The sequence below is a fragment of the Ambystoma mexicanum genome, chromosome 3p, assembly GCF_040938575.1.
Source record: "Ambystoma mexicanum isolate Mex_15411 chromosome 3p, UKY_AmexF1_1, whole genome shotgun sequence".
In the NCBI taxonomy this organism is placed as follows: Eukaryota; Metazoa; Chordata; class Amphibia; order Caudata; family Ambystomatidae; genus Ambystoma; species Ambystoma mexicanum.
The window spans coordinates 1,129,729,571-1,129,801,659 of record NC_090925.1 but is presented as its reverse complement, the minus strand read 5'-3'; positions in this window follow the sequence as shown (position 1 = coordinate 1,129,801,659).

Here is a 72,089-nt window from a genome sequence, read left to right as displayed (position 1 = left end):
TCCAATAGCGTGTGGAAATTCACACGCACCACGGGATACAGCGTGTGACCCGCGCACCCCTGGAATCCAGTTCCCAGTCCAATAGCGTGTGGAAATTCACACGCACCACGGGATACAGGTTCGCTGACGTACTTGCGTGTGTAAGTGGCCGCGCACCCATTAAATACACGTACATAGGCCAATCGCGTGTACGCGCACTTTTGTCCAATTACACGCGATGACACTCTGACGTGCATTATCTCCACGTGTGCCCTGTCATCACGTGCTGAGTGGGGAACACCCGTGCGGGTCACGTCACAGACGCGCTTACGCGCTGAGGGACTCTGGTCCAATAGAATCGCGTATGCGTGCTGACGCGCTTACGCGCTAAGGGCCTTTCCTCGGATTTCACGCTGACGTGCAGGATATTCACGTGCCAAATCACTCCGTATCAAGCTGGCCACGCGAAAACACACGGAAGCCCACGCTCCTGCCCAGAAGGCCGAGTTACTGCCCCCCAGTGCCCCGAGCAGCCTCCCACGTGCCATCTGCTGCTGCCTGCCTGCCTGCCTGCCTGCTGCCACCGTGCCCTGCCATTTGGTGCCTGCACATCAGCCATCTGCAGGGGTCCAGTTGCTGTGTCCACCCCTGCTGGAACTGAAGACTCCCGACTGGGATTACATCGCTCCACAGCCCAGCCCCAGGACCCAGTTGCCCACCCACACCTGCCTCTGGGGTTGCCATGTTGGGCACTTCCACATCTGGCACCAGTGGCAACCCCAGGCCAGAGGGGCAGAGGGGCACCAGCTTCACTGTCACCGAAGTTGGTGTCCTGGTGGAGCATGTCCTGGGGCAGTATGATGCCCTCTTTGGATCGTCCCGCGCCAGCAAGGAAGGACGGCAGAGGATCTGGGCCGACTGTGTGGTTGCCATCAACACGGAGGGGGTGGCAACCCGCGACGTCCTGAAGATCAAGAAGCGCTGGGAGGACTTGAGGTCCAGGACCCTTGTGAAGGCCCGGCGCCTCGTGGAGGGGGGTCGGGGCCGCATGAGTTCCATCCAGATGAGGGTCCTGGAACGCGTACGCCCAGCGCTCCACGCCCAGATCCTTGAGAGGGAGGCCCGTCTGGAGTTGAGCGGTAAGTGTCCATGCATTACTGTGTGAGACAGGGCATGTTGCGGTGTGCTGGTTCTATGATACTTGCCTGTATGTGTGCCATAGGCCATGTATGCATGTATGTGTGCAGGGACATCATGGTAATGCATGTGCGACCAGTGATGTGTGATGCACATGGTTGTTGCATGTGTTGAAATGCCGCATGGGGAGCCCTAATCAGATTTTGAACATGAGAGCATGCCAGTCTCTGTACCTGGACATGGGTGGGGGTGAGGGATGGGTGCTGATGCCAGGTACATATATGGTAGCCATGTCTGTGTGCCTGACCTGCGTGTCTGTGACTTGTGCATGCCATGGATGCATGACACATGTGTGTGACAATGCAGAGATTCAGTAAAGCAGCCAAATTACCCTTGTATCCGCTGTGTTTGGGGCCAGATGGATGTGACTGAGGTGAAGTGTGTGCATGTGATGGGCATGAGCCATGATGCATGTGAGTTACATATCATTGAATGTTTCAAGAGTCCATTGGACATGCATGGAAATGTCCATGGCATGCACCATGCCTGTTACTGTGTGTGTTTTGCCTGGACTGACCCATGTGTTGTGGAGGGACATGATGGAAGTGTACTTTGACAGTGGTGCTCATCTGCTATTGCTTCCTGTCTAGGGGACCATTGTACAGTGCCCTGATGCTTGTGTTCTTTGTCTCCCTCTACGCAGCGGCTAGTGAAGAAGAGGGCGGAGACGGCGCTGTGGAGCAAGGCGGCGGGGATGCCCCCACGGCTGCAGCGGAAGGGGTGGGTGAGCCCCCACAGGGGCCTGCTACGGTGGGAGACGTGAGGAGCCATCCAGGTTGGTGGTTTGCACAGAGGAGGAGGAGGCCGCCACTGGGGCACACATGGGGCCTGGTGGGGGCATCCCTGCTGGTGCAAGTGGTGCAGTCCAGGGCCAGGGGCAGGAGGCAGCACAGGTCACCGTGGAGGGGCCTGTGCATGTCGCTGTCCCTGACCCTGTGAGTGCACCACCATGCACCAGCAGGGATGCCCCGTCCCAGGCCTGTCCTCAGGTAGAGGGGATGTCCATGTCACCTGACTCCCCTCCACCTGCGGACGTGGGAACCCCTGGCCGTGCGGAGAAGGTCCTGATTGGGGTCGCGATGCGCACGGCTGTGATTCGTGATGCAGTGCGTGCTTCCCGGGAGGAGCACGCACGTCATCACGAAGTGCACCGTGCCGACGTGGCCCAATTGGGATCGGCCATGTTCGGGGGTTTCCTGCATGTGTTGGCCAATGTGGCGGCCCTCTCCTCCTCTGTGCAGGCTATCCACCAGTCGTTCTCCTTGCCGTCTTCCAGCCCAGATGCCACCAGGGCCCCCTGTGGACCTGCCCCGACCAATGCAGCCAGCTCGGTGGGGATCCCATCCCTGCCACAGTCGGGAGTCAGAGATCCAGCAGGGGTGGACACCAGAGCAACTGGACCCCAGCAGATGGAGGATGTGACGGCATCATCGGGCAGGGCACGTGCACGACGGCGTCGGTGGTTTCCATCAGCCTGGATGCCGTCGTACTGGCACAGGCAGTTGCGTCGGAGGCAGCAGCATGCTCAACGTGGGAGGCATCATGGCTCGGGGCCATCAACATCAGGGGTGCAGGCATCGGCCGGAGGGCAGGAGAACCCTGGAATGGGAGTGGCTTCCGTGTGGGAGAGGTTGTGCCAGCGGATAGGTGCGGAGCGGCAGCGGGCAGAGGAGGAACGGCTCACGATGGTCAGGGCGGAGGACTCCATGCGGAGGGCGCTGAGGCGGGCTGAGTGCCTCGAGGGTCTTCGCAGGGAGTTTGAGCTTGACACTGCGTTATCCCTGCGGGACCTCGGGGCCAGGGAACATGCCCGCCTCCAAGCCATTGACCAGGAGTTCGATGATGCCCTGGCCCATGACAACAACCAGTGAGCCGTCCGAATAGCCCGCTGCCTTTGTATATAGTTGTATAGTTAGGGTTAGGTTTCCTTTTTTTTTTTTATTTTTTTTTGGTTGCGATTGGACAATGCACCACCTTTTTGTATATAGTTCACTTTTTAGTTAGTAGTCAGTTAGGTTTAATTTGGTAGGGCTCATGGACCCAGGATGATCTTCTTCATTGGCTTATTTTATTTTTTCAGATTATTTTCTTGGACATTCATCTTGTTTACTTTGATTTGCTTTGTGTTTTTTCTTATTTCATTTCCATTCTACTTGCTGTTAAATACATATTATTTTTTTATTCTTCAATGTGTCATATCATCTCATTGCTTTCAGGCATGTCATGTTGGGTGTTTTGTCATTCACTTGCAGCCATTGTGTGTGACAGACATGTGTTAAATTGCATTATTTAAATTGGGGGTGTAACATGTAATTGCCTTTGATATGTGGGTGGGTGTGATAGTTGGTTGGGCCTTTTGGCAGGGGAGGATGGGCATTACGGACATGATTGGGGAATGTTGGGACCCAGGTGCAGGGGGGCATGGATTGGACATGGGTGGGGGCCTGCTGGCAGGTGCCCCACAGTGCTGGGGGGTGGGGGTGGTGGGGGACATGAGTTGGACATGGGTGGGGGCCTGCTGGCAGGTGCCCCACAGTGCTGGGGGGTGGGGGTGGTGGGGGACATGAGTTGGACATGGGTGGGGGCCTGCTGGCAGGTGCCCCACAGTGCTGGGGGGTGGGGGTGGTGGGAGACATGAGTGGGGGCCTGGTGGAGGGTGCCCCTGGTGGCTGGGGGGTGGGGGTGGTGGGTGACATGAGTGGGGGCCTGGTGGAGGGTGCCCCTGGTGGCTGGGGGGTGGGGGTGGTGGGTGACATGAGTGGGGGCCTGCTGGCAGGTGCCCCACAGTGCTGGGGGGTGGGGGTGGTGGGGGACATGAGTTGGACATGGGTGGGGGCCTGCTGGCAGGTGCCCCACAGTGCTGGGGGGTGGGGGTGGTGGGAGACATGAGTGGGGGCCTGGTGGAGGGTGCCCCTGGTGGCTGGGGGGTGGGGGTGGTGGGAGACATGAGAGGGGGCCTGGTGGAGGCTGACCCTGGTGGCTGGGGGGTGGGGGTGGTGGGAGACATGAGTTGGACATGGGTGGGGGCCTGCTGGCAGGTGCCCCACAGTGCTGGGGGGTGGGGGTGGTGGGGGACATGAGTTGGACATGGGTGGGGGCCTGCTGGCAGGTGCACCACAGTGCTGGGGGGTGGGGGTGGTGGGGGACATGAGTTGGACATGGGTGGGGGCCTGCTGGCAGGTGCCCCACAGTGCTGGGGGGTGGGGGTGGTGGGAGCATGAGTGGGGGCCTGGTGGAGGGTGCCCCTGGTGGCTGGGGGGTGGGGGTGGTGGGAGACATGAGTGGGGGCCTGGTGGAGGGTGCCCCTGGTGGCTGGGGGGTGGGGGTGGTGGGAGACATGAGTGGGGGCCTGGTGGAGGCTGACCCTGGTGGCTGGGGGGTGGGGGTGGTGGGAGACATGAGTTGGACATGGGTGGGGGCCTGCTGGCAGGTGCCCCACAGTGCTGGGGGGTGGGGGGTGGTGGGGGACATGAGTTGGACATGGGTGGGGGCCGGCTGGCATGTTGCCCCACAGTTCTGGGTGGTGGCGGTGGTGGGGGACATGAGTTTGACATCGGTGGGGGCCTGCCTGCAGGTGCCCCACAGTGCTGGGGGGTGGGGGTGGTGGGAGACATGAGTGGGGGCCTGGTGGAGGGTGCCCCTGGTGGCTGGGGGGTGGGGGTGGTGGGAGACATGAGTGGGGGCCTGGTGGAGGGTGCCCCTGGTGGCTGGGGGGTGGGGGTGGTGGGAGACATGAGTGGGGGCCTGGTGGAGGCTGACCCTGGTGGCTGGGGGGTGGGGGTGGTGGGAGACATGAGTTGGACATGGGTGGGGGCCTGCTGGCAGGTGCCCCACAGTGCTGGGGGGTGGGGGGTGGTGGGGGACATGAGTTGGACATGGGTGGGGGCCTGCTGGCAGGTGCCCCACAGTGCTGCGGGGTGGGGGGGGTGGGGGACATGAGTTGGACATGGGTGGGGGCCTGCTGGCAGGTGCCCCACAGTGCTGGGGGGTGGGGGTGCAAGGGGACATGAGTTGGTGTTAATTAGTTCAAGGAGACATGTGCCTTTGCTGGGGGGCATGCCCATGGTGGGTGGGCTGCCTGCGGGACATGACCAGGGATGCAGGGTAGTCCCCTGTGGTGTGGGCTGCCTGTAGGGGCCGTGGAGGGTGTACAGGGTACACCTGGGAGGACCCACACTGTCAAATCACATGTGGAACTTCCCGCGCACCCCTGATATACACGCGCCCAGGGTATTCGCGTGTGGAACTTCCCGCGCACCCCTGAAATACACGCGCCCAGGCTATTTGCGTGTGGAACTTCCCGCGCACCCCTGAAATACACGCGCCCAGGCTATTCGCGTGTGGAACTTCCCGCGCACCCCTGAAATACACGCGCCCCCAGGCTATTCGCGTGTGGAACTTCCCCCGCACCCCTGAAATACACGCGCCTAGGCTATTCGCGTGTGGAACTTCCCGCGCACCCCTGAAATACACGCGCCCAGGCTATTCGCGTGTGGAACTTCCCGCGCACCCCTGAAATACACGCGCCCAGGCTATTCGCGTGTGGAACTTCCCGCGCACCCCTGAAATACACGCGCCCAGGCTGTTCGCGTGTGGAACTTCCCGCGCACCCCTGAAATACACGCGCCCAGGCTGTTCGCGTGTGGAACTTCCCGCGCACCCCTGAAATACACGCGCCCAGGCTGTTCGCGTGTGGAACTTCCCCCGCACCCCTGAAATACACGCGCCCAGGCTGTTCGCGTGTGGAACTTCCCGCGCACCCCTGAAATACACGCGCCCAGGCTGTTCGCGTGTGGAACTTCCCGCGCACCCCTGAAATACACGCGCCCAGGCTGTTCGCGTGTGGAACTTCCCGCGCACCCCTGAAATACACGCGCCCAGGCTGTTCGCGTGTGGAACTTCCCGCGCACCCCTGAAATACACGCGCCCAGGCTGTTCGCGTGTGGAACTTCCCGCGCACCCCTGAAATACACGCGCCCAGGCTATTCGCGTGTGGAACTTCCCGCGCACCCCTGAAATACACGCGCCCAGGCTATTCGCGTGTGGAACTTCCCGCGCACCCCTGAAATACACGCGCCCAGGCTATTCGCGTGTGGAACTTCCCGCGCACCCCTGAAATACACGCGCCCAGGCTATTCGCGTGTGGAACTTCCCCCGCACCCCTGAAATACACGCGCCCCCAGGCTATTCGCCTGTGGAACTTCCCCCGCACCCCTGAAATACACGCGCCCAGGCTATTCGCGTGTGGAACTTCCCGCGCACCCCTGAAATACACGCGCCCAGGCTGTTCGCGTGTGGAACTTCCCGCGCACCCCTGAAATACACATAGCCCGCTCCCCCAGGCCCGATCGCGTGAGGAACTTCACACGAACCCCTGTAATACACGTAGCCCGCTCCCCCAGGCCCGATCGCGTGAGGAACTTCACGCGAACCCCTGTAATACACGTAGCCCGCTCCCCCATCACGCGAACCCCTGTAATACACGTAGCCCGCTCCCCCAGGCCCGATCGCGTGAGGAACTTCACGCGAACCCCTGATATACACGTAGCCCGCTCCCCCATGCCCGATCGCGTGTGAAACTTCACGCGAACCCCTGTGATGCACGTACCCTGCTGAAATCGCGTGTTAGGCTTCCCGCGCACCCCGGTATACACGCACACGTATTTTTTGTCAGCGGGTGTCCGTGTTTGTGGGTACCCCTTTGCACGTCATTTTTCCTGGAGGGCCACAGTATGGGACATTCATCATGGCAGTATATAGGTGCGATTTGTTGGCGCACCTTTTGGCGCACATTTCTTACAGCCACAGAGACGCTACCGCCTGCTTTCTTGTGGCGGTCGTGTTTGTGCCTGTGCGCTGGTTTGAGCGTGCGCTTTTTTCCCCTATTCTATTCCATGAATACGTGTTGTAGGCGAGCGTGTGGGCGTTCCGCGCACTTGTGCCCTGTACTTCCCCCGTGACGCCCACGTTTTGGCAAGTTGTTCCCCATTCCGAGTGTTACGCCCGTGTTCCGCCTACTTTTGTTGCGTGCGCCGCGCTATGTGCGAATTTCGCTGTGGCCTGTGCGATTTTCGCTGTGACCTGGCGCACGCTGTTAGATGGCCTGTGCGCCAACGTGCACCGCGCACTTTTTTATCGCACATCCGCTGGTTTTCTCGCGCACGGCCTTCCATGAATCGACGTGCGCTGCTTTTCGTGCGATTTTCGCAATTGCACTGCGATTTTCGCTATTCCACTGCGAATCGCACGTTTTTGCCCACTTGCGCCGCGCTAATTATTCCATGAATCGGCCTCATAGTTGGCTACATGGGCAGATTCATCTATATACTTGCTCAGGTCCCTTGAGTCATCTGGCACACTTCTTTTTGCCAGCCCCCTTGGAGTACTATGCTTCATTACAATAGGTATTGTGCTGAAGCTAACATCATGAAGATCAGAAAAAGATGGTCATATCGGATCATAGGTGTTATAGTGTTGTACTGCAAACAATAATGAAAGTAGAGACACACAAAGGAGAAAATAACTGCTCCTACCATCATGGCTATAGTATTTCTCTTTTGCAAATTTGTACGGATGTTAATCCTTCCAGTTGCTAAAAGACGATATCTCATTTCATTAAGGGAACACATATTTCCTATTGTTTGTTAGGAACAAGTGCCAGATGAAAAACCTGGTTAACAGTGAGAGAGAATTTCTTTCCGAAACAATATAAGCTTTTAAATTAAGCAACAATACGTTCTAACAGATGTTTCAGGCTCCCAAAAAAGGGATAAGTGTTCATAAAAAACAGCAAGACCAAAAAGAATAGGAAGGCTATGGGGAACATTTGCTGTTTTTACTTTACTTTGGAAATGTCACTTTTTATTTTGGGTGATCGCCTTTAACGCTTTAAGTGCTAAGGATGAATATTCTTACTCTTTTTGCATAGACTTGATTAAAGCTCAACAGTTAAACGGTTAAAGGATGTTGGACCAACTGTTTTTGCACATGTAGAAACAATCTGGGCCTCATTACGAGATTGGTGGTAGTCATGGCCCTATTTGCGCCATGACTGCCACCAATAACGTGTCCGGCACCGGTCTCGTTCAATGGGGACTTACCGGTGTAGTCCGACCTTTGCGGGGCCGGTAAGTCCCCATTGAAAAGCCATTCCCCATTCCCATTTGAGCCCCTATAGGGCTCAATGGGAATGGGGAAGGCGCTAATAACGGTACCACAAATTGAGGTACCGTTATTAGCTTCAAGGTCCCTTAACGGGTCCCGTCCATAACGCCTGGTCAAACCAGGCGTTACTGGAGGGACCTGCTAAGGGACCTCGTAGTAGGGCGGTAAGGGATTACCGGCACCAGTCTCCTTACCGGTGCCTGGTATCCCTTACTGCCCTATTCATAATGAGACCCTGTGTCTTCATTCTTCTTGTTGCTGATAGGCCTTCAAAATTGATCTTGTCTGGGGTAGTCTCACGTCTTCTTCAACTTTGGGTTCAATACTTGTGGACAGGGGGGTCTCACCTCTGTATATTTTGACATCGCTGAGGTACATCCAAGCACGTTTGCCCTCTACTTTAAATGCATATGGAGTGGCAGCCTCCACTCTAAAAGGACCCTAGAAACAAGGTGTGTGCCACTTCCTTGGGAAATTCCATCACAAAACCTTGTCTCCAGGTGAAAAAACAACAACGGTTTTAGCAAATTAGCATCACCCTGCCACGTGGGTACCTGTAGAGACATACATTTAAGAGATTCCATCATAGCTGTCAAAGAATTATGCATTTCCTTTCCTAACACAATAGCATAATTCTCTGTGTCAGTTTGAGCCCGAGTGGTATGGTCAGTGCCTGACTCATTGTGTTTTACAAATAAGGCTAAAGGAATACAATGTAACCCACCTTTTATCATAGTCTATTTTAGCTTGGAACTTCTTTCTTTTATGAGGGGGTTCAAGCACTCACAAATGTCATTAGCTTGTGGGTGATAGGCAGATATGAATTTATGCTTTATGCCCAAAAGGATAGTGATGTGCTCGAACACCTCATTTAAAAAGTGTGGTCCGTTGTCAGACTGGAGCACTTCGTACACTACCCATCTTGGAAACACCCCTAGCATACGACCACTAGCATATACCTATAGCCGTTACTAATTTGGAGCATATCCTCATAGTCGATATGCAAATGGTGAAATAATCCTGTAGGGCGGGGTATTGCTCTTCTCACTGTTTGCAGAGTATTCAATTCATGACAATGTTATCAAGGTGCTCAGCCATATTAGGAACAAACCAGTGCTCCAAATTCAGTACTACAAGACCCTCTCTTGATGCAATGCAATTGTTCCAAAGCTACTGTAAACAGTCCTGGGGCATAACAGGTTTGCTGGTGCTGTCCTGCCGCCACATTGCATCTGTGAGGGACTATGAACACCTTCTACTTTCCGATAACTCTTGTTCTTCTGGTGGTGCCCTCCCCTGTAATTTGGTAATTTGCCCAATGGGTAGCACATTAAAATACTCATTCAACCACCATGCTGCCTGCATTTATATGTTTGTTTGGTGCAGTCGCAATGCCAGATACTGCTGGAAAATATGCTGCTCTTTTTACTTCTAGATCGGCAGCCTCGTTGCCGCAAGAAATCAAATATGCACCTCTGGTGTGTGCTGCGCACTTCACCACGGTTATGGCTGATAGACACGTATGTTCTTCCATGAGACTGTCTAATAACGGTGCATGCTGCACTGGTGTGCCGTCTACGTGCAGACCCTCCTTTTCCATTATAACAGTCATGCATGCACTGATGACATCACATAGGTGGAGTACACTGTTACCGCCTCATCTTCATGTGCTCCAAGCACCAATATCAACAATACCAATTCTGCTGCTTGTGCTGAGAAATGTGCTGGCAATCTCACACTTGTCACTGTCTCAAAGTGTTCACCCTCTCCTGCCTTCACCACTGTGGTGCCACTATGCCTCTCGCCTGTGCTCTGGTCTATTGATGATGACCCATCAATGACGAGAATGATCCCCCCTCCTAGGGTATTTTCTTTGACATGGTATCTAATCATAGTATTCAGTGTAGTTGGTGCAATCATGCACATAATCTTCCTCTTTCACTGGTTCTGCCATGATTCTGGCTAGGTTTACTACTCGACACTTGACAATTTTGATTGATGGATTTGATATAATCACCTCATAACCAGAAGTTCTCTGTGTTGTCTGTGCTTTTGGCAAAAAGAGCATGTTCAACAAATAATGTAAAGGAACAGCCAATTTTTTATGTTTGCTGATTTCTCAATTGCAAAAACTGCTGCAGCCAAAGCCTGCTCACATCAGTAATGTTTTTTCATTGCAGGATCTAAAATCCCACTGTAGAATGCAAATGGTTGTTACCCCATGGTAGTTTTCTGTGCAAGGACAGCTGTCATCACTACACTACTCCCTTTGAATTGGAGAGCAATAATAATTGCTCATTGTAATTGGGGATCCCTAACACTCAAGCAGCGCTAATTGCTAACTTCAACTCATCAAAGGCATCTATCATCTTACCTGTCCAGTCTATGTCACTGTTGTCTTTCTGTGCTTCTTTAAGTCCTTTTAAAAGAGGTCTAACATATGTGCTGTAATCAAAGACCCATGCCCTACAATAATTGCAAAGGCCTAGAAATTGCTGTAACTCTTTAATTGTCTCTGACCTGCCTGTGTTCATTATTGCTTCTGCTCTTTCAGGTGTCACCTTTCTCCCCTCTGTTAATTTCAACTGACCTATGTACAGAACCTCCTCCTGACAATATAGCATTTTCTCTTTGTCCACTGTATACCCTTTCTCTGCCAATATATTCACCAATGTCACTGAGTCTCTCCTGCACTCTTCCTCCTTGGTGCTACACACCAAGATGTCATCTACATTTTGTATTACTGTGCTAGCAAGTTGTACATTTTCCAAATCCATCTGCAACACTCTGTTAAAGACCGAGTGTTACAAACAAGTATATTGCACCTTAACTGTGATAAGTGAACAAGGTCAAATACTGTGACTCTTCATTCAAGGGGATTAAAAAAAAGCATTCTTTAAATCAATCACAGTCAAATATTTACCTTTGGATGATATCTTACACAATATTGTGGCTGGATTTGGCACCAATGGAAATTCGGCCTCAAAATATCATTCAGCGCTGTAAATCCTGGATAAATCTCCACATCCCCAGTTGCCTTCTTGATCAGGTTCTCAGCATGTTACATGAGGATTCTGAATGCTCTAATATCGCTTGTTGCAGCAATAGTTTCATAGATACCATGTCAGCTTCCTTGGGCATGGGATACTACCTTACTCATGGTAAAATATCTCCCTTCTTGAGTTTAATCTTGACTGTTCCTACTCCTTTTATTAGACTGACTTCATATGGACTGCTGGTCCACACTGTTACGTGAGCCAAATCCTCTTGGAGGAAGGGTGATATTGTCTTTGCTAATGACATTCTCTGGGGAATTTTTCTGTTCTCAATTTGTACCCAGTTTGTAAGACTGATATTAAACATCACTTTGTGCTCTGAGACTTTGTCTGTAAACAATTCCTCATCTGTCAGTCTTTGTGCTTCCTAGACCGCAATTACTGTGCACCAATTTACCTGGTCAATTCCATTTAAAATTACTCTGTCTTCCATTACTACAACAGACTCTTTCTAAATCTTCCTGCCTCTACTCTTCGACCTTTACAACTTATCCAGAACAGGACTGCAAGACTTGTCCCTGGCCACAAGCCCAGGCTCGTATCCATCCAGCTCTGAAATCTTTTCACTGGCTCCCCGTGGCTTCAAGGATCAAGTTCAAGACCCTCTGCATCGTCCGCAAGACTTTCTGGGGAATGGGACCACTCCACCTCCAATTTTCCCTTCTAAAACATCTTCATTCTCAAGCTCTCCGCTCATCCACCTCCAATTCTCCGAGGATCAGACGCTTCTCCAAGCAGAGAGCTAGGGCAGATCTATCTCCTCAGCTGGGGCCTCCCTCTGGAACAGCCTTCCTGACTCTCTCAAACTTTTGTAGAACCACCTCTAGGTCCAGAAGCAATTCAAGACCTTCCTTTTCGCTTCCGCTTTCTCTCTTCCTCTCCCCTGTAGCTGCACTTGACTTCTCCGTGCCCAGGTCAACTGGTCTCCCGCTGAACCCAGGCCCATGCTCCTGAATGTCCATTTGTCCTCACACTGCCTCCGGGCTCCCCAGAACTTAAGGGTCGGTATCTGCAACCCTACAGTACCTTCTCTCTGCACTCATTAGCTACCCGCTGGCTGCACTTGTGAGTTAACGGCACTTCCCCCTTCACCACCCCTCTAGCACTTCTCCCCTACCCTCTTCCCAGCACTTGCATAATCTGAATGACATAAGGCCTAGTAAGATTGTTATTTTAGCCTCTCTTTGTTTCCCCCTCCTTGTCTTGTCTCGCCTAGAAACACTTGTGTGAAGGAGCGTTATAAATGCCACATCACATCATACCATACTATTGCTGCCTGTAGCTCAACTGGAATTACCTGGCCCTCCTCCACGTCTGTGGGTCCTTCCGGTCTGAACAAAATCTCTGTGGGTAACCTCAATATTTTGTCTCATATTCGGGGAAGCCATGCCAAAAACACATGCACTCCATAAAGGAATACCCCTGGGTCCAGTGGAACCCCTCTCTGTGCTTTTTGACTATAAAATGCTGTTAGGAATTCTTGTGCATTCCCATAATGGATTCCTGGGATAGAACATATTATCCCCTGGTCAGTAAACATATTGTCATGTTTAATTTACTCATCAAATCTTTGCCCAATATGTTAACTGGTGTCTTGCGAGAATATAATGACAGAGACATGTTGTGTAATCCTATGGTGATGGATAAATCATCTGTAAAAGTACCCGTAGATGCCGCCCCAGAAAATCCTCATGCATTCATGCCTGACATTGGGAACTTCCCTTCTCTAACGCAGGGTTGAGTCACCCCTGTATCTACCAAGAAGGAAAATGTTTGGTTTCATATGGTCACTCCGACCCCCGGTTCCCTATTGTGGGTCTGGTATAATTGATAGAATGGAAGCCATCAGGTTTCTCTGTGGGCTGTCCTATTGTGGCTACATATTCAGTCCTGTGCCAGCGAAAGGATTCCTTCCCACTACTGTCACATGCCCTATTCTAGCTATGGGTGTCTGTTGTACTGTGTTCGCGTTCCAAGGTGTAACTGCATTCTGCTGTGCATTATGTTGTACTGGTGCCTGCATTGGTGCTTGCTATGTTTGGGGTTGCCTTTCCTGTTGCATCTGCTGTATTTGTGGCACTGGTGATATTGTGTGTGATCTTGGGCATAATACCCTGGTGGCGCTACACTATAGGCTGGGGGGTATGCTGTCCCCGCTCTTGGGTCTGTTGCCTGCCAGTTCTGTTGCATCTTTCCCCTGCTTCTGCATACCCCTGAAATGTATCCCATCTTCCCACACGTCCAACACTGTTGTGGCGGTCCTCCGAATCTTGGTTTCCCTCAATTGAACCCTCCTCCTTGCGGTGCTTGAAAGCCAAACCCTCTGCCTCTGGGTGCACCCCACATCATCAGGGAAAATAATGATACACTCCTCTTCCTGCAAAACTTCCATTCATCCCTGGCTGCACCTGCTGTGCCCCCTGTACATGGTAACTTTCTCTGCCACTTGTCAATACTGCTCCTTCCACTGACAATTTTGACAGTTTCTTCTTAACCAATCTGTTTCCTTAATCTTAATGTCCTGAACATTCTTTCTGTCTTTCTCTTGTTTTAATCGACAAGGGTGAACAATAGTCAATTGTATCTCCACCCATGGCTTCGCTTTAATTCCCACAATCTTTCTTAGCTATCTTTGCATTTCCTCCGGAAGTCCCTGATATAAAATATGATAAAACATAGTTATGTTTTTGTCCCATGGCTCTCTAGTCTCTAGCCACCATTTTTCTTGAATGTCCTCTATATAAGCAGTCAGATGTTCATCTGCTCTCATTTTACGAGTCATGATTGCGCTCATGTATGACGAGTCTGGCTATTGTACCCTAAGTGCTCTCCAGACGTCCGCTTGATAATTGTTAAATGGTGCCCCATCAATGCTGGTATTTTGTGCCGTCACCCCAGGATAAACTGAATGTTGGTTAAGGATGGTTCTGCGCCATGACAAATAGGAATTAGAACAGGTATTTATGATCAAAATATTTTTTTATTCTTGATTAAAAACCTAACGTCCTTAGGTACAATCCTAGGTTGTGCTAGGTTCTGTCTAAAGTTTCCTAAACCAACATTAACCAAATGGTGGCAAGTGCTGTTTCATCCCTGTGCGGGTTTTGTCAAGCCATAGCAGTATTTGTACAACACATAGAAACAAATTCCCTGTGGCAAATCACAGGTAATTATGTGTTAGTAACATTGTACATAACATTCCTTTAGTTATCTGAATATCCTGATATAGTTCATACACACTACTCGGATGGTATCAACCTTGGTTAATCAGAGTTTTTAGTACTTGGTAAACTTGCTCCTGCATTGGTAACATGCATTAGTATCCCATTGTCATTATGTTGTTGCATTAGTAACTTTTTATTCCTTGCAATACGTTCTGGTTTACATATACAGTGGGCCACTGCCCATCTTGTAAATAATCCTGTGAGAGTAGAAATAGAGGAGGAAAGAAGAAAAGAATGAAGAGGAGTGTTAGGGAGCGGTCAGTTATATTAGCTGTTTGATAATAAATTGGCGTGCTGTGGTGAACAAGCAATTATCCCAGCTACCAAGTCTTGCATGGTGATGGTATCCAAAGTGATCAGTCTTAGTAGACATATGTAGGTGCGGGCCTCTATGTCAGTGTACAATGGCCTAGGTCTAGTTACAAGGGTGCGTCCCATTGGGCATTCAATGTGGTCAACGGTAAGGAGACAGCTGGTAGTGCAAGGGTGCGTTAGCTATATAGAAACCTTCTAATGGTAGGTGCCTTGCTGGTTGCATGTTGTGACTGAAAAATGAAGTCCGTGAAACAATAAGGTTGTCCTAGTACCTTGAGAGGTCCCATGTGCAGCGTAGTACAGGTTGGAACCTATGGTCACTGTGTGTGTCTTCATGACACTGCAAAGCATTGGATCTGTGAGAACATTTATAATATAGTGAAGTTACAAGCTTTAATTAGCATAATATACTAAGTACTGAGTGGTAACTACAGGCTAAGGTGCATACCTAAATGTAAGGTACCTGGAATACTTCTTGTAGTCTAGAAAGTGTGAAGCTTATTCTTGAAAAAAAAGGTTTAAGTTGCTTGTGTATGTAGTCTCCTAGAGGGAGAATGGCAACAGTTACTGGAGTGATCAGCTAAGGCTTACGGAAGTACCTTTAAAATTGACTTGGTGTACAGTGTGCCTAGTTCACTCTTACCTCATTAGGAATGTAGTTTGCTAAATGGCGGTGTCTGTGAGCACCTCCATCTTGGGAGCCGCGTATTGTTGCCATCCCGCAATGACATTCATGAGCCACGGCGAAAAAACATCCTGAGGCATCTAGCATCAAGAAAGCCTTAATAGAAACCTAGGGTATATCAACCCTATGTTATATAAATCAGCATCATGAGTCACGCCTGTGTTTTCACACATGACGGATAAAGATGTATAATATGAGTGAAATAAAGGCTGCTGACGGCTCACTGCTGGTAAGTGAAGCCCATGGGTTAGGTTGTGTGTTAAGATAGTGCATTGGAAAGTAGTACTGGATATGTGCGGCCGTATGACAGAGACTCAAGTGCCCATTCATTTTCTTAATAATTATATGTTGGTATGTTATATCACCAAGATCTCATTGAGATAACTGAGACCATGTCTTACTATATGGGCAATCAGTAAAGGAGCTGTATGGGGAAATTAGTGGACTGTGTGTTTGGGCTAATTTGCACTCCTGCTATATTACGAGATATGGGGAGTCCCTGTCAGTGGAGTGGAGTCCATTGGAGTCCCCATTGAAGGGAGGCAAGTCTCTATCTGGTTCAAAGTGGGGTTCATACTTAACGCTGGTTGATTGTATTGGTCATCACAGCACATGGTGGTCGTGTGCCCCAGTAGTGTCTGATCTCTAATGGGTTATATGTATAGGAGCCATGTAGGCAGAGAGACATAATTCTCCCTTGGTGTGCATGTTAATATAAGAATATATATACAATTGCAAAGTGCTAGTGTGTAGTTTTGGCTTTTTCCATGCTTCATTTTATTCCCTTATGGTACAGAAATATATATTAAGAAATGTAATTTTGAAATAGCCTGATTCTGTGCATACTTCTTGTGATATGATCATCTGAATATGCAATGAATACTGGCTCTCTTTCAGAGATAAACATAGTATAGGTTCTCATAAGAAGTAATACATCCCATTATCTGCGTTACGTCCTTCCTTGATGGTTCTTAGGTTGCAGATGATCTTAGCTTCCTCTTGACGGAGTGTTTTTTCCCAGTCTCCCAGTCTTGGGTCCTTTTTGATATTCAGTAGTCCTCCGAAGAATTTTTTTCTTGGACTGAATTTCCTTGTGCCAATAATCTGCCAGTGCAGTGTTTTGTACGGTTGTGCTTAGGTTGTAAAGATGTTCCTATATTCTCGTTCTTAGTTCTGGTATGGTTCTCCCTACTGTTTTTTAAAATCAAGAATAAATCATTTTTTTGGTCATATACACTTGTTTTGATTCCAGTTTTTCATGGCGCAGCACCATACCTAACCAACATTCCTTTTTTTCTTTACTCTTTGACTGATTAGGGGAATATCCGTCATAGTTAGGTTATTGCAGCCCGCATACATATAACATGTTTATATTGAACTCCTACCCCGAATAACGTAAAGAGGCACACAGACATACTATTCACCCTACCTTCTGGACTTGCGTCACCCGAGCATACTCTGCTCCTTTCCAAATATCATCTGATTGATCTCCTAATATAGCAGCAAGCAGGCTTTTTATGTCACCTACTGCTAAGTTCGTCCCAGCCGTCATTCTCTCTAGTTTATAAATCCATTTGCCTGCCCCTGATGTGAGTGATGGCAATTTACAAAATTGAATTGTTTTTGTCCATTTGTGGCCATTGGGATATATGGTGATAGTCTTCCTGCTTTTTCGAATAAAGGGAATTGTGTTAGCCATGTGCCCTGTCCCAATGTGGCCACACCCTTTGTCTTCGTAGCCATGTCTGTCATAATTACTTTCTTTCATCTTGGTTAATTCCTGAGCCTATTCATATACAGCATTTTTTCTTCTACACTGTTGAGCGCACCATCAGGCGCTTTGGATATTCAACAGGTTCTGGTCTCCTTATCGGTCTTTTGAAATCTAACCATGCTGTCTCTCTCCCAATTTCCATACTTGTGCAAGGGGCCTTTGTGGCTTTGTCTTACCGACCCTCTTCATCCTCAAAGATTGCATCTTCACCGTCTTTGTTTTCTTCGTCCTCTCTATCCTTAAACTCTAGTCTTCCAAGAGGACTCATCCTATATATTCCACTCATTACATCCTCCAATATATTTCTTCATTCATCTTGCAGAGACCCCCGTCTATTCCCCTTTAAACTGGTGCCATCCCTCCTGCTCCTTTACAGATTGCCAATCCGCCTTCATATAGCTCCTTTCTATCTGAAAGAGTATGTTTTTTAAGAATCTCATCAACTTCCTTTCGGCACCTCTCCCTACTTCTTTCTGCATCTCGTTGTCTCTTTCTATCTTTCTTCCTCCTGTTTTTAATGGATATAGCCCTTGTACAGATGAGGACAGATCAGCGCTCTGAGGAGGAGGAGCTGTGGGTATCATACACACTTCGTCATGCTGGTTAAGCATCCATTCCTTCTTAATTGGCTCTGCCTCCTGTTCCTAGAAAAGTTTCTATAGTTCCATTATGCTCAGTTTATTCTGTAATTGTTTTCACTTATAAGCACCATGCAATTAGGTGCACATGTGTTGCAGTACTGTCCTCAAATGAGTGCCCTTCTGTGGCCAGGGCATAAACATTTTGCCTGCAGTGTCATTCACCCACTCGCGTGATATTTTGTAATTTTGCCCTTATATCGGGGCAATGAGATGCACATGTAAATTATCGGAGTGTCTCCCATGATAATAATACAACAACATAACTTACCAATGATTGAAAAACACAATTGTGATTCTCGCTCACCTTTTTTTCGAGACCACACCTCCTACAACACTTAATCACTTAGTGGCACCACAAATCACACTCATTCTCTGAACAGCACCGCCTCACTGCTCCTCTCAATTCTTCTGAGTGGTACCACAAACACCACTCACTCCGAGCAGCCCGACCTCACTGTTCCCACACTGGACTACACTCCTCAGTCCACATCACCACTTTATGTCCTACACAAAATATACATAAAAACACTTCTATAAGCCTAAACTATCTCACAACATAAGGGTAGCATCGGCAATTATTACACAATTAAATACACTACAGCTGTCTTCCCAACTCCTGGTGTGGTAACAGTCTTTTTTCATTACTGCCCCGTAACGTGGCTTACCACGTGATCTTTTCTGACCCTTGTCAGAAGATCATTTTCTCAATCTTTTACTTCTTCACAAACCCACAATGTACAAAAAAGGCCTTTCTTAGTTTTGCCATGCCTATGTCATACACCTACGGCTCAGCTGAAGGTCTTCCACGATGAGTCTCCCCTATCAGCCTGCTGCCCTCTGCCCTACAGGCTGCACTGCACAGACCGGACAGGGGGCTCCTGTTGATCTCTCTCTGTTGCGCGTAATCCTGCTCTCCACAGGTTGCCTCCATAGTCTTCGAGCCACAGCGGGGACCCCTCGACAATCCAACAACACTTAGCCATCCTTCCTCTCCTATCATCTGTTAAGAGGGACCAAGCAAGTCCCTAGTAACCCAAAACACCTGGAGTAAATCCAAACTGGACTCAACAACAATGAAGACAGAGTGTGAGGCAAAATCTAGCTGTATTATCAGTCAAATAAAGCAGGGATAGCATACAGGTATTAAAATCTTGCTGCTCTCGGTGCATCCATTACAAACAAAGGTTTAAGTAGTACAACCACATTTTATCAGTTTACAAAAACCTATGGGGTTTGGTCTCTTTGCACCAGGCCTTTTGTGACGTCTCGTGTCTGTCTGTGTGCATGTGTAGGGAGTACGGCAGGTGTTCTATCTGTATTCACTTCCAATAAATAGAGAGTGTTCTCCAATTATGGGTCACGTGTGATGGGGCGTCTTTGGAATAGATTTATCCTGTATTTATTGAGAAATGAGCTAATAATAATGTATGTGTTGAGTTTTCTATTGCCACTGAGAAAGGCTTGAGTTATCCTTAATGGAGTCTTTTGGTTTAGAGCTTGACTGCACCTGGCTAACAAAGACTGGTTGTGCTCCTAATTAATATGGGAGTATACTGTTTGCATCTTGGGAATTGCTATTTTGTACCTTCTCTATGCCGCACCTATCCTCCCTTATTTCACATTAACCTTGGCTTGGGTTGTTATCGATTGTCTGAGCTCTGTACAGCTCTGTATTTCTGTGAATTTAGCATTTTGAGTTCTCTAGAAGTCTTGGGGTTTTTGTTTATTTAAAAGCATGACGCAGATTCCATTTTAGAGATGATGGCTTCCCCATTATACCAGTTTTTCTATGTTAGTGAGCAGTATTTGCTTGTCTTTCATGTTGCATTCAGCTTATACATTGGTTATGTTAGTGTTCTTCGTGTCTAGTGGATTCTATGTTAGTATTCTTTCTGTATAAATGAATATATTACCTATTGTACGTGTTCTTCATGTTGAGTGCACATTTTGCTTCGTGTCTAATGCATGCTCATGCAAGATTATAATGTTAGTTTTGTTACTTTTGCCATCTTCAGTTAAAATTGTCTCTATGTCCTACTGCACCTGCCTGGGATAAGGGCGTCACAGTTGTGTTAGTGAGTAACGTTTTTTACATTTGCGGTATTTGGCCGGTCGAGAGTCTGAAGCTATTGATGACGTATTCATCTGCCTCCCAACACAGCTTTGAGAAAGTGGAAAAGATTGCTGTTGTTTGTGCAATCTACGTGTGCATTCGAGGAATATCCTTATGCCTACAGAGCAGAACTTCGCACTCCAGGACCCTCATGACAATGAGGATGATGATGAAGGAGACTGCATGCCACAATGGAGTGGACATCCTCATGGAATGGATTGACGCATCATCTGTCAGGAACTCATAGACAACTATTTTTGAACTCCTATGAGTGTACGTTTCAATATGGTGCTAAGCCCTGTTCCAAGGGCTGGAACGGGGGTTAACGGCCTGGCAGCCCAAGCCGCTACGTCCCAATGAATGAAGGAAAATACTTTTTTTTAGCAGCCCAGGTTAACGCTTTGGCAACCCGGGTGCTAATAACCTTAAGCCCCCGTTTCAAGGGCTGTGTTAGGCGATCCTCTGCACACCAGTCCACTACACACCAGAACACTGCTCACATTTCCCCAACATCTCCTCCCACGGTTCGAGGCTCAAGTGATTCGGTGAACCCAAAGGTCCGAAAACTCCGTACCAGTTATGGTGTACGGGCTCGATTGCAACCCTTTCTGCATTGGCAATTGCCTTGGAGAACATATAGCAGAAGGGGCGGTGTTACGTCTCCACGTCGTTCACGTGATCCAGAGTGGCGTTCCCCACGTGATCTTGATGGACGTCACATGACCCAGAGACGTCACATGACCAAGAGACGCACAGTATAAAGGTCTGAGAGACAGAACACTCATTGCTTCTCAGCTGTCTTCAGACTCTGTTTGGTGTTACGGATTGCTCCATTGTTACCTTGATCACGGAACTCTACCTCGGACTCCTTCGGACACCCTTTGTACCTTTGCTTGGAACTGTTTACCTGTTGCCGGACTTTGGACTACATCCTGACTTGTCTTTGGATCATCCCTTGGTACTTCACTGAACTCCTACGCCATTTCCCTTCTGGGGATCCAAGTCACGCCTTCACTCCTACAGGTGGTTCATCCTACATCCACGCTATCTACGGTCCTACTATTTCAGGGACCGCCGCATCATCTGAGTCTCGAACCTCTACTAGGTTCCCTGGGTTTTCCTAACACCCGATAGGTAAGACCTTTTAGATCCTTTGATTTACTGAATTGTATTGTAGTTGCCTGGTACTTAACCTCGTTCCTTTTTGACAGCAGCATCGGTGTTCCAGAGGTTCCGTGGATCTGGGAAGTCATCTCCCACCTCTGGCCTCAAAGGTCATACAGCGGGTTTCTTTAGTTCCCCTGTGCGTCACTTGGGGACGGAGGTCTCATCGGTCTACACGACACTCAAGTCAGAACAGACTGAGGAGCCGTATAGTCGTGTTAGACAATGCAGGGATCCACGGAAGAACCCATAGCTGCTTTAGTCCAGGCGATTACAGTATTAAGGGCGGATATGGCCGCCGCAAATACGGTGATCCACCAAAGGTTAGACTCCATACAGAGTGTTCAGCATTCCCTTCCTGCAGACCCTGAGTTCGGAGATGCTAGCTCCTCAACCACACCTCCTCCCTTGGCTAATACTACAGTCCCAACTCCGGTGATCCTCCCAACCCCTACCCCCCTGGCCGCTCCTGAACGTTTTCAAGGTGACCCCAAGAAATTCAGGACCTTCATTAACCAGTGCAAGTTACATTTCTTGTGCAGACCTTTGGCCTTTCCTACTTCCACTGCTAAAGCCGCCTTTGCCCTTTCCCATTTAGCCGGGACAGCTGCAGCTTGGGCTAACCCTCTGTTGGAGAATAATAACCCAGTCATTTATGACTTTGATCTGTTGGTTCTAGAAATGTCTCGAGTATTTGATACCCGACACAAGGCACACTCTAGGGATTTGGAGTTGTTAGAACTAACTCAGGGTAGAAGGACTTTGATAGAATACATCACCCGGTTCAATCAATTAGTTGCTGAAACATCATGGCCAGAAAGCAAGCGGGCAGTTGTCTTTTATAGAGGGTTGAGTAACATAATGAAAGATGCTTTAGCAGTGATCCCTTCTATGCCCACTCAGTATCAGGAACTAGTTGATCTTGCACTACAAGTAGATGCACGGCGATCGGAGCGTAGAGCCGAGTTGGGGGTTTCTTCCCATCCTGCACTTGCCAGTACTCCTGCTTCCAGTACGGAAGAACCTATGCAAGTGGGAGGTTTACGTAGCCCTATTACAACATCTGAGAGGGAACGTAGAAGGGTGGATAATGCATGCTTTTATTGTGGCACCACGGGACATTATGTGAAAGAGTGTCCTCGACGTCCCAAGAAGAGCCAGGTTTTTCGGACAGCTCGACCTTAGATCCGGAGAACAGGTCGAGTGTTCAGTCTCCATCTCCGGGTACCCCTCTTGCCTTTGCTCGTGTTCAACCCGTCTCTGTTAACGCTACACTATGTCCCTCTACAGGCCTTCTTCATACAGTAACAATCATCATTGATTCAGGTGCTACTGGAAATTACATAGACATTGCTTTAGCCCATTCCCTCAATCTACCTTTAGTGGTAAAAACCCGACCTGAACCTGTTCAAGCCGTAGATGGCTCTGCGTTAATTTCTGGTCCTGTTAGACACCAAACTGCACCTCTCTTGTTGACCATACAAGATATTCACACAGAGACCTTAAGTTTTGACTTAAACACCACACCACAATTCGGTATCATATTAGGGATACCATGGTTACGTGAACACAATCCGCTGATTAATTGGCAATCAGGCACTGTGCTCTTCGAATCCGAGATCTGTCAGAATTATTGTCTCCCGACCCATCAAACAATTGATACCCCTTCTCGGGCTTTGGGAGCCTTGGCTCAACTCACGCTGAGTGTTGATGGATCCGAGCTTGTGACTCCTCATACCGTTGGGGGGCTGGTGTCTGGGATTCCGTCTGAGTACAAAGCATTCAAATCAGTCTTTGATCGTGGCTCTTCTGAGTTACTACCTCCACATAGACCATATGACTGCCCAATCGAATTAATCCCTGATTCCACTATTCCTTCGGGCAGGATTTATTCTTTATCTCCTTCGGAGGAACTAGCATTGAAAGAGTATGTACAGAACGCCCTTCGTTTAGGACACATCCGCCCCTCTACTTCACCAGCTGCAAGTCCTATATTTTTTGTACCTAGGAAAGAAGGGGATTTACGTCCTTGTGTGGATTATCGGCGTCTTAATGCCATCCCAAAAAAGGATAGGTATCCAATTCCGTTAATCACACCCCTTCTGGACCACTTATCACATGCTTCTATTTTCACCAAGCTTGATCTGCGCGGCGCTTACAATCTAGTACGTGTTCGCGAGGGCGATGAGTGGAAGACTGCTTTCTGTTCTCGTTACGGCTTGTATGAATACCTAGTCATGCCCTTCGGTCTGTGTAATGCCCCGGCCACATTCCAACGCTTTATGAATGACATATTCAGGGATATTTTGGATGTATACATGGTTGTGTACTTGGACGACATCTTGATCTTTTCTCGTAATCTTGATGATCATGTAAAACATGTCCGAGAAGTACTATCCCGTCTCAGAAAACATTCCTTATTTGCCAAACCTGAGAAATGTCAGTTTCATAAAACGTCTGTTGAGTTTTTGGGATTTCACATTTCTCCGGGAGCGTTATCCATGAACGATTCCAAGGTCAGAGCAGTCTTAGAGTGGCCAGTACCTCAAACACTCAAGTCCTTGCAGTCCTTTTTGGGCTTCGCCAACTTTTATAGGCGTTTCATTTTCTCCTTTTCCACAATCGTTGCCCCGCTCACGGCCCTGACCAGCCCTCAGGTACCCTATCGTTGCCAAAGGGAACATCAGGAGGCTTTTGAGGCTTTGAAGACCGCTTTCACTACCGCACCGGTGCTCCAACACCCCAATCCTGATCTTCCATTCATAGTTGAGGCGGATGCCTCTTCTTTTGCTCTCGGTGCGGTATTGTCCCAATCATGTCCTACAACAGGCAAATTACACCCAGTGGCATACCCTTCCCGTAAGTTCTCCAGTACGGAGACTCACTACACCGTTACGGAGAAGGAACTCCTGGCTGTAATGGACACCTTTCGTGTTTGGCGCCATCATCTTCTGGGGGCTAAACATCCAATCACTGTATACTCAGATCATCGAAATTTACAGGACCTGGCTTCATTGAAGTGCATTAATAGCAGACAGGTTCGGTGGCATCTTTTCTTTTCCTCTTTTGATTTTCATATTATGCATCGTCCCGGAACTTCACATGGTAAAGCAGACGCCTTGTCACGTTCCCCGGGTGGGGTCGAGTTGCCAACTTTCCCTGACACTGTTCTCGGAAAGAGTCATGTAATTTGTCTCTGTACACCCTCATTGTCATTATTAGACTCGGTCCGATCCTGGACTAGCATTCATTCCGAACAGTTGCGAGAATGGGACCCCGTGTATTCTGATGGCTTGCCTTTCGTGCATGAACGCCTGTTTCTTCCCACACCTGACACTCGTAATCTGGCCCTTGAGTGGTCTCATGATGCTCCTTTTAATGCAAATCCCGGTCAGGAGCGCACTTTAGATCTTCTCAAGCGCTGGTGTTGGTGGCCCTCTATGAAGCGCGATGTGGAGTGTTATGTCAATTCGTGCGCAGTGTGTGCTCAGGCTAAACATCGGAGAGGCCGACCGGTTGGGTTACTACTTCCGCTTCCGGTACCTCCCAGACCTTGGCATACACTGTCTATGGATTTTGTTACCGATCTCCCCAAGTCACAAGGTTTTGACTCCATCTGGGTAGTGGTGGACACGTTCACAAAAATGGCTCGTTTTGTTCCTTGTAAAGGTATTCCTTCGGCTCCGGTCTTGGCGGACTTGTTTTTTGAACACGTGTTCATGTTATTTGGACTCCCTTCGGTCATTATATCCGATCGAGGATCTCAGTTCACCTCTCGTTTTTGGAGGTCGTTGACTAAATTGTTGGGCATTGATACCAGGTATTCTTCGGCCTATCATCCTGAGACTGATGGGCAGACTGAAAGGACGAATCAATCCATGGAGCAGTATCTTCACTGCCTTATATTGCAACACCAGACCTCCTGGTTGGCCGTTTTACGGCTTGCTGAGTTCGCATACAATAACGCGGCTCATTCAGCTACGGGTTATTCGCCTTTCTACGCCCTCTACGGCCAACATCCCAAGGTCTTGCCGGTCCCTGATGCTTCTATTTCTACAAATCCTGCAGCCACGACATGTCTTAGGGATCTGTCTGCGATACATGCTAGTACTGTGGTCCATCTCACTGAAGCAAAGGCTTCTATGAAGGCTTGTGTGGATGGCAAACGTCTAGCTGCCCCTCCTTTGGTGGTGGGTTCTAGGGCCTGGTTGTCTTCACGCCATCTTCGCCTAGTGGGTTGCCGGAAATTGCTGCCTCGCTTTGTCGGCCCGTATGTGATCTCTCAGGTTGTGAACCCGGTGGCTTTTCGTCTAGTGCTTCCTAGTTCTTGGCGTATCCATCCTGTATTCCATGTCTCCCTCCTCAAGCCTTGTCCCGATTCTGTCCGTCTCCGAGCCCCTGTTGCGCCGGTGTCCCTGGCCTCTCCTGATGTCTTTGAGGTGTCGTCCATTTTGGGGTCCCGATGGTTCAGGGGTAGGCTCCAGTATCTAGTGGATTGGAAGGGTCACGGCCCGGAGGAGCGTTCTTGGGTTTCCGCCTTGGATCTAGACGCCCCTCGGTTGGTAGCCCGCTTCCATAGGGATCATCCGTCCTGCCCACGGGGTCGTGGGCCGTTGGGGGGGGCTATGTTAGGCGATCCTCTGCACACCAGTCCACTACACACCAGAACACTGCTCACATTTCTCCAACATCTCCTCCCACGGTTCGAGGCTCAAGTGATTCGGTGAACCCAAAGGTCCGAAAACTCCGTACCAGTTATGGTGTACGGGCTCGATTGCAACCCTTTCTGCATTGGCAATTGCCTTGGAGAACATATAGCAGAAGGGGCGGTGTTACGTCTCCACGTCGATCACGTGATCCACGGTGGCGTTCCCCACGTGATCTTGATGGACGTCACATGACCCAGAGACGTCATATGACCAAGAGACGCACAGTATAAAGGTCTGAGAGACAGAACACTCATTGCTTCTCAGCTGTCTTCAGACTCTGTTTGGCGTTACGGATTGCTCCATTGTTACCTTGATCACGGAACTCTACCTCGGACTCCTTCGGACACCCTTTGTACCTTTGCTTGGAACTGTTTACCTGTTGCCGGACTTTGGACTACATCCTGACTTGTCTTTGGATCATCCCTTGGTACTTCACTGAACTCCTACGCCATTTCCCTTCTGGGGATCCAAGTCACGCCTTCACTCCTACAGGTGGTTCATCCTACATCCACGCTATCTACGGTCCTACTATTTCAGGGACCGCCGCATCATCTGAGTCTCGAACCTCTACTAGGTTCCCTGGGTTTTCCTAACACCTGATAGGTAAGACCTTTTAGATCCTTTGATTTACTGAATTGTATTGTAGTTGCCTAGTACTTAACCTCGTTCCTTTTTGACAGCAGCATCGGTGTTCCAGAGGTTCCGTCGATCTGGGAAGTCATCTCCCACCTGTGGCCTCAAAGGTCGTACAGCGGGTTTCTTTAGTTCCCCTGTGCGTCACTTGGGGACGGAGGTCTCATCGGTCTACACGACACTCAAGTCAGAACAGGCTGGAACAGGGGTTAATGGCCCGCCAGCCCAAGTTATCGGCTCGAGGAAAATCCTTTACAAATATGTCCACCATGGAATAGGAAGGCGGAGTTTCATACGGAGCCCCTCTTCAATTTCCATGGCGGCCAGCTGGAGCCAGGAAGAAGGAGCGGCTGCAGCGGAGAGTTCTGCCGCAGCCGCAATAAGGTGAGTGGGGGATGGGAAGGGTTTAAAAAAAGAGGGGTCAGGGTGTGGGGAAGATGATGGTGAGGGGAGACGGCCATCAGGCTGGGTGGAACGCAAGCTTGCATCGGCAGTTCAAACCCACGTTCCTAACACCTCTGCGTCAGAAACTGATCACTGAATTAATTTCTTTGAATGTTGTCATGTTTTGGTTAACAGCTACACACCTGTTATGTGTGTTGTTCTTTGAAGTTATTTGTTTATGTTCACTTTGTACTGGATATGAAGGTGCATGGTCAGTTTACTCATTTCATGCGCGTTTATGTACATACTTGTTGTGCGTTCTAAGGTTCCACCTAAGAACCTTCTCAGGCATGTATATATAGAGGAACACCAGAGTGGGAGTAGAGAGATTGTACTGCTGAGGCAAGAGAGCTGTGGCGACTGAGGCCTTAAAAATAAGAACTTTTAATAAAGAATCTTTATGGAAGCCTCTGTGTCATAGTCATTCCTACCCCACAATAACCATGCCCAACACCATCCTCATCCCCAACACCCATGTCCTCCCACAACCCTCATCCCACCAACCTTTCCTTTTGTGCTTGCCACAACCATGTGTAGATGGTAGAGAGCCTTGGACATTATGCCAAGAGCACATTGGCAGGCTACTTCCAAGAGGTCCCTCTGTGGGGATGCCGGAGATGGAGCGAACTGATGTCGCCCCCAGGGATATCTTATATCATGAGGGTTATGGCCTGCATCACACACTCACTGGTTGAGAGCTGACGCTGCCAATGCCCAAGCACTCTGTTTTACCACCGTGAAGGCAGTAGCTCCATTCTCTATTCATGCGAACAGCATGTCCATAGTGGTCACCACCCTCTGTGCTGCCCACTGCGCGGTATCACATATAGCCTGGGAGTATCTGAGCTGTTCCTGCCGATGTGCTTTGCCACTCCTGGTGCCCCCCTATCTGCATTAGCCTCTCCAAGATGTTGTTTAGGCTATGTTGCAGGACAGAGGATCGAGAGACATGGATCTGTATCCTCCCAATCCACATGCTCCTGCATCCAAGTGCCATCTTCTCCAGGAGGTGAATCAGTGTCCTGGAGAAGGTGCCACTTTAGTGTATGGGCAGAGGAAAAGGGGAAAGGGAGAAGGATGTAATGGAGAGAGTTGAATGGGTAGGAAGGGGAGAGGGTCAGGATCCATCCTATAAGTTACAGGAGTGCGTCAGATTGTGCCGGGGACTCATACTGGCTGGCACATGGCTAAGGTGGTGTAGTCTACAGAAGTTGTCGGGCCACAGATTCACTTGTCCCAGAGGTGGTGGTGACAGTGGTCATTGACAGAGTTGCAGAAGCCAGATGTGGCATGGGTCACAGTGGCGGGTGTGACCATTGCCTCGGTGGAGGCAGAGGTTGTGGCCACAGGTATGGAGGTGCCTACTGCACAATTCATCCTTGTCTTGATATGTTTTTTTTTTTTTTTTTTTTTTGGCATGGGTGGAGTTTTGGCGGGACTCCCTCTCGCCTGCGCACCCTCTATTCGGTTGTTAACTGAGTTAGACCTGCAGCCAGAGTCCTAGTTTGTCAAGGAACCAACTCCGAGGTTCCTACTGTCTAGAAGATTTGTGGGGTTTGACAAACTCCTGGATTGGAAAGGCGCTGGTTGGATTTGATAATCCAGTACTTGTTGGTAGGTAGTTTGCACAAAAAATAGATGAGTCAGGTTATTAGTGTGTCAAACATGAGGTTTTTAGGTTTATTCCTTGTTGTAGTCAGCACCAATGAAAGACATCATTGGATGTAAAGGTAATATTCATAACATGATGATAAGTTACACAGCCGCCTTTTGTTTGCTTGTAGTATTGTTGGTCAAAAAGGAAAATGGTATTAGTTAGTGAAAATTCCAAAAGTTCCTTTGTGAGTTCCAGGTGTGACCAGAACGAAGCTGATGCTTTTGTAAAGGCATAATCAATGGTCTTGAGAGCTAGTCCATGGTCAATGGACGTGTACAGGGCTTTCACGTCGAGAGTGACAAGAGTGTAATCATTGCTCCATACAATTTCTTGTAGGATCAACAAGGTATGCATTGTGTCACGTAGGAAAGTAGGTATCTTGGGTACCTCAGGTGCCAGGACATTGTTAATATATTTGTTTAGAGGTTCAGTGATCCAACCAATCCCGCTCAGAATAGGTCGTCCTTCCGGTATGGGGTCAAACTTCTTGTGTATCTTGGGCAAGAAGTATATTGTTGGCATCCTGGGATGTGAGGGTTGTAGATACTTCATTTCATTGTCTGACAGGAGTCCACGTCTATGCCATTTGGCCAGCATCTTGTTTGCTTCCGTTATGATTTCATTTGTCGGGTTTATGTTAATGGTGTCGTAGCAACCGGGGGTGGTTAGGTGAGTAATGGCCATTCTGACGTAGTCAGCTCTATCCATTATGACTACATTGCCGCCCTTATCTGCTTCCTTGATTACGATTTGGTGGTTATCCTGTAATCTTTTGAGTGCGAGTCGTTCCTTGCTAGTAATGTTATCCACTCTTCTGGAGGGATTTGATTTTAGACGGTCCTCTATTGCTTGGAGGTCTCTTGTAACTGCTTGGTTGAAGATGTCAATTGCATTGTCCCCTTGTAAATTTGGGGTAAATTTGGATTTCTGCTTCATTTCCGGTATTTTAAGGTTGCTTTCCTCAATGTTCAAATCTTGTATGGTCTGTGACATGGTCTGCCTTTCTCTGTTTGGTGATTGGTCAAGGTTCGTCAAGAGGTGGGTGCATTCAAGGTGTTCCATGTCTAAAGTGCTCAGGGGCACTGTTATAGTTTTAGGTTGTTTCCATTTGATTTGCTTTGCGAAAAATTTCTTGAGCTTTAGTTTCCTGACGTACTTGAATAGATCAATTTGAGCATTTACAAAGTTGGTGTCTTTAGCTGGTGCAAAGGAAAGTCCTTTGTTTAGAATTTCTGTATCATGTTCAGGAAGGATATACTTGGAGAGGTTCGTCACTAGATGTGTTACCTTGGTGCTTGTTGCTGTAGCTGTGTTTTGGATCTTGTTAGCCTGATAGCGCTTTCTTGTTGTTCTTGAGCATTTCTTGGTCCCCGCTCTCTTGCCTCTCTTGGTTCTAATCTTGGTGGTATGTTGCCCCAGGTAGGGCCTAAAAAATGAACTTGTTTGTTGTTTTTTTTGTTGTAGCTGTTTTTGCTGTGGTGCTCTGGTTCCTTTCCTGTATCGCTGAATTTCGTCAAGGAAGTTGTAGCCAATGCTTCTGCTTAGCTCATGTTGTCTGGACAATCTTGGTGCGACTTGGTCTTTTTCTTTTTCGATGGGGGTTGCTGCTCCATCTGTTTCTCCTTGTGCTGTTTCTATTACCTGATCACAATCTTCATTTTCTTCTGATTCTTGATCTGGTTCTGGTTCACTATCAGCGTCGGATGTTGCTGGGGTGCTAGATGCAGAACTATCTTTTGAATTATTTCCTTGTATGTTGTCAAATTTAGGTTGAAAGGTAAAGACTCTATTATCTTGATAATCTCTTTCATCCCTTGCGAATTTCCTGCATTTCCTGATTTTAACTTCATCCTGGTGGATTCGTAAAATTTCGTACATAGTCTTGTAATTTTTATCTTTGGTAGCCGCAGGAGCGTTGTTGGTCTCGATGTCCTCCTTGAGTTGGTCAATCTGTATAACCAATCTCCCATGTGCTCTATCCGCATGTTCTAGGAGCAATTCCATCATTATTTTGGAGCCCATGATAAGGTTTTCTTCCCATTTGGCAGCTAGATCTGCGTCATCTGGGTCAGTGAAGTCCGGAAAAATAATGATTCTTAGGCCCCTTGGGATTTTCTCTTGTTCCAGGTAAGTTTGGAGAGTGAATCTCTCCCAAAATTTATTTATTTCCTTGGTACACAGTCTTTCAAGTTTTATTTGTTTTATAAAAATGTTAACCTAAGATAACCTAAGGCAACATTTTATAAAATGTTGCCTTAGGTTATCTGGCGCCCTTGCGGTCGGGGGAAATGCATGCACTGTAGATCCTTTCGGTGCGAAGAGATTCTTAGTATCAGTTTTTCTTGATTCCAGATAGTCAGCCATGTTGGCTTAGGCGCTGCGGGGGATCCGGTCCCTGAGTTGGTTTTTTGGCATGGGTGGAGTTTTGGCGGGACTCCCTCTCGCCTGCGCACTCTCTATTCGGTTGTTAACTGAGTTAGACCTGCAGCCAGAGTCCTAGTTTGTCAAGGAACCAACTTCTACTGTCTAGAAGATTTGTGGGGTTTGACGAGAGGGAGTCCCGCCAAAACTCCACCCATGCCTAAAATACAACTCAGGGACCGGATCCCCCGCAGCACCTAAGCCAACATGGCTGACTATCTGGAATCAAGAAAAACTGATACTAAGAATCTCTTCGCACCAAAAGGATCTACAGTGCATGCATTTCCCCCGACCCCAAGGGCGCCAGATAACCTAAGGCAACATTTTATAAAACTTGAAAGACTGTGTACCAAGGAAATAAATAAATTTTGGGAGAGATTCACTCTCCAAACTTACCTGGAACAAGAGAAAATCCCAAGGGGCCTAAGAATCATTATTTTTCCGGACTTCACTGACCCAGATGACGCAGATCTATCTGCCAAATGGGAAGAAAACCTTATCATGGGCTCCAAAATAATGATGGAATTGCTGCTAGAACATGCGGATAGAGCACACGGGAGATTGGTTATACAGATTGACCAACTCAAGGAGGACATCGAGACCAACAACGCTCCTGCGGCTACCAAAGATAAAAATTACAAGACTATGTACGAAATTTTACGAATCCACCAGGATGAAGTTAAAATCAGGAAATGCAGGAAATTCACAAGGGATGAAAGAGATTATCAAGATAATAGAGTATTTACCTTTCAACCTAAATTTGACAACATACAAGGAAATAATTCAAAAGATAGTTCTGCATCTAGCACCCCAGCAACATCCGAGGCTGATAGTGAACCAGAACCAGATCAAGAATCAGAAGAAAATGAAGATTGTGATCAGGTAATAGAAACAGCACAAGGAGAAACAGATGGAGCAGCAACCCCCATCGAAAAAGAAAAAGACCGAGTCGCACCAAGATTGTCCAGACAACATGAGCTAAGCAGAAGCATTGGCTACAACTTCCTTGACGAAATTCAGCGATACAGGAAAGGAACCAGAGCACCACAGCAAAAACAGCTATAACAACGAAAAAACAACAAACAAGTTCATTTTTTAGGCCCTACCCGGGGCAACATACCACCAGGATTAGAACCAAGAGAGGCAAGAGAGCGGGGACCAAGAAACGCTCAAGAAGAACAAGAAAGCGCTATCAGGCTAACAAGATCCAAAACACAGCTACAGCAACAAGCACCAAGGTAACACATCTAGTGACGAACCTCTCCAAGTATATCCTTTCTGAACATGATACAGAAATTCTAAACAAAGGACTTTCCTTTGCACCAGCTAAAGACACCAACTTTGTAAATGCTCAAATTGATCTATTCAAGTACATCAGGAAACTAAAGCTCAAGAAATTTTTCGCAAAGCAAATCAAATGGAAACAACCTAAAACTATAACAGTGCCCCTGAGCACTTTAGACATGGAACACCTTGAATGCACCCCCCTCTTGACGAACCTTGACCAATCACCAAACAGAGAAAGGCAGACCATGTCACAGACTATACAAGATTTGAACATTGAGGAAAGCAACCTTAAAATGCCGGAAATGAAGTAGAAATCCAAATTTACCCCAAATTTACAAGGGGACAATGCAATTGACATCTTCAACCAAGCAGTTACAAGAGACCTACAAGCAATAGAGGACCGTCTAAAATCAAATCCCTCGAGAAGAGTGGATAACATTACTAGCAAGGAACGACTTGCACTCAAAAGATTACAGGATAACCACCAAATCGTAATCAAGGAAGCAGATAAGGGCGGCAACGTAGTCATAATGGATAGAGCTGACTACGTCAGAATGGCCATTACTCACCTAACCACCCCCGGCTGCTACGACATCATTAACATGAACCCGACAAATGAAATCATAACGGAAGCAAACAAGATGCTGGCCAAATGGCATAGACGTGGACTCCTGTCAGACGATGAAATGAAGTATCTACAACCCTCACATCCCAGGATGCCAACAATATACTTCTTGCCCAAGATACACAAGAAGTTTGACCCCATACCGGAAGGACGACCTATTCTGAGCGGGATTGGTTGGATCACTGAACCTCTGAACAAATATATTAACAATGTCCTGGCACCTGAGGTACCCAAGATACCTACTTTCCTACGTGACACAATGCATACCTTGTTGATCCTACAAGAAATTGTATGGAGCAATGATTACACTCTTGTCACTCTCGGCGTGAAAGCCCTGTACACGTCCATTGACCATGGACTAGCTCTCAAGGCCATTGATTATGCCTTTACAAAAGCATCAGCTTCGTTCTGGTCACACCTGGAACTCACAAAGGAACTTTTGGAATTTTCACTAACTAATACCATTTTCCTTTTTGACCAACAGTACTACAAGCAAACAAAAGGCGGCTGTGTAACATATCATCATGTTATGAATATTACCTTTACATCCAATGATGTCTTTCATTGGTGCTGACTACAACAAGGAATAAACCTAAAAACCTCATGTTTGACACACTAATAACCTGACTTCATCTATTTTTTTGTGCAAACTACCTACCAACAAGTACTGGATTATCAAATCCAACCAGCGCCTTTCCAGTCCAGGAGTTTGTCAAACCCCACAAATTGTCTTGATTTGGTGTCTGCTGTGAGAGATGTGACATGATGTTACTTGCAATGTTGATATGGGGATTGTTGGGCATCATAACTGCACTATTTGGAGCAAGCGCTATCCTGTTCATGAAAAATAGGGCGTAGACATGACAGGGGGGTCTCTTTGATTTGCATCCTGTGTTGCATGTGCATGGTGATGTGTTTGGATTTGTTTGGGGAGGGAATATATTGTCAAGTATTCTGTTAGTTGCTAAGTGGTCTTATGTACATTTCAGCTTTGTTGTACCCACAGTCAATCCAGTCCACATGGCTACCAAGCAGGGCTTGGTGTTGCAAGATGTGTTCACACCTGTGTGCTGTGGTGGGACTCCATATGGTGTATCCTTTGGTTGATTGGGAATACATCCTTCACATGGCATGTGCAGCTGCTTATTTGCACCTGGATTCTCGTAAATGACAGGTAGATAGATGGAGCCTCGACAGATGATATTTGTCCAGCATATGGCTGTTTGGCCTATTAGATTTCCTACTGTGGAGCAGTTCTATATCTTTACATTTCTGGAAAAATATCTCTTTGACTAAAAAATGATTACTACATTTCAGAACTAAGAGAACGAATAAGCTTTTATGAGCTTTTTTCACTGACTATCACCACTCTTGTTTCTTTTCCTTCTTGAAAGGACTGCACCATATTGGGGCTAATTATGAGTTGGACGGTAATATGGTGGTAATTCCCCTTCAGCTGGGAATTACTGTTACCACCGTGGTGTAGGTCGAATTCACTGCCATATTACAACGTGGTGAGAGCACACACTCACCATTGTCGGTAACCGTAATTCCATCTGGCGTAATTACTGCCCAAACTGGCTCCACAACAGTAATTATTCCCATATTCGGCAGAACTACTTTTACCACCACACATTCAATGGTAATTCCGGCAACGGGATTACAGTCAGCGGAAATAGCATCATCGGTGGAACGGGAAGCAGGGCGGTGGCCATTTTGAAAAACCAATCCGGCCTGAATCCAAGACTTCCTGCAGCCATCCAGACCCACACTAGAGTGAAAATATGTCTCAGGACAAATCAAAGCGGAAGGTGCCGGAACACAGGCTCACAAAGAAAAAGTTCATTAAGGTGGAGTTGCAGGTCCTCTATGATAGGTGGTGGCCCATGCGAGGATCTGTATGGCTCCTGGCACTGCAAAACATTGGTGCAGCGGAAGGCTGCCATCTGGGCAATCATCAGTGACAAGGTAACAGATGTGGGCAGAGTCCCACGGGATGGTAAGCACTGCAGGAAGAGACTGAATTACCTCAAGTCCAGGGTCTGCCTCCTCCTGTCCAGACAACAGCAGGAGTCATTGGCGACAGGGGGCGGCACCGTGGACCCCTGACGCCATGGGTGGAGAAGGCCAGCTCCATCCCCAAATGGATGTGATCAAGGGAGTTGGGAGTGTGGAGGCCTGAGCCAGCAGCCAAGTTGGATCTGGTGAGTTTGAATGCCGCCCCCCTTTCTCCTGACAATACACTGGCCAAATGACCATCCCAAGCATGTGTCCCTCAGTATAGACGGGCCCAATGGATAGGGGAAGATGCCACCACATGCCAATGTGTCGTACATTCTTAGCAGACCCTACCCCCACTTTGCAGGGCCATATGCATAGGCCTGAAATCGACCATACCCCTCAGTCCACATATCTAGGATGTCCCTCCACCTTGTAGCATATGTGACTATCAAGCTCACGTACCGTACAAGTATGCTTGATGAGTAACAGCATGTCATTGTTCACTGAACAGGTTCACAGGCTACACAGGGGGAAGAGGAGGACGCAGGCCCATCCACACCCCATGGCTGGGCATCCAGGGCAACACCAACAGCCACCACCCCTGCACCGCACAGCGATGGGAAAGGAAAGAGGAAGGGCATGATTATGACACCAGGGCCCAGCAGTGCCACATGTGCCAGTGCTGGCATGGCACCCGATGACAGAGGTGAAGGTACTGCATCCCCCAGCATGTGCAACTGTCCTCCAACAGCCAGCCACTGTGGTCGTGAGAGGGGAGCCAGATGCTGGCAGGTGCTCTGAAGACACTGTGCATGCACCCACTCACCCACCTGAGCCATGATACCGGCCTGTCACCTGAGTGGGACACCCAGCCACTTGGTCAGCGTGGCCAGGAGTGAAATGGTGATAGTGATGGTAGGTCATATGGCTCACACTGCTTAGGCCTCAGCCCTCCCCATAGCCCTCAACCCATAATTCATGATAACAGGATGCCATATGGAGAAGGCTGGATGACATGGAGCAGCATCAGGTGCACTTGGAGACACTTGCGACATCTGCTGCCCTGACTGTCATCACACAGAAGGTGAGGGAGATGAAAGAGGGCATCTCTGCCTCTGCCTTTGCTGAGGCAATGCAGGACAGCATGCTCTTGCCCATGCAAAGCAACCAGGGACCTGAGTCAGATGTATCCACTTCTTTCATCCTCACAGGGGGATCTCTGCCCAGCACCCTAAGGCACCGCTCTGTGCTCAATCTGCCTCCAAAGGGGCTGGAGGACACTATTAAGGGCAAGAGACCATCCAAGTGACAGTACATATGTGCGTAGGCCCAGCAAAGGGGTATGTGTGTTGGGGATGGTGTTGTGGGAAGGGTGCGTGTGTGTGTGTTGGGGAAGTTGTTGTAGGGAGCAGGGGTGTTTTTGGGGGATGTTGTTGTGGGGAGGCGGGGTGCTGGGGATGGTGTTGTGGGGATGGGAGCAAAGTGTGTTGGGGATGGTGTTTTGGGGGAGGATGTGTGAGGAATTCGACCATCCGCACGGGGAGTGTGTGCTCACCTAGGCTTTTTTGATTTTGTAGTACTAAAAATGAATGATAGGAGACCCTGCTCACTGCACGAAATACATAGTCACGTATACTCTGGGAGGACACAGCCTACAGGTGCTGTCCTCCCCTGTCAGGTTCGGCTGGAATGTGACAGCCACAGGTACATCAAAGCATCTCAAGAAGGGGGAAGTCACACCTTCCTCCGGCCATTGGAAGCCTAATTAAAATATCAAAGGTCCCATGGATCTGCCTCCCTATTGTCTAGTTTGGCTGGTGGCAGGGCATACTAATGAGAAATAATTAAGGCAAGCCTGCATAGGGTCTTGGTCGCAGGACGGACAAGAGGAAGGCAGAACTAACACCTCTTTGGTATGCAGTGTGTCAACTTGAAGCTAGTTGCCACCCTTCTGTATAAAAAAGCAGTGTCTGAGTCCACTATTTATCGTAGGCAACCCCTGCAGAGCGAACCCCTTTCAGAGGGAGAAGTATGTGATTTAAGGGAGACAGGAAGTCTGCTCTCATCCCAAACTTCAAGGGAGTCCTGCGATTTGACCAAGAGTCACAGAGGACTTAGTTAACCAGAGATACACTTTGATCTACGACAGACAGGAAGATGGGTGGGACTTAAGAATATATGTTGTCACCCTGTACCTTTCCAGTTGCAGAGTACTCTGGTTCTGAACCCCTCAATTAGCAGAACATCCGACGACTTCAAAAGGAGTATGAAGAAGGTCTCATTTGGACCCAGGCTGAAGGTACAGTCTGCCTTACAGCTTCCGCCAATGAAGGAAGACCAGGATTTACAAGAGGGAAGCAAGTTCCCTCCCCAAAATCCCAGGGAACTGAGGGAGATCCCAGACTCAGAGGACCCATCCAGCAGCTCCAGAAACGGTACCCAGCCAGCAGACAGCTGGCCCTGCTAGGTTCTGCCTGAACGCTTCCTAGGTGGGAAGTGCCAGAGAGTCTTGGAACAAAGGACAAGGCTGTTGCCTGCAAGCACTCTCCTCAGCTTTGAGTCGTCCGCCTTGAAAGGATGACACAAGCCCTGCGAAGAAGCTAGGAGGAGTGCCACACAAGCATCAACCAGCATCCACCTTTTAAGGAAATGTTTGAGGCTGTCAAGCCCTCAAACTGCGACCGGCTGCACCACTGTCTGTTGTCACGCTACAGTCACTAAAGCCTTCCGAGACACCTCAACCAGCATGCCAGATCTGCCAACCAGCCCAGAGACAATGATTCTTGACCCTGAGATGCCGTGGGGGCCAACCTGCAGCAGTAGATAGGTTGCCTAACTGCCTGCCGCCTGATACCCGAAGCTGTCTCCTGTCTTGAACTCTGACCCAGGAGCTGCAAAGCATCCTCAAACCGACTCATCACTGTCGAGCATCAAGAACATCTCAAGCACCAGGTGCATTGTGGTTGTGTCCCCCTGGTCCTTCTCTTAAGGCCCCTAGTGACATTTACGACCCATTGCCCCCTTGGTGCTGAAACCAAATAACCTTGAAGAGTTAAGATTGATTGCTTTACCGACTCCCCTCCTGTCAGTATCCAGAGTGCATCCCTTTCCTTCGTGAAACTGTCTGTCCTCTGTGTTCCTTTGCAGGGTGGGTTGTATTTTGTAGTGTGGTAGAACTGTCTGTTGTAGTAATAATAAAGTAGATATTGTTATACCACCTTGACTGGACAGTCCCTTTTATCATTGGGTAATAATTGTATTTTTGCTGTGTTGTAACTCACCAATGATCCAGGACCATGTGGAGATAAGCCTGCCGTTCCGTCCACGTTACCAAAACTTGGACATGGAGGTTTATAATTTACATGTTTTCCAATCTGTTTGGATCCCTTCTGGTTTAATAGAGGTGTGGGGCTGATTGATGGTTTAGAAACCGATATTCATCCCTGGGCCACTGCTACCCCGGAAGTTGATTCGTCACAGGGTGTTTGCACATTTCAACATTAAATAATAGTTAACTTGAAGCAATGCTTAGACATTCCTTTTTGTGTACATGTGTTTAATTCTTGACGTGAATATATTTACAGTGGTATGTAGCATATGGATATCGATGTGCTCAGAAATAATTGTCCATGAGTTCTTGAGGAACTATACACCCATCTCTGCCCTCTTCCCGCCCACTGCATAGCAGTGCATCACCCACAGGCAGTGAGTCATCCTCCTATGATGACATTCCGCCGGAGGCATATGTTGAGCAATATGGCACAGGCAAGCACAATTTGTCTAGCTCAGTGTTTGCCCATCGGGTGTTATCGGCCCGGGGAATGAGTTAAAGGCCCGAGCAGAGCAAGGGTGTTTAAAGAGGGCCCCGGGCTGGGAACACCCAATATAGGAGGCCAGACCGGAAGTTAAGGCCATTAGCCATTAGCCCATATGGAGCCCCTCTTCCCTTTTCATGGTGACCGTTCTACGCAGAGAGGAAGGTGCAGCTCCGGCAGCAAGTGCCACCGCAGCAGCAATAAGGTAAGTTGGGGGCAGGGTAGGGGATTAAAAATTTAAAAAAGCGGACAGGTGAGCTGGGGCAAGATGGCGGCAGGGGGAGCCTGCCGTCAGGCGGCTTGGAGCGCGGGCTTAAACCGGTGGTTCAAGCCCAAGTTCCAAGCCACCTGATTGGCTGGCTCCCCCAACCCGGGTACTAATGGTGTGTTAGTCCATCTGTTGAGATCTATTTGATGAATTACTCTCCTGCTGTTATCTTTGCTTTATCACTCTAGGACAGAATCAGTATGATCCGTATCCATCAATTTAGGCAGAATGGGCTTCACTTTTTTGCCAGGGCCTTGAAGTAAATTGTAGCTTCATGATTAGTAGCCTTGGTGGGCCAGTAGGACAAAGTTACAGGTCTTTTCCTGGCTTCCTGATCAGATTTACCTTGAACTCGTGCATAGTGTTAGTAACTACCATCGAGCCCAAGATATGGTTAACCAGCTTCCATAAAGAGGAGGCTAAGAAATGTTTGTTTATTCATGAAAGAGGGCTGCTTACCAGTCTAGGCCTAGAGATGTATTTTTCAGGAATGACTTGATAGTGGGCTGATCTAATCTGATGAAATGGGATGCTCTACATCAAGTCAGTCTTCTACTGACCATTTGGGCTAGATAGCTTCCATCAAGCAGTCCTCCTACATTCTTAGTGCCAGAGGCAGGCAAGGAGCATGTAATGGCCAATGCACACTGCAAGCTTCTCCTCCTCTACAGTGTCCATTCAACCTGGAGGGTCTATTAGCTTCTTTAGCATATTGTGCGATTGGGTGACCCCAAGCTTAGAGGATAGTCATCTTGGTCTAGTTAGTTTTGGCAATGTACAGGAGGTTTTTCCATCCCAAATTGTGTTCAGTACCCCTTCCTTTTCTCAATCAGATTTACATTCTCTTTGTGCTTGTTTTCTAGCTCATGATGAGCCCTTCAAGTAGAAGGTCCCCGGTTGCAAAAGGGAGCAGCACAGAGTTTTCTTCTCCTACTACCCTTTTCAGCACCTTTCAGGCAATTTAATAGGGGACATTGTATGTACTGTTCTTACAGCAAAATAGGATGACTGATGCATTGATTGATTAAAAACAGTTACTCTTAAGGCATTTAACTGTATGTCTTGATAGCTTCCATATAAGAAATACAATCTATGGTCCTGGCGTTTTGCTAAAGCCTGTACACTGGAACACCGCCTTCGCAGATTTTGACTAGTGTTACGTGGAAGACCTATTCAGACCTATTATGAACTGATTGCTGGTATTGGAACAGCAGGGTTAAGACTGCCCTTTATTGTTGGTCTTGGAGTAAGCTTCCTTCCCCTTCATCTTGCTTTCAATTGCTGATGTTTCTTGTTCTGGTTGAGTTTGCAAATCTCTGATAATTAGCTGCTGGCATGTCTTATGCTTACGCACTTGTCTTATGCTGACGCAGCCTGCGATAACCTTGGATCTTTTGCCAGCAGAGTCTTCTGTTCCTGGCGGGGAGGTGACTGAAGCAGCGCAGCTTGGCAGCTTAAAGGTATAATTGGGGGAGCGATTACACTTGTTCACTGCGGACCTATAAACCAAGCTCTCTTCACCAGCATGCTCCGCTGAGTGTCTACGAAAACCCTTGGCTGCAAAAACCACTGGATATTTTCAGAAGTCGAGTGCCCCATCTGCTGTTGGGCGGGAGCCCTCTCTGATTATCAGGGGGGACATTCCCGATGCATTGATGCTCGTTGGTATTCAAGACTTAGAAGTGGAGTTAAATGAAGGGGAGAACTTGATCAAGCTCCCTGCTGAGGGGACTGAGCCCGACGAACAGGCTCGGTCACAGAGCCTGGCGCTATTGATGAAAGATGGCTCCTTACCCACCCAACCTGGTTCTTTGTGGGAGGTGGTGGAAATTCAACAAAATATTCAGGCTGTGAGTTCAAAGGCGGACGGGTTAGCCATGAAGGGTATGACAACTCAGGGGCTGAAAATGGAGGTTCTGGATATGATACATGCAGTGAGGAATGTCCATTCATCTGTCTTGGACGACTCCTGGGTTATGTACTTTATTTATTTATTTATTTATTTATTGCTTGCTAGGCGCTTATACAGCAAGTAAAATACAGTTTCAAATCGCCCACAGGGCGAGGCAAGGGAGCAAGGGAGTGAAATACATTACAAAACCCAAAATACAATAATTAATAAGAGCCGTGGCGGGGTGAAAAGAGGAATTACCTTAGTTCTTCCTCAAGTGAGTCAGCCTTGGTCTCCTCATATCTAGTTCCAAAGCCTATGCATGGAGTGGGCAATCATTCAGCCTGTGCTAATGATGTCTCTATTTCTTCCTCGATACCAACGCTGAATTTTGCACTCTGGATAAACTTTCTGAATCCCTAAATGGGAAAATCCAGGATCAGGTGTCTTCATTGACTTAGCTGACTGCAAATGTCTTGTCGATAGAGGCCTTTCTGGCAGTGTCAAGAACTACAACTGGTGCGCCTCCTTTTAATACTTCGGACCCATTGGTGGTAACCTTAGCATGCCCAGTGGGGGAAACCTCGTTTGTAGATGAAATGAGCACAGGGCCTAGTATGAGCCAGAAAATGTTTCAGGATCCGTCCGTGAGCTCGCTGGATGTGGCTAATGGGGATGGTCAGAGCCCCAGGATGGGCAGCCAGAGGTACATTTCCCTATCTTCCAGCAACCAAAAAGAGAGCCAAGTAAGGGTAAGGCACCTCAACAACAACCGAAGAAAAAAAAATCTGACTGCCCCACCTACGTGCAGACATGTGGCTTCTAGAAATTTTTTAGAGCAATTTCGAATCCAGCCTCCCTGGCATAGGAGGAATGTTCTATGAATAGGATGAAAGATAAAAAAAAGTAAAAAGTAAAAAAAAAAACGGCCTGTGTCGTTTGTTGAAGAAGAAAGTGAGCGAGAGTCTGTTGATATGATGGATTTTTTCGGTTTATTCTTTGCTCTCTCCTTACTTTTACCTTGATTACAGACAGTCAATCTGTGGATGGAACTTCTGGTCCAGCTCCGGAGCTAATACTGACGGGCCCTTCAACTAAGATGGTTCTTGGCACGGTTGGTAAAGGCTCTGTGCAAAACTTTCTTGAGTGTTTGATGCTGGAACAAAGAAGATGTACAATCAAGCCCACCACTTACGTCAAGGTTGTCTTTGCTGCATTAAACTGTGGGTTTGAGGCCCATCGTGGAGGGTCCTGTCTGTTTTTTGCTTGAACAATTGTCTTTTATTTGATGAACCAATCATTCTGCACAGGGGTAATGTGCTTGATTGTTTTAACACTATGCCTCAGCTGAGAGCAATCACTTCGAGAGACAAAGCCCAAGTGGCATTTGGAAAGAGTCCTCATGTATACTCATGCACATCTGATCAGAAACACTGTTTTGGAGGCTGGCTCTTATTTGTGAGCAATGTGTCAGAAATATGTAGAAATGCTTTGCTGTGTGCATTGATGCCACCCATTGGTTCTTTGCAGTCGGTTGACTTGACTGCGCCCCCCTCAATGAAGATAACCTGTGTGCAGGATCTTTCTCAGTCGGGGAAAGTTATGGCTATGGCAAAAGTAGTTCAGCCTGAATCTTCGAATGAGGAGAGTTGGTCATGGCTTCCAAGAGCTTTAAGCAAGTCAGAGTATAATCATTAGCTGGCTCAAAGTGCTGCGCGTCAGACACTTGCTATGGGTTCCTGGAATACCAGAGGGCTCGCACATTTGTTTTCGCTAGGTGGTCCTCTATTTGTGGATGGTTTCCCAGTTTTGCTTATCCCAGCTTTGAGCGGTGATAAGGGCCGTGCTTCCTCAAGTCTGATGCTGGTGCTCCGTAGTAATATAGGAATGCATTTTCAAGAGTGGTTTTCCCCCAATAGATTTATTCAAGCAGCTGGATTGTGCCGGGATAAGCTAATATCCCGAGGAATTGGAATCTTTGTATTGCTAAATGCCTACTGCAACTGTACAGCAATTTCTCTGGGGAATTTTGTCTGTTTTGGGGTGTTTTATCAATCTTAGATGAATGTGTGTCGGATGACCAAATTGCGGGCATAATACTCTCTGGTGATTTAGATATTACCGGTGGGGACGCAGATACTCAGTTACCAGCTCAGACAATAGGGCGGTTGGCATCTACAGCCAGAGAGAAGCGCTGGGCAGCTTTGATGGGGGAGTGGGGTTTTACGCGGTTCAAAGGCAATGTACCAGGTCACTGTCCTGCGAAACCAACATGGAGCAAATGGGCAGCAACAGTCAATTATTGATTTAGTGTATGTCTCTGGTAATATCGCCTCTCTGGTTACTTCTTTACAAGCGATTCATTCTTCTTGCAGTGCCCACGAAATGGTGCAGAGTAGCTTGGCTATCCCGGGTGGGCATCAAGATATGCCCCGAGGTTGACTGTTAATGCAGGAAGAAATCAATGAATCTGGGAAGAATCGGCAGTGATGAGGCTAAAGTGTTGCCTTGCACAGACATGTGGGAATAGAAGGGAGGCAGCCCTTCTATTCTAAATCATATGTTCCACTTCTAAAACAATTTGCTGTAGCGGAGAAGGGGGGCTCAAGCTACTGTATAAATACAAGCATATCTTTGATTTGGAAATACATAAAAGGAAAAGGCTGATTTGATTAGATCTTAAAGCAGCTAAGGGCATAGAGAATGCTTGTGTTAGGTTTAGGCAATGAAAGATGACATAAAAAGTGGCTGCCAGCTTAGAAAGCGCAGCTGATGCTCTATGATGCAGATGCAATTCTAAGAGCGCACGCAGACCGGTGGAAGTGTGGAAATTGATTAATAATTGTGTTTTGACAAATAAAGGTTTGATGTAGAACCCAATGCCTTAAGTCAAATGGGTAGAACATGTTGCCACTGTCTATCCCAGTCGCGAAGTGGGTTTAGCTTCCCTAATTGGATCTTAACTCCAGGCCTCTGGATTTGGACAGAGATGAAATCAAAAATCGGATTAACTAAAGCTTCAATTCTAGGATGACCGGCCCTGATGGGCTCACAAATGTGATGTTGAAGGAGCATGCTGAGGCTTGGGTAGAGGATCTTTTTACTATTTTTACACAGGTTTTAAAGTTACGCCGACTCCCGGCATCTCGGAAGGAAGCAATTTTGCTCCTGTTTTTAAAAAGGGCGATAGGTCAAATCCTATGAATTATAGACCTACCGCTGATTCAGATGCCCCGGGTAAAATAGTTGCCTCAATTATTTTCAGGCAATAGGGCTGCTGTGCAAGAGATTGCACTTATGTGCAGGATCGCTTGCTGGCGCAGTGGGTGGGCGCAGTGGGCGTGCCGCCAGCATGCCGCCAGCATGCCGAAGACACGCTTAAGGCAAGCCCGTCTGTGCCCGTCCATGACGGGAAGGGGCGGAAGGGTGCCCTGGACAGATGTTTTCTGCTTTCCCTGGCACCTGCTGACACCATCTGGCCAGCTAGCTGGAGTCACTCCAGTCCAACCACAAACCCTCCTCCTACCACCAAGGCTGATTACATAGAGCCCATAAAAGATGCCCCTACCCTTTGCCTATTAAATATTCGATACCTCCCAGAACATACTGGTGAGGTTTGGGACCTGCTTACTAGCTGGATACCAGACTTTTTGTGCTTAACTGAAACGTGGCTCACACCGAGCTCTGCATCTGCCATAGTCCAAGCTATCCCACCTTCTTATCTCATCATTCATTGTGACTGTCCGCCCCCGAAACAGGGTGTAGGGGTTGCAGTTATCTTTAAAGAAAAGTACACCATCACTGAGCTACCATGTTCCCACACACTTCACATGGAAGCTCTTTTTATTCGGTGTAATATTACGCCTTCCCGGACCATCCACCTTCTACTTCTTTACGCCCTCCGGGCCCTATAGGATCCTTTGGCAAAGATCTAGCTGATTTGGCAGCAAACCTGAACCTTCAATTCTCTAACCTTGTATTTCTAGGCAATTTCAATTTGCACCCTAACATGCCTAACTCTGCTGAAATTACGTCTTTTTTTGATAGTCTTTTGGATTTACATCTACACCAACTGGTGCAAGCTCCTACTCATATACATGGCAAAATCCTCGACTTAGTATTTGCTAAAGACTCTTTACTGTGCCCTGGTCTGATTGAACCAGCGACTTGGTCTGACCATCATTTGGTCTCCTGCTCTTTTCTACCCACTATTTCCTTCTGTAAACTTCCACCCCCTAAAATGCTCCTATGCTCGTGGCGCTCAGTGGACCCGAAGGCACTCAGTGCCCATATTACCTGTAATTGTGCCTCTTTGAAGGCATTATCTTTGATTTCCCTTTCTCATTCTCTGACGACCGCAGCTGATTTCTATGCCTCATTGAAATTGACTCAGGGTCGTAGGCTACCCTCCCAACCCTGGTTCACGGACCAGCTCAGAACGGCTCGCCTTCAACTCAGACAATTTGAACGTAAATGGCGTGCATGCCATAGCCCCGTGCTCAGACACCTATATAAATCTAACTTGCCCACTTATCCTACCAGTGTAAAACTGGCGAAATCCAGTTTTTGTGCCTGGAAAATTGAACTTGCGCTGTGCAAACCTAAAGCTCTTTTCTCCATTGTGCACTCGCTAGCTTCTTCGGAGACTCCTACCTCTATGGTTAAACCATCCCAGGAACTGTGCGATGACTTGCTTCCTTCTTCATTACAAAAATTGATGTTATTCGAGCTAACATTGTAAAATCTCTTGCTTTATTGCCTCCTGATACCACCTGTTTTGTCCCCCCTCTCCCCACTGACACGCTTGCGAATTGGTCCTCTTTTCCTCTGTTTACCCAAGCAGAAGTTTTGGCAGCCATTTTAAAGATCAAATCCTCTTCTCCCGAGGATGCTATTCCAGCTGCTATGATGAAGACGATTGCCCCTGACATCTTAACTGACATCACAATGGCGATCATGCCAGACTGGCCAGGTGCCATCGGAGTTGAAATCAGCGAGGGTTATTCCCCTCCTAAAGAAGCCTTCCCTGGACCCTACTATCCCGGCTAACTTCCATCCTATCCCCCTTCTTCCTTTCCTATCTAGACTTTTGGAATCTTTGGTTACTCCTTTGTTGTCTTCCTTTCTGGAATCCTCAAAAATCTTTGATCATGCTCAGGCTGGTTTCAGGCCAGGTAGAGGTACTGAAAGTGTCCTTGTCTCTGTGCAAGATGATTTGTCCAGACTGGTCGATGCTGGCGGAGCTGGGGCTTTCATCCTATTAGATCTCTCCGCCGCATTCGACACGGTGGACCATTCCATCCTCCTCTCCCGCCTCTCACAGATCGGGATCTCCGGTTCTGTTCTTGCCTGGTTTACTTCTTTTCTTTCTGATCGCACTCAGACCCTCGCTATGCCTCCTTTTCTCTCCTCCCCATGTGCCCTCACCTGTGGGGTCCCCCAGGGTTCCTCTCTGTCACCGATTTTGTTCAATATATATATCTGGGCCCTGATCTGTCTCATCCGTTCTTATGGGCTTAATTGTTACTCATATGCGGATGACACACAAATCCTGATCCGCTTGGATCAGGATCAATCTGAGGTTTCAGCCTGCCTCCATGACTGTCTAAGGGCAGTCGGGATATGGATGGATCAGAATTGGTTAAAGTTAAATGGGGACAAGACGGAGGTATTATTGGTAGGACACCCTCCCAATCCCTCTTGTGGACCCCTGCTTTTTGGCCTCCTTCCCTGGGTCCTTTACCTGGCCCAGTTAGTAAAGTAGAGAACCTAGGGTTCATCCTCTCCGCTTCTCTGTCTATGGCTAACTAGGTCACGGCCGTTTGTCAGTCCACCCATCATCAAATCTGGGTCCTTAAGAGGGTCATGCCTATGATCCCCGAAGCCCTTCGTCCTTCCGTGGTGGCTGCGTTAGTGCTCTTACGGCTGGACTATTGCAATTTGCTGTACCTGGCACAACCGATTGGTCTTATCCATCGTCTCCAGCGTATGCAGAACCTTGCGGCCAAGTTATCCGCTGGCTCCCCCTATGGGGCTCATATCACGCCAGTTTTACGCCAACTTCACTGGTTGCCGGTGAAGCAGCGAATTCTTTTCAAATCTCTGTGCATCGTCCACCGGGCTATTCATAGCCAGGGTGCCGAATTTTTACAGTCTAAATTTATTAGATATATACCGGGTCGGGACTTCCGCTCCGCGACCTCTAACCGTCTGAGCGTTCCTAGAGCTAATCGGGAAGGGCTTGGCGGCCGAGCGTTCTCTATTGCCGCTCCCAAACTGTGGAACAGCCTCCCCCCGCTACTGAAAGCCACGGCCGACCATCTTGGTTTTAGAAGAGCCCTGAAAACCTACTTGTTTTAATTTCTGGTCTTCCATCGGTTTTCTCGTCCGAGCAGCCTCCTTCTCGAGCGCCATGATGCCTTTGGGCGACCGCGCGCTTTATAAATTGCAATAACATAACAACAAACATTGCGCAGCTCTGGATACGGACCAGGCCGGGTTTGTGCCCCACTTAATGGGCTGCTTTTGAATTTATGTAACATTAACATTTTTGAAAGGGGAAACATTTTATTTATGGCCTTTATCGATTTTGAACTAGCATTCAATAGTGTTGATCGCCAGAGGCTATGGCACAAATCGGAAAGCTGGAAGTGTCTGCTGCACCTGGTTGCAATCATCGAGGAATTATGCTCTGATGCATCATTTAGAGTGAGGCTTAATATGCAGGAGGAATTATCTGCTAAGATATTACCTATGCGAGGTTTAAAGCAGGGGTGCATTTTGGCCCCTGCTTTATTCAATTTTCATATCAGTGACCCGAAGCGTCATGTTTCCCCCAACATTTCAATGGCTATCCTCTGCATTGGCTCTTATGGCGACGATTTAGTCCTGTTTGACCAAACCCCTATAGGAATACAGAGGCTTTTCAATGCATTGCAGTCATATGCAGAGGATAATCAGCTGAAAATAAAGGTGAGGAAATGGAACATCATGACTCTGAAGCCTTCCCGCTCTAAGAAACCGATAACATTTCAATGGAAGATCTATCATGACTGGGTGCGCATGTGTGAAGATTTATAAATATCTTGGGTTCAATATGAAAACGTGTCCAGGTGATTTGCATAGTGTGATTGCATTAAGAACAAATGCAGAAGCTCTGGCCAAGCAGGGTCTGGCAATATATAAAACATTTGGCTGCTATTCCTTGCTATTCCTTGCAGCCTGTGCTTCATTTTCACAGTTAAGAGTGGTACCCACACTGGCGTATGGCTCAGAGGTTTCGCTTTATATGCCGAAGACTTTGTGGAATTTGCGGGAATGGATATTCTGGAAGAAGGTTTTGGATAATTCAGTCGGTTCGCCGCCGAAGACTTTGTGGAATTTGCGGGAAAGCTTATTCTGGAAGAAGGTTTTGTCCAATTCAGCTTTTGGCTAATTCAGTCAGTTCGCCGGAAGTTGTGTTTACTGTCACCGCATGCTAGTGTTTCGCTGGAAGACCTTGTCACTGCTAAGGAAGTGTTTAATGGGTGATGACAGGTCATTATTTGGTATTATAAAAGACTCAATGAGGATGAACCTTGATTATGCTGTAGCAGCTTGGGGCCAAAGGTTGCTGTGAGTTGGCCGCCAAAGCTGAAGTATCGCTGGATCTTTTATTACAGCACCCGGGTAAGGCAAAAGTAAAGATACGGGAAATGGACTGGATTCAAACTCAGGAGGAACGCGCTGCATGCAAATTATGTATTATTTTAAAGGGAGAGAGCAAGAGTGTTGGCCGAATCCCAAGGTGTCTAGACAAATTCCTGGATCAAATCAATAGAAATATTTTTCTAAGACTTAGGGGGTCATTACGACCCAGGCTTTAACTATGGCGCTATTAGCGCCATTGTTGACGCTGATATTTTAACGATTGCGCCATGGTGGATGGCGGAATTACCACCCCATTCCAAGGTTGGCGGGGCGGTAATTCCCCATTCACCATTGGCCCTTCCCCATTCCCATTTTTGCCCCCATATGGCTTAATGGGAATGGGGAAGGCGTTAATTATCGTACCGCAAATTGCGGTACCGTAATTACCTCCAAGGTCCATTTGCGGGTCCAATCCTTAACGGCTGGTCAAGACCAGCCGATAAGGTAGGAACCCGCAAAGGGACCTCGTAATTAGGAGGTAAGGGGTTAACGGCGTCGCAACCTTTTACGGCGCCGTTAACCCCTTACCGCCTGGGTCGTTAGACTCAACATTTTGCCAACTAGTGTAGTTTTGGGTACTCATGCAAGGGCTGAGAGGCGACTCCAGATTTGCAGGTATTGTGGCAGTTTCTCTCAACTGGAGATGCTTTTTCACATCCTGCTAGAGTGCCTGACTTTGGCTGAGGCGAGAATGGTTTGTTTGAGTCACATATGGTCACAAATCCCCTTATATACTAATGAAATGACGTGGTCACTGATGAGCAGTGGGCACGTGGTCAGCATAACAATCGCAGTGGTGCGTTTCATAAAAATAATCGAACTGATGAATTGTTCGTTTTAGAGTGAATTGTAAATGAGTGATTTTAGATTAAAGGTAGGGCGATCCAAATAGTGTTTGTATGCAACCATATGAATTTTTATGGCGTGGGGGATTTATGTTTAAAATTGTTGGTTTTAAAATATTGTTGCTAATGTATTTTAGTTATCTGATCATAAAATGTTTGATGTAATAATTTTGTATATGAGGCAAAAGGTTTCATTTTCAAGCCACCTGAATAAAAATAAAAATAAAACCTTTATTAGGTGCAAACACCACTATAGAATAAGCCGTCTTGCAGTGCCGACCAAACCGCCAGGATTAAGCACGCCAGCCTGACAGCAAGCCTCAACAGATATCCTTTCCTGCCCATGTGAAATGCTGCCAGATGGGAATGCTTCCTAAACTCTATCCGGAGAGTAGGGCAATGAGTATTGTCTTGAAAGCGAAAGCCCTTCTGTCCTAGGGTGGCATATTTGAAAGAAAGGAGTGCCAAAAGCTTCTATCTGCTCAATGCAACAGTCTTGGGAGATGGTAGCTTTCAAGCGGTACCAGCCACACGTGGGTGCTTGACCAGAGAGAGAAAGAGCCTAAAGACTGAACAAGCAATCTCAAAATCCACTCTATCCCACCCAATGAAGAGATCTTCGAGTTGGGAAATATGGTCTCGTTTAAGGGCAGTAAAACTAAGATTAACTGATGCATGTTTTGCTAAATTATAGCTTTTTATCAAGTTTGCAGGGGCTCATGCCAGCAGGCCATTACAATAGGCCAGCTGAGAATTTCGGGGAGCACCTACTACCAGACCCTATCCCCACTCTGGACATAGTTTAAAATGAATCGCAATTAATGAGGTGGAAAGAACATAGCACTGACGACTACCTGCACCTGTGAAGTCAGAACCCGAGTTGTAATCCATTAGCAGACCATATTTCTGGCTTTGGTTTTCGGATAACAGCAGATGAAAAAAGCTAAGTAGTGCCTCAGACGCCTCAGAAATCCACAGGCAAAGAAAATAGTTTGCTGGTGCTTTATTCAACTTGTAAACAATTGGTCTGGGAAGGCTTGGACTGTTAAACCTAAGGGGATCCCTACCCCTCTCTTAACCTCCCTGTGGAGACCCTCCACCCTAGCCCGGCATCCCTATTCCCCAGAATGTCTCTGAGCGTATTCTAAAGCATGGCTACTACTACTTTCTTCTTTCTTTTATTGCTTTATTTTTCGACAAAATAGTCATAAAACCAGTTCACAGAAAAGTTAAAAAACACATTAGTTACATCTTCACAACCACTTAGCTCATAAATACACAATCAGTGCTTTACCTTAAAACCAAATAAAAACAGATCAACATTATACAGACTATAGCAGCTAGTACAGAAAGATGTCTTTACCCCATAGCACTGCACAGCATTGGCCTTGCTCACATACATTTTTCTTGGCCAGCTCAGATAACTTCTAGTGGCAAGCACAGCCTCCGTATCCGAGGCGTCCAGGCAAATTGCTATAGCACCAGCTAGGGACCTACATCCATGGCTTAAGAACAGAAGCTTCAGGGAGCGATTCCTCAAAGGCATGGTGGCCGGACAGAGTAACAAATGGTGTTGTACCGTCTCTTCAGACTCACCACAAAGGATACATGATGTGGAAACAGCAATATTTCATTTATGCCGAAATACAGCAGTCAGCAAGATTTCAATACAGAACTTTAAATAAAATGCTCTTTCCCACCTGGGCGAGACATAGTCCAGGTAATCTTCGGAGCCCGTCCTCGTCTTTATTGAAAGATATCTAGCCAGCTGCTCAGATGCCCTGGATCTTCCCCAGAAGTCCTCCCGCACCTTTACCCCTGTTGCGCTCTTGATTGCTTCCTTTGCAACCAGTGTGATGATTGAGGGATTTGACCAATAATCCTCCATACCCATCAAACCCAGATATCCTTTCACATGGGCAGCCCACTTTAAGGAGCTGCCCCCTGCTGGGAAAAAAAAACATCTGTTACTGCTTCTTTGTACTGGCGAAGGTGAGGAATAGACCAGAGGAGAGCCCAGTAAAGGACCGGGCGTAACTTACAGATCATCTCAAACCCCTCCAATCCAATTTCCAAAGGCACTGGGATGTGCAGGGCTGCAGAGGGCAACCCACGCATATTCTTCAGAAATGTTGTCTCAGCCACTGCAAGGGACTTGGTCTCCATGTGCCCCCAGAGTTCTGCCCCAAACAATGCTCCTGGCGTGCTTGTGGTCTGTAGGCCTCCAGCGAGATCCACACTGCCCTATTCCCATGTTCGTTGGTGAATCTAGTGAGGGCTCAGCTATATCTAGCCAAGGTTAGGTTGGCCTTCTTAACCTGCATTTTCCAACTGCATGATGCCATAACTCTCAGACCTAGATAATCATAGGACTGAACCTGCTCAATTACGCCCCCCCTCTACAAAGAGAGATAAGGGCTTGTGCTTCTTCTTGGAATTGGCATTGAAGATCATAGCCTTGGTTTTTGTGATATTCGAGGCAAGCCCATTCTTCTTTGCGAAAGACACAGAAATCTCGAGTTGGTGGTACACACCAGCCGGTGTGAGAAAGAGGGGTACAGCATCATCGGCAAACAACAATGCGGGAAACTTGTTGCCTGCTAGCAAAGCGGCATCAGTCTGGGCAGCCAACAACCTCTTCAAAACTTCATGAATGAAAATGCAGAACAGCCTCGGGACCAACACACATCCCTGGCGGACTCCTTTCTGTATAGCAATACTACGGGAAGTGCTTCCCTTTTGGCTCCAGCAGACCACTTCTGTCTGGATCATTTCTAATCTAAGAGGGAAACATAAAGGCTGTCACCTATTCTGTCTAGCTCCATCGGAATTTCGAAATGTTCCCCTCCCTTTTGCCGGCAGACTGATTACACCAGAGTTTTCCCACCAGACTATTCCCCTCACCCTCTCTCTTTTGCTCTTTTTCTCTCTGCCTCTTTTCCTATATACTTCCCAAATCCTCCCTCTGAGAACGTTCTACTCACCCCTTCATTCTCTAGCCCCACTCCTCCCCTCTTCTCGGTCTTCCTTCACCCCTCTATTCTTTTTTCTCTTTCTGTCTCTCTCTCTCTCTCTCTCTCTCTCTCTCTCTCTCTCTCTCCCTCTCTGTCTCTCTCTCTTTCTTTCTCTATGGCCATCACATGCCTTCTTTTATCCCCTCTCCCTCTCTCTACTCTTAATCCCCAATCTATGCCGCTGTGTGCTGGTTTTATCAAACTCTCTAAACCTTTCTCTTGCAACTACGCACCCTCTCCTGCACCACTCCACTCACCACATTTACCACTACCATCTTGCACTCTCTCTACACCCTCCTACCAGACACTCTCTTTATCACTTTCACTCTCTATTTCCACCTTCACATTTTCACGCTATCTCTCTTTCTCTATCTTTAAGTCACCTTTAACAGCCTTATTACACTACATACAACTGGTACCACTTCCATTCCACAGACAATAACTTTCCCTCACTCTCACAAAACACTGCCACAATCTATTCAGTACTGTGCATCGTCATCAGTTCTGTGCCTGTTCTCTTGGTCCACCACTGCTCCACATGATCTCACCAAACCCCTTTCAGTCTCCACTGTGCTGACTGTGCTTTTTCTATCCCAGCATATGCCATTTAAACACTCCTCCTTGCTCCCATTGCTCTCCTTTGTCAATCTCAGGCTAAACTATCCCTCTGGGCCTTGGAACTTCCCCTGGAAGGCTATAAGAATAGTTTAGTTTTTAGCCCTGTTCTTTTTTCAATATCCATTTGCAGGCTGGCAGCTATGTGCTGAGGCTGTTGGTTTTCCTTGTGGGTTTCTCCATGTGCTGGTGAGTTTAGTTTCCAATTGGGGTTGGGAAGAGTTCCGCCTCTCTCTCTCTCTCTCTCTCTCTCTTTCTCTCTCTTTCTCTCTCTCTCTCTCTCTATCAGTTTTTATGCTGCCTCACGTTTCCCCTGAATTCAGTCTGGGTTTGATAGGGTGTTAGGTGTCTCCTTTCTGTTTGGCTGAGAAAATCCCAGTCCATTCCATTCCTATTCTCAATTCAATTACTTTGTTTCCAGTCCGTGTTTCTTGGTTGTGCCCAGGTGCATTATGGAAGTTGTGGGTCTGAAAAAGACGACAGAGAACTCTGGCCAGAAGAGAGGCTGATAGACATTGTGGAAGAGTGAGCGGTACCAGCAGCTATACACAAAGACACTCGGGAAAGCTAGGGACTGCCTCCCCCTCGACTCCCTCACCCCAGCTCTGGGGCAGGAATGGCTCTGGCCTATACGCTGGTAGGGCTCCTGCTCCAGGACCAACGGGGTCCCTGTTCCTTCCCGACAAGGTCATGACTCTGACCCTGCCACAGTAGGGATTCTCATACAGGGCCCAACTGGGGGCATTTAGGGCTCCACAGAAATAGCCTCAGTCTGTCCTGCACTTCCAGATGATTATTAATCCACCCCATGGGGAGGTGTCACCCACATTAGAATGACATCCCAAATTAAAGGAACCAATCAGATCGAATAAAGGGCTCATGAAAATGTTGGACAAAATGGGAGAGAGTAGCGAAGATTGTGGGGCTGCACTCTCACTGTTTGTCCAATAGGATAGACATTTCCCAAGCACGACTGCCCATCCAGGAAAGAATGAAACACGGCAGGGCATCTGGCAAGACTCTGAGAGTATGAAACATTTTGAGATTTTCATCCCTATAACTGAGTCTGAAAGAAGGATTTTTCTCATCCTCCACATTTTAAGCTTTGGGGCATTTCCAAAGGAGAGGGAAAAATGGGAGCTGCATTGGGGCATGATCGTATCCGGACCAGTGGGTGATAGCTCCACCTCGCACTTTCAGCACAGAGAGCAAATGACAATCAATGTTATATTATGTCAAGCATCCGTGTGCCCAAGATCCAAGAGTGATTTTAGTAAGGTGTGGGGAAAACCAAACTCTGGCTCTAAAGTTTGGATGTGATGTGTCAAGCAAAGTATCCAGTACATCAACACCTCCACCAAATTTGGTAATGAATACAGTTGCAATGGGCAAATATGTTTTTTCTGCTACTGGGGCTTATTGCGGAGGCAGTAAGAGACAGGAGACGCTCTTTCATACTGTTCTAAATTACAAGCTTGTTTCCCTCTTTTGGAATGATGTCAAAGAAAAAAGAATTTATGATTGATGGTAGAAATCTCCAATATTTTTGCTCTTTAATCCTGATATGGCATTTATGCGGATGAGTAAGGGATATAGATAAATTGTTTGCAAGGCCTTAAAAGATTTCCTGCATGTATGGAGGTGTAAGCATCAGCATGACGTAGGTGTTTGGTTGCGCAATATTGGAACACTTGTAGCTTCTGAAAAACATTGTATGCCATTAGATTGATCGCCTCTGAGATGCAACTCATCTATGCCGAATGTGTTATGCCGGCATTTGTTATTCGCTTAATTAGGCTCCTTATCTTCCCCATCCTCTATATTTTCCTATTTGCACTACCTCTATTTATGTGGTTGTGATCAAATATGATTTTATTACATACATAATCAAGGTTACACATGCTTGCTACAGGTTGTTCAGTAACTATGCTTGTACTGTATTAATTTTTTATGTTCCCAGAATTGTTGCCACCTGTGGTTGTTTCCCATGGCACTTCTGTTCAAATGCGGTCTGATTATTTTTTGCCTCAATTAAATGTTAATAATTACAACCAAACGAATTTCCAGTCAATATTAGCCCAGCTTTGAGGAAACCAGGCAGATTCAAGGAAAAGGTGCCCATATCATTTATGTTACCCTCGTTAGGGCCAAAGATGGAAAATAGCAACCAAACCAAACCTCTTCATAGAACCTTTAAGCCTAACTTATGGCTTGCAAATTCCATACAAGCCGCCTGCTTGGACTATTTTCTGCAAACATTTCTACCTCTCTTTCCTTTTTCCCTGATGAGAAGCATTGAGTAGGGTTGATCTTCACCTCGTTTTGGATTGGTATTTTTTTTTAGTAGGTATAGTTATTCCCAGGTAAGTTTGTATAACATTTTTTAGTTCTGATTTATGCTTGAAAGGGGATTTAAGTCCGTGGACATTAAGGAGGTTGAGGAAATGTATTTTAAAAGGCACCATCATTCACTCAAATAGGGCGAAGGAATTGCATCACAATCATCAAACAAAAACAGTGCACTTTGCCTAATTTATCCTGGGGCTACAGCGAGATGACAACCCTATTATGGTGCATACAATAACCCCAAATATTACATTTTAACAAAATGCCTACCTATTTTTATTTCCCAGATAGGAAAACCCTCTTTCAAAAACAGAACAGAGATATTCTTTTGTCATTTCCGTAACACCCACCCTAAGATCCAAAGAGTGGCAATATGGCAGCCTACACAACCTGAAATGTCATTAATTAGTAGCAAAGAATTGAGGATAATTAGCCCACACAAATGCAAGCAATACATTGGTAAAAAGAACATGAACCACAGAAGTCAACTCAAGGTGATTAAAAAATTGATTCAGTTGGATACTAAGCCACTGGATTGAGCTGGTAGTTACTCCCGTGTTATCTTCCCATGAGTCTTCAGTGCCTTCCTGTTTTTTCTTCATTCTTCTCCGTGCCTGCTTCTGTGTCTTATCTATTGCATATTTTGTATTGGCCACTCTGGGTGGCATGGTCTCAATGCAGTTTGGCCTCAAAAGGAGACTAAAGGGAAATCCCCACTGGGCATTCCTTCCTGTATCTGCCATGTTGAGATCGTGATCTATGCAAGGTCTTGAAAGAGCAGACTTGAACTCCGAGATATTGTAATCTTCGTAAACTTTGCCACAATCTATTCATTAGAGAAGTCGAAGTGTACTCTTGTAAGACCATCAGGAGTTCAGAATGTCCTTATTTGAAAGTAAGAGTCCACCATACGGGTTCTATCCAGGATGATCTCGGTGCCTTCAGCAGTCTCGGAATAGCCTATACAGACACAGGGCAATTTCCAAAGTGCAGGCCCATTATGTTAGTGTGGGATAGTGTTTATAGCAAAAGTTGGCCAGTTTGACCTCACTGTGCTGCTGCTTTTGACTATTGTTACTGAACAAATATTCTTTAAAATACACTATTTTCAATATATTTTACAAACCCCCACCCCCTGCACCTCTTGGCTGCTACTCGAACAGATTTTCACCGAAAGAACAAGTCGCTATTTACGTCTGCGGGCCCCTTTTTCATTGGTTCCCGAACCAATTTTCTTGCTCAGTCTGACCCTGGTCATCAATGATATGCAGAGTCTCGTAGAATAGATTTTGTAAATAGGGCTCCAAGTCCCTGAAAATGACTGCATCGTCCAGTGTTTAAGCCATTGATTGGCGTTGCTCCTACTTGTTGGAAACAGATGAGTAGATCAGCATGATCGTTTACCGGCTACAACACCCACTCACTGTTCTACTAATAGAACATTCCTATTCTGATCTGCTATTGAAGTGTTCAAGTCTGAACTGCAGGTTCAATCAGGATGTGATCTATGTCCCCTCAGTCCCCAAGAAACACTTGTGTATGAGCGTGATAGAAATAAAATATCAATATCAATAACAGTTTGGTGTAGAATAGAAGGCTTCACTTGCTTGGCACATCGGGTGGATGCAACTAGGCCTGAAGTTTAGAAGGAATTATGATTAAGAAATTACTAATGATACTTAGGACAAAAGATATTTAGAGAGCCCAAAATCATATTACGGGACAGGTGACACCAGGAGGATCTTCTGAGTGTAAATGGTGGTCGACATCCAGAGAATCATTTGAGGTCTGGTGAAAAGGATGCCACCCCAATATCATCAATGCAAACCCTGCCTTTATATTTAAGTGCCTCAGCACCACCTCCCTGGTACTCATTCTAGGCTCTCATGTAGGGCCAGGTTTTAGATTGTCTAATTGTTATCATAAAACCTAATTTCTACACGATTCACCAGTGAACATGTCAGTCATGTCCAGATCTACCTAATGCTTTCAGGAGGGGTAATGCAATGACCTCTCTTGAACTACCTCAATATGGTTCCAAGCGGTGGTAAGGAAAATTGGACATTCCGACAATGAAAGGAACAGTAAACACATGCTCAGTGTACAAGAGCAAAAAATGATTTTTCTTACTAAAAGTCATGTATTGGGCCTTAACGAAAACATTGACTGGAGTGTGTTCTTGTCTTAATGATGAGATATTCTGCTTTAACCCACTACAGTGTTCTTTCATGTTATATAAAATACATATATACGACTTTTTGTTATCCGTTACTCGTGTGTACTCTGTCTACTTTGTTTACATAATACGAGCTAATGATATAGGTACTCTCTATGCTCACAATCAAGCTCATTATTAAGTCGAGTATAAGTCATCCGGGGAGTTTATATCTATATATGACTGTATTTACAGTCATTGAATTGCTTATCCGACAATGCATCCAACGGTCATGTAACGCATTGGCGTGCTCACCCTTTTTCTTTAGGTTATATTACACCTTGATTTAATTCCGGCAATCACTGCACTATTCCATAATGGCGGACGCACAGCTATGGGGTACACATAGTCTCTGCCGCCTTTGTTTATCTTCATGACGTGCGATGCCCTGCATGCACGTACGTCATCTGACCAGCTTCCATCGTTCATTTATGGGTTTTCTCTTCTAAGCGTTCAGCCGTTTATTTGCGAGCTGACCTGCACAAGCTTATACTACCCACTGCACACCCCCCCCCCAGTGCGTCTATTGCTGGTAAGCACCCGTATCTTGGCTTGGATCACCCTGGTGCCAACGCGACTCCACCCGCAATTGCACATTGTTTACCCTTTTTGAGCACCCAATCGCCAAGTACAAGATATGCATGTCCTTTACATTACCCCAACTAGGCAAATGTAATTTCCTCCTGGGTGACTGTACCTTGCAGTTTTCTAATGTAACAGGGTACGTGTTAGCAACGGTTTCTTGCTTTATCTCACTCTTACTGTGCACCTGGGAAACCGCTATAGCTAATAGTTAAACCACACTGAGTCTTATTAGTGGGTGACTCGTGTAACGTGGCTCATACATATACCTTACTTGATACTGCATGATACAGAAATCCAACACGCTGTCATGCATTTTTACTTGTTCACGTAATATGGACCTTATCCCTCTAGGACTAATACATATATATCTGCCCCCTACAGGTGCCACTAATATCTACAATCTATACCAAATCATCTGTGAACATGGCGATTTACAGTAACACAGTGAGTCCATTATTCCTATCCACACTTAGTGGTTTGCTGTATTGTTTAGGATACAGGCATTTTCCCTGACTGCTAGCATTTCGCAACTGTTGATGACAGACTACCTATATGGACTGTGGTGACTGCTCAGCCACCCCGGACGCTCCACTTAACTAATATTACGGTAAGCGCCCATATAATACTGCAACTAACCAATAGTGTGGTTATACAGTTAGGTGACCCCCCACTAATTAGGTCCCTTTCTTGTGTTTTTTTGATTAGGTCTGGTCTAGACGCCCTCACTCTACTAAACAGAGAAGAGAATTGTGAACAAGTCACAATGCAATTGTTCTACTGGGGAGCTATACCGCTCATGCCAATCCACTCTTATAACATATGATACTCAGACTCTTACTTTGTTGTGTAACCACGAATTTAGCAAAACCCCTCCTGAGTTCTCCCTCTTTTGGAAAGACTTTATCCCTGAAGAAGTTCCTGTAACAAACTTACCTTCCATAGGAACGAAACATGTAGGGTTTATACCAACATTAATAAGAAATGGTGTTAACGAGATTAATACTCTTAAAGGTTGCCATTAATAGTTGTACAAAACAAAAGTACCAACCATAGAGTAATCTGAATTGTTTAGTACTCTACACTTGGATTTCCATCTGTTTTTCCTTTTTGTGGTTTTTAAATATGGTCATTAGGATTTTGTTTTAATTAACACTATGATTGTATTTAATTATGTTTACCTCAAGTATGTTGTAAAATAGGTACGGTTTTATTTACCTTGCTTATTGCACTTTTGATGGGCAGAACATTGCACGTGTCACTTTAGGAGATTTTTTATGTTTTATATGAAGTTTTATCAGAATTGTTTTTTATAAATATGCATTAACATTGTTAAAGTTTTTGATGAATTTTAGTGTGGCTTGGTTGAATTCTCCATGCACACAAGTATACTTGATGTTAAGAGTGTATATAAGTGCCTTATCCCCCACAAGTCTAGCAAGTTGCTTTACTTACTTTATAGAGGCAGGGAGTCTGTTTCTCTTATATTAGATATCTTCATATCTGGTTTATTCCCCCTCCTTGATACCTTTAATCCCTCAAGTGTCGTATCTGGTGAAAAGGATGCCACCCCAATGTCATCAATGCAAACCCTGCCTTTATATTTAAGTGCCTCAGCACCACCTCCCTGGCTCTCATGTAGGGCCAGGTTTTAGATTGTCTAATTGTTATTATAAAACCTAATTACACGATTCACCAGTGAACATATCAGTCATGTCCAGATCTACCTAATGCTTTCAGGAGGGGTGATACAATGACCCCTCTTGAACTACCTCAATATGGTTCCATGATCTGACCCAGGGTTCATCTTCTGTAACATCCGTGGGGCGCACGGCATGCCATGTTCTTCTCCTCTGTATCCCTCCATGGGGTTCAGTAGTGTGCTTCACATAGTGCTTGCATCTTTGTATCATGATTTATCACAGAAGCACAAGCTTATCAGAGCAAAGACTGCCACGTCTGTTTACAATCAAGTGGGGTTGGCGGGGGCTGGTGACACCAATCCTCCCTCTGCATTCACTAGCACAGGGGAGACCACCAGAATAATTTCCCTGCTATCGCTGTGATTCATCAACACTGGGTAGGGACCAAGAAGATGCACACAGTCAGTGGCAGCTGATGAATTCTTGGACTGGTGGGACATAAACGCATGTGTCTAACATTTGTGAGCGACAGAGCGTAGCGAGGGAGAACACATGAAACAAGGGAGGATTGGGGGTGTTGCGGGTCAGAAGAAGGATGCAGACTCTTAGAGGATATTTCAAAGCTGTGTTTATTAGAGAATAAGAATACGGCCTAAACTTCCCTATTGCTATGGGGTGTTCCCTACCTAACAAACTAACTAAGGAGCTTGTCATTCGTCTGTCAATGTCCCAAAGAATCTGGTCACAGTCCAAACTAACCCCAACTGACCTTACCACTATTCTAACATCTAAATACAGGAGAATGACACTCTTCTCTTGGGCTTTGCTTCTTGCAAACTTCTTCTTCCATGTTCTTCTTAATAGGTGATTTTTAAATAGTCTTTTGTGACATCTTTAATCAGTCAGGATTTTATTATGATTTCTGGTTCTTTTCAAAACCAAATGTCTTTGACCTTGTACTTGTATCTTGTTCGATATAAATGGTGCCTGTGTACCGGTTCTCCCCCTCTTTCCTTTTACAATGAGGGGTATTTTTCCCTTTTCCAAGGGAAAAGTGATATCCAGCCTTTACAATTCTCTTTCTTGAGATTCTCGTGTCTTCTGCTAAATTCATAATATTCTTTCTCTTTATAGTCTCTGTCTTTGGACATATCTGTCACTCTGCCTTTCTCCCCATGTGTTTTCCCTGTAGTTTTATTTTCATTCCTAATTTGTATAGGTTTCAGGATTCCCTCATTCACATAATTCAATTCTCTTGCTTTACGTGTTATACTTTTGTTAACTTGGCTGGGACAAGTATGAGCAGTTCCATAAAGATCCCTATTCAATTATATCGCTTTGCATGTTATACTTTTGTTACCTTGACTGGTACGAGTATGAACACTCCCATAATGACCCACCGGCTGCCTTCCAGGTCTCCCGTTTTCCCTGTTACTTGGTATTCTCAGCCATGACACCATTGGGGCCTCTCTTCACTCAGAGTTTGTTCTGTTCTTCACCTGCTCAGCTTCTCTTACTCCTTCGATGTACCGCACTCCATATTCTTCTTCTGGACGGATGTCCTGCTCTTCGGTAATCATGATGCTATGAGGTTTTAACCACATAGTGGTTTCAGGAATTGTTTCATGGCCACTGGCCATGTGGTCATGCCATCAGAATCTGTTTCTTGCTCTCTCCGTTTTATAGGACGCTACGTGACCAGCTCCCTGCGTATGCTATCAGAGCAGTTTTGTAACTCACATGCTTTCTCAGTCTCGGTCTTCTCCGCCAAGCTGTGGAGTTTTTCTGGCTGACATTCGTGTCTCTCTCTCTCTCTCTCTCTCTCTCTCTCTCTCTCTCTCTCTCTCTCTCTCTCTCTCTCTCTCTCTCTCTTTCTCTCTGTCTCTCTCTCTTTCTCTTTCTCTCTCTCTCTTTCGCTCCGCTTGTTGCAGCATCTCCCTTTGCTCCATCCTACTCATCCCGGTTAAATCAAACTTTCCATTTAAAGTAACATGCACTGTTTCTTGTTGAAAGTAATATATGGTTGTTCTCTCTTCATACAAGTCTCTGTATGGTATTCCCAAGGATGTTATTTTGTGATAAGCTTTAGGGAGTTCCTTACAGGAGCGGGAGTCCTTGTCCCCACAGGGGGAGTCTCTCCTGGGGAGGTCCCACTTGCTTCGACGCCTAGGGAGGGTTTTGCCTAGAGGGCTCACCTTCCTAGCCTCACAGAGGTGGCTACCTCTTGTGGAGAAGGGAGGGTTTTCCACAATTCGTTACATACTCTTCCCCTTATATTCATGACTTTCCCTTCTCCATAAATTGGAAAGCGGCTTAAGAAGACAACATTCCCTTGTTTTTGTCCCTTCCAATGTTCAACAGTGAAACAAAAACGTTTTAAGTCCAAGAACCACCTCACTATTTTGACATTGGCATCCTTCCTTAACTTCATCCCGGTCAAACAAGAGTGGTCCGCCACTAGTCTAAATGTTCTGCCCATCAAGTAGTATCTCAAGTGTGCAACAGCCCATTCGATGGCCAAAGCTTCAAGTTCAACAGTTGCATAAGATTGTTCCCTGGGAAAAAGCTTCCTGCTACTACACAGAAACTAGATGTTCAACACCATCGTGTTCTTGTGAGGGTACTGAGCCCAGTCCCGATTTGGGGGCATCTGGTTTGCAATATAAACTGATTGAAGTCGGGAACCTTCAAGACGAGTTAATTACAGAGGAGGTTTTTCAGTCCATCAAACCTCGCTCAATCTTCTTTACCACATAGGGGTTTCTGGTGTTGTGCATTCTTTAATTTATCTGTTAGGTCAGCGGCTATGCTGCAGTAATTAGACATAAACCTCCTATAGCAGCCAGTTAACCCAAGAAAAGCATGAATATCCCTCTTGGTCATGGGAGTGGGAGTTTGTTGCAGGGCTTGGACTTTTTTCAATTCACTGCAGATTGTGCAGGGTGACATTTTTGTGGGTTGACCATTAGACCGCATTTCTTTAAGGCACAGGTAATTTCATAAAGATAGTGAACGTGCATGTGCCAACTATTAGTATGCACCAAAATGTTGAGTAGGGTTTGACCATTTTGGCCAAGAGGCACTGGAACGTGGCAAGGGACCCATACATATCAAAACGTAAAATCTTAATTTGAAATACGCCTTGCAGTGTTGAAAAGACTGTTTCTCTCAGTCAGATGGATTCAACGAGACCTGCCAGCAGCCCTTAGTTATATCTATAGTCGATATGTATTTAGCCGAGCCCAACTTTTTAATCAGATCGTCAAATTTCCGCATTAGATAGTTATCAAATTTAGAAATGGAATTGTGCTTCCTGAAAGCAATACAAAGTTTGCCATTATTGATCTGGTTTTGTGACCAAAACAACTGGGGAGGACGAGGGCCTTTCAGAGGGCTTGATAATATCTGCCTTGCGCATCTCCTCTACCTCCTTCTCAATTTTTTGGTTCCTGGCTTCCGGTATTCTGTAGGGTCTTAAATTAATGGGTTTTCCTGGTGGAGTTATTATAAAAATGGAAACAAGTAAACCTGTTCTCCAAATACCTTGGGAAACTGGGACAGTAAGCCCCTGAGGTCTGCCTGCTAGTAAGGTGACAGACCGGGAAAACTAGGGTATTTTCTTTATCGGAATCTGTAAGGAAAGTGGCATAGTAATGGTGGTGTTCTCACTCTGATCTATTCTCTCCTCCTCGGGCAAGTTGACATGATAGACCTCTGTCTTCTGTCTTCATCTGGCTGTAGTTCAGGGGGCCTTTCCTTTTTAGTATTTTATAGGGTCCATACCACTTGGAGACCATCTTGTTTTCTGATGTGGATAAGAGAACCAATACTGACTGTCCGACTGAGAAGGTACGGCGTACAACATGTTTGTTATAAGTAACCTGTTGATGATCTTGGGCTTGTCTGATGTGTTTTCGTACAATGAGCCTAATTACGGGTCCTGTGGTAACTCTGCCGGTGCTACTGGCGGGCTGCAGCCAGATCCGTACAAATTTACCAGCACCTGACTTCCCGGTGCCACCAGCTCATTACGAGTCCAGCAGCCGGAAGTCAGGCGCTGGTAAATTTGTGAATCTCCATTCCCATATAGTGCCATGGGAGTGAGGAAATGGAAACACCGGCACCATTGGTAATGATGCCAGTGTTTCCGTGACGAGTATACCTACCGTGACCGCTTCACCCGGCAGGGTCAGACCTGTTGGGCACAGCGGCTGTGGCAGGCAAACATGTTGTTTGCCTGTCCAGAAAAAAGGGTGCCGGTAAGCTTACCGGCACCCTTGTTTCCGGACCGGCAAACTTGTCAGGAGGCCCAATGTCTCTTACTGCTGCTATATGAGAGACTAGTTTCCGCAGTTTAAGAAATTGGTACAATGGCTTTGTCTCTCTCTTCCCACGTTTCCTTTAACATATCTAGTACATCTCAGGGTTCCCTCCCATATTGAAGTTCAAATGGGGAATGTTCAAGGGAAGCTTCGGGGGTCTTCCTGACTGCAAATAATGGCCATGTTATTATCACAATAAAGTTTCTCCCATCAGCTTCTACCAACTTAACCCATGCAAATAGAATTCCGGTGTTATTTGGCTTTGGGTCTTCCCTACTTGATGGGGGGGCTGTCAGATGGGAGTGGGCTAGTTCTAAGACAATCCAACTATGGCTTCGGGGGACAGCCAGTTGGGTGCGAGATACTCCCTCTGCTGTTACATCACCCGATAAAATAACCCCTTTTATAATAAGAAGGTACCGGCCTGACTGCGCCCTCTTCTTCCATAACTACTTTTGCAAAGGTCTCTTTGAGGATGGGGGTCATTCCTCTGGGAGAACGCCAGATCAGGTTGGGGCTGATCTCCTCTGCCTCTTGGGGGGTTTCTCTTTCCTGGGGAGGTCTGCTTCTCCAAACCTTTTTGATCCTCTATCTGTCCCATCTTGGATTATTACCTCTTGGGGTATTGGGAACAATACTTTTTACAGGATTCCTTGGGCTACTTTCTCCCCCTCTTTTTCTGTATATGGGTTCTATCCATGATTGTGCAGGAGAATTTTAACATCACCTTGGTAGCGGGGATCGATGACTCCTGCCATAACATCTAACGCAGTGCAAAAGAAAAGAGGTGATGGAAGGTTTAGAATCAATCTTAACCTCTTGCATTGCTCAGGGAGACCCTTCAGACCATCGTTCTTCACCTGTCAAGCCATTACAAAAGGAGAAAGACCATATGCAAATCAGACTTGCTCCCACCCCAAAAGGGGCAGGCCAAGCCGGACTGCTAGGTCACATCCCTTCTGTACGAGACCAAAGCATCCCCAAACATGTTTCGGCCTCGTTGAGCCTCATCAGTGACGAATAGCTTGGGTCTTCAGGCCAGACAGGCACGGGACCCATGTCTGGGCATACCCGTCCACATTCAGGATGACAACAGCAAAACAAAAGGGGTGATGGCTGGAAGGTTTAGAATCAATCTTAACCTCTGTCATTGCTCTGGGCAACCCTCCAGACCATCGTTCTTCATCTGCCAAGCCATTACAAAAGGGGAAAGACCATATGCAAATCCGGCTTGGACCCCCCCAAAAGGGGCAGGTCAGCCCAAACTGCTGGGTCACATCCCTTCTACACAAGATCACAAGCATCCCAAAACATGTTTGGGCCTTGTTGTGCCTCATCATTGAAGAGTAGCTTGGATCTCTAGGCTCAGCAGGCACAGGACCCACGTTTGAGCATAACCGTCCCACTCAGGGTGACTACAGCTAAACAAAAAAGGTGATGGCTGTAAGCTTTAGAGTCAATTGTAATCTCTGGCATTGCTCTGGGTAACCCGCCAGACTTCGTTCTTCACCTGCCAAGCCCTTACAAAAGAGAAAAGACCATATGCAAATCAGGCTTGGTCACCCCAAAAGGGGCAGGCCAGTCTGAACTGCTGGGTCACATCCCTTCTGCATGAGACCACAAGCATCCACAAACATGTTTCAGCCTCAATGGGCCTCAACAGTGAGGAGTAGCTTCGGTCTCTAGGCGCAGAAGGCACGGGACCCACGTCTGGGCATACCCGTCCAACTCAGGTTGACTACAGCTAAACAAAAGAGGTGATGGCTGTAAGGTTTAGAGTCAATCGTAATTTCTGGCATTTCTCTGAGCAACTCTCCAGACCATCGTCATTCGCCTGCAAAGCCATTACAAAAAGGGAAATACCATATCCAAATCAGGCTTGGTCCCACCCCAAAATAGGCAGGCCAGCCCAAACTGCTAGGTCACATCCATTCTGCATGAGACCACAAGCATCCCCAAACAGGTTTCTGCCTTTTTGGGCCTTATCAGTGAGGGGTAGATTGGATCTCTAGGCCGAGCAGGCACGGGACCCATGTCTGGGCATAATTGTCCCACTCAGGGTGACTACAGCAAAACGAAAGAGGTGATGGCTGGAAGGTTTAGAGTCAATCATAAACTCTGGCATTGCTCTGGACAACCCTCCAGACCTTCGCTCTTCATCTGCCAAGCCATTACAAAAGGGGAAAGACCATATGCAAATCAGGCTTGGTCACCCCCACTCCCAAAAGAAGCAGGTCAGCCCAAACTGCTAGGTCACATTCCTTCTGCACAAGATCACAAGCAGCCCCTAACATGTTTCGGCCTTGTTGTGCCTCATCAGTGAGGAGTAGATTGGATCTCTATGCCCAGCAGGCACAGGACCCACGTCTGGGCATACCCGTCCCACTCAGGGTGACTACAGCAAAACAAAAGAGGTGATGGCTGGAAGGGTTAGAGTCAATCGTAACCTCGGGAATTGCTCTTGGCAACCCTCCAGACCATCGTTCTTCGCCTGTCAAGCCATTACAAAAGGGAAAAGACCATATGAAATCAGGCTTGGCCCCACCCCAAAAGGGCCAGGCCAGCCCGAACTGCTAGGTAACATCCCTTATGCACGAGACCAAAAGCATCCCCAAACATGTTTCAGACTCATTGGACTTCACCAGTGAGGAGTAGCTTGAGTCTCTAGGCGCAGCAGGCACGGGACCCACAACTGGGCATACCCGTTCAACTCGGGGTGACTACAGCAGAAGAAAAGAGGTGATGGCTGGAAGGTATAGAATCAATCTTAGCCTCTGGGATTGCTCTGAGCAACTCTCCAGTCCATCGCTCTTCACCTGCAAAGCCATAACAAAAGGGGAAATACCATATGCAAATCAGGCTTGGTCCCATCCCAAAAGAGGCCGGCCAGCCCGAACTGCTATGTCACATCCCTTCTGAACGAGACCACAAGCCTCCCAAAACATGTTTCAACCTCATTGGGCCTCATCAGGGAAGAGTAGCTTGGGTCTCTAGGACCAGCAGGCACAGGGCCCATGTCTGGGCATACCTGTCCAACTCGGGGTGACTACAGTGAAACAAAAGAGGTGATGGCTGGAAGGTTTAGAATCAATCCTAACCAATGCCATTGCTCTGGGCAACCCTCATGACCATCATTCTTCGTCTGCCAAGCCATTATAAAAGGGCAAAGACCAACAACATCTAACCCATGTCTCCAAGCCAGCCCAGACTTTGAGGCTGTTTTTATGTAGGTTCCTTTGGGAGGGACTAATGTTAATCTAGTGAGAATTAGATGTCTTTCGCCCAGTGGTATTACAATTTCTGTGCTGCTTTATAGGTCAAACACTATGGATTCTGTGGTGGCTACCGTAGGGGCTTTGGCCTTGGGACTCCACTTGGTAAATAAAATGGGTCCCCAACTTTTATCAGTTGGTAACAATTCCACTACTGACACCTTATGTGGTGGGTCAGAAGAAGGGCACAGCCTCTTAGAGGACATTTTAAAGATGTGTTTATTAAAGAATAAAATGCGGCCCAACTTTCCCTATCACTATGGTGTGTTTCCTACCTAATAAACTAACTAAGTTGCTCATCTGTGCTCTGTAAATATCCCAAAGAATCTGTACACAGTCCAAACTAACCCTAACTGACCCTACCACTATTCTAACAACTAAAAACAGGAAAATGACTCCCTTGTGCTAGGCGTTGCTTCTTGCAAACTTCTTTTTCCTGGTTCTTCTTAATAGGTGATTTTTTAATAGTCTTTTGTGAATTCTATAATCAGTTTGTGTAACTCTTTTAGGATATTATGCTTTTGTTTCTTCTTAAAACCTGGTCTCTTTAACCTTGTTCTCGTATCTTGTTCTGTACTAATGGTCTCTGTGTGTTGGTTGTTCCCCTCTTTCCTTTTACAATGAAGGGATATTTTTCCTTTTCCCCAGGCTAGTGATATTCAGCCGTTGCAATTCTCTTTCTTGCGATTCTCTTCTTCTTAATTTATAATATTCTTTGGGCCTCATTACAGCTTTGGCGGTAGCCATGCCGCTATTGACGGCATGGCTACCTCCAAAACCGGCACCGGGTTCCCTGAATGGGGAATTACTGAGCCATTCCGAGTTAGGAGGACCCGGTAATTCCTCCCTCAGGGAACCCGGGCCTGGCCCTTCCCCATTCCCATTCGAGCCCCCATAGGGCTCAATGGGAATTGGTGCAGAGAGCTAACAACGGGCCGATTACAACCAGCCCATTGTTAGCTCCCTGGTCCCCTCGCGGGACCAGGTAACAATGCCTGGTTTTACCAGGCGTCGTTACCGCGTCCGCGAGGGGTCCTCGTAATCAGCCGGAATGCGAATGACGGGTCCGCTAATGGATTAACCCATTCCGCCTGACTCGTTATGAGGCCCATTCTCTTTATAGTCTCTGTGTTTGGACATATATGTCATTCTGCCTTTCTCGCCAGGTGTTTGTCCCGTAGTTTTATTTTCTTTCTTAATTTTTTTGGCTTTCAAGTTTCTCTCATTCACATCATTCAATTCTTTCCATGTTATGTTTTTGTTAACTTGGCTGGAACGAGTATAAGCAGTCCCATAATGCACCCCTGGCAGCCCCCCGTGTCTCCCGTTTTCCCAGTAACCTGGTATTCTCAGGGATAACAATACTGGGGCTTCTCTTCTCTCAGAGTTTGTTCTGCTCTTCATCTGCATGGCTTCTCTTACTCCTTCGACATCCCGTACTGTGTATTCTTCTTCTGGACGGACAACCGGCTCTTCGAGTATCAGGACGCTATGTGCTTTTAACCACATAGAGGTTTCAGCATTTTATTCGAGACTGCCAGTCATGATCTCTGTGGTCACGCCACCGCCATTATATATTATAAATGTGGCATGTGCAACTTTTGCAAATATACACTATAACCTACGAAAATATTCAAATGCCATAGTGGCCTGGAAATTAAGATTAAGGACTTCATTAATTGCCGATCAAAGTTTGTCACGTATGGAATACAATGTGTGTGTCAAAAAATGTATATTGGTTGTACCATAAGAGAAGTACGCTTCCACATACGGTAAAATCTTAACAGCTTGAATAGTCAAGATATTAGATTACCTTTGGCAGCTCATTGGCAAGAACATCACCAAATGGATAATGCTAAATACATCAGATTTGTCGGACTCCAATAAATCCAACCACATCCAAGAGGAGGTGACAGAGAGCTGAAACTACGCCAACAGGAAGCAAAAATGATCTGCAAACTCCGATGCCTGTCTCTCGGTCTTAACAAAGAGCATGAGCTAAATGTTTTTCTATGAAGCGTTTCAAAGATACATGGAACTGATGTAAATTTGTTACGTATATGGCTGATTTACCGCATTTGACTCTGACCTTTATCTAAGCACTCCTTTTTTCTCAAAATATGCCGAGTGACAACATAAGTTTAATTTCACAAACAAATAATTCCAGTTCTATTCACTTTCTATCTAAGTCAAACACATACAATAAGGCCGTATAGGAAAAATGTGAATACTGGTGAACCCTTCCTGTTTAAGCACAGTTGCTTAGCAACTGTGGTCAGGTCACTGATCACATGAGAAGTCTAACTCCTAGATCCTCGAGAATTTACATTGCGGATAATGGCAGCACTACTATCAATTTAACCACATATTTGCCCAACTTTTTCGAAACTGGCCCTCTGACAATCAAATTTGTATGTACTCTTTACAAAGCCGACTGCGACTCCCACTCACTTCCGGGTCACGTGATGCACCACGTGACCGGAAGAATTCGTCATGCTACTATAGCAACGGCAAGTGTTTGCTGATGCTTCAGTCTCGCCCGACGGTGCAAGAGAACACTCGGAAGACCGTACTCCGGCCGGTAAGTCCCGACCAAATAACTTTACCAGGTACTTTTACACTTATAATCTCACATAACTGTTAAAATAAACAGAATGCCTACAACTCACACAAACTCATGCTTGTTATTGTTTCAGAATACGGCATGAATATATAACGGGAAACCAAGTTGGACATTTGCAATTACGTGCAACAAAATTATTGACCTTTCAGGTAACATTTCAAGTACACCTTATATTAAAGAGCTAAACTGGCTGTAGCATCTAGATTTCGTATTTTGAAATCAAGTGAGGACCCTGGAAATTTCAGGCTCACACCAAATTCTCTTATCCCTGTAGGAAATTGATTTCCGGTCAATAACTAATTCTGGACTACCAATGTGACTCACATATTGACGCCAAAAGAAAGCACAAGTTCTAAAGACGTTAGGCATAACTACACCGAAGGTAACATAATACTATCACTTTTCCCTGAGATTAGCTCATGATAAACATGGCCCTCTACACTTTTACCTTTAATCACGGCAACTTGTATGTATGGTGTTTTGACCGATAAAAACTAAATGTTCTCTATTAATATGAGCATAGTCAATATTTAAACTTTGGAAAATTGCCAAATGCCGGTGCTTTGTTAAATATAAGCCCCACAGGTGAATATCAAGAATTATTCCTATTGTAAAAAATATAGTTAATTTTGAAAATGTTAACTTATATGATTGAATTTACCTATCCAGTCACTAATACTTAATTAACTTTTTTCCTTTCTCTATTTGTGTTTCCCCATTACATGGTCTCTTCCTGTGTTTTCCCCGCTCCTCCCCGCTGGTTTTTGTCCCCTCCCCAGACTCTCTCTGACAACAAAGATTGCCGATTGGCGAGGCAAAAACAAATTTTCTTCCTTTTTGAATGCATATCTAGCACATATGTAAAGTGAGACCAAGTTTATCTTATGTATGATTTATGACGAGGCGAAAACCAATTTTTTTCTTTTTGAATGCATATCTAGCACATATGTCAAGTGAGACCAAGTTCATCTTATGTATGATTTATTGATTACCAAAACGTGGTTCTTCAGCCTTTTCTTTGTATGCAAACAATACTTTTGCCTTTATGTTGAATTGAAATACAGGAATCTTACTCTGTAAACACTTACCAGGTGTCTCTCATATTTACTTATTTCTAAACTTCAAACTCTATTAAAGCAATGCCACATAGATGAGGTATATGTAAGTTTGAGCGCAGTCTGTGAGGTTAGCATCGTTTTACAGTTTACCAAGTAATCACACTTATGTTTGCTTTTAGCCTTGATGCAAAGTACAAACATCCCATGGCACACAACAAATATATTTCTAGACTGTAGCCACCAATTTAAGACAGTCTAGCCACGTAATAACACCCTTCATGATTACTCTACCCTTGACATATCTTAAAAATAATGTGTTCAATCTTGTTTCATATCTATGAGTTACTCCTGATTTCCATTGTCAATTCAAATAAAATTCATAGATATTGTCACAATAATGTATCAACGGAATATCACTCTTGTTGTTGCAACAAATTGATATTAACAAACATTTCTTGTATTTTCAGAAAAGTATCTCATCCTTGTGCACGTCCTGAACATATTCAGAAAATGATCTGATCCTTATGCACATGTCCTGAACATATCTTTCAATCGACAATTGTCTCCAGTCCAGACGTGGCAAGACTGGCCTACATTCAATGTATGCCAGTTTTGCCAATGTTATTTTTGCTTTATGCTTGATGCACAGTAACTGCTCATCAAGGATAAAGCTAAGATAAGTGTTATTACGTGGCTAGACTGGCCTACATTCAATGTAATAACACTTCACTTAACAGTGTTGCTATACTCTTGATGCACAGTTCTGTACATCAAGAGTATAGCAAAACAGAATGATATGCCC